General features: G+C 42.2%; 2 protein-coding genes and 1 pseudogene across 2 annotated transcripts; 1 reads left to right on the top strand and 2 right to left on the bottom strand.

The window, feature by feature from the left end:
* Positions 1–21,044: 21,044 nt before the first annotated feature.
* LOC147438831 (F-box/LRR-repeat protein 10-like) lies at positions 21,045–55,357 on the bottom strand. The gene is made up of 4 exons (XM_086484797.1): positions 55,090–55,357; positions 54,750–54,955; positions 22,914–23,013; positions 21,045–22,831 (listed from the first exon to the last, which is right to left on the bottom strand). Exons 1-4 carry the CDS (start codon positions 55,231–55,233, stop codon positions 21,455–21,457), a joined length of 1,827 nt encoding a protein of 608 aa, XP_086340923.1. The 5' UTR covers positions 55,234–55,357; the 3' UTR covers positions 21,045–21,454.
* Positions 55,358–55,475: 118 nt separating this feature from the next.
* Positions 55,476–55,792, bottom strand: LOC147438830 (uncharacterized). The gene is made up of 2 exons (XM_086484204.1): positions 55,776–55,792; positions 55,476–55,695 (listed from the first exon to the last, which is right to left on the bottom strand). Exons 1-2 carry the CDS (start codon positions 55,790–55,792, stop codon positions 55,476–55,478), a joined length of 237 nt encoding a protein of 78 aa, XP_086340330.1.
* A 974-nt stretch (positions 55,793–56,766) lies between these two features.
* Positions 56,767–60,777, top strand: LOC147438829 (uncharacterized; annotated as a pseudogene).
* Positions 60,778–72,089: the final 11,312 nt, after the last annotated feature.

Below are 72,089 nucleotides of genomic sequence, written 5' to 3'. Positions count from 1 at the left end.
TGTATATACGCCCATCACTCTAGGGCTATCTATCTTTCCATTGCACACTAAGTAACACACTCTCATTTGTGTGCCTTGAGCTTCCTTCTTCTTCTCCAAGCTGTGTGTGTTTCTCTGCAACCCTGATTCCAACATTGCAACGTTCTAGTGACATCCCCGTGTTAAATTTCTATGATACCACTTGAGGGGAGGAGATCCCCGTGCTTGGTGTGCAAGAAGAGGGAAGGAGAAGAGGAGAGGGGACAGTTTTTTGGTGGAGCTCTTAATGAGAGTAGTCCTCGTCACTCCTTATTCTTCCATATAATTAAAGAATAAGTTAGTGTTAGTGATGGGCATGATATATGTCCACGATGTCACTCCTTGACTAGTTGTGACAACCTTTGAAACCACTTGGCATCAAAGATAAAAACGTCAAATCTTCTAAAGCTGATCTTTAGTATGCCCTCAATGACACCATAGTAGTCAAGCAACCCAATGAGTGTGTTTGTACCATGAGAAATAGCGGCACTCTTTTGATTGAGGCTCACCATTATGCCCTTGTCATGCGACCCAATGAGTGTGTTTGTATCATGAGAACTTGTAACACTCTTTTGATTGAAGATCACCATTATGCCATTGTGGAACGTCAACCTTCAATCTTGGCAACTCATAAGTGCCACCTGTGCAACCAAAGTGCCACGTATTTGTGATATTGGAATCAAGAAGGAAAACAACTCATCATTGGCATGCTTCCAATGAACTAAGGCAAGCTAGGATATGATACTTACATTCTAGTCACTCCTCTTTGAGAACTCCAAGTTCCTCTTCTAGTACATCCTCTCCAACACTGCAATCAGACTTGATTTCTCCCTTGAGGGTCACTACAAATAAAAATTCATATCACGTGGGTTCAATAGCAAGGATTATTTTATTCTATTTTCTCACATTTTCCATTATAGAAAGGCGTTGAAATATGATCTTGAAAAAAAGATAGATTGAATAAGAAAATGGTCCTTGTTATTGGTAGAAAATTCACACCTAAGGGGTTTAATAGTTAGTCCTTGAACGCACACGATATAAAGGTTTTACATAGAGTGACCCCCCCACCCTCAAGACTCTTTCTTCTCTCTTCAAGTTGTATTTCTCGATCCAATTGCACACTGGCTTCAAATTCATAATACAAAACTCTATGAACTTGTTTTACATTGTCTTCCTCTTTGTTCATTGTTCCTGACAATAATGGAATCGCCGTCCTCTTTATGCCATAAGCGAGGCATGTTTGGATCAAACATCCCTAGAAACTCGATGATGAAGACCATTGACTCTTGTACAAGCAAGACCTCGGTCATGCTTCCCTCCTGTCAAGCTCGTTGTCGCACAAACCCTTTAGAGTCTTCATAAAATGTTCCAAGAAAAACATCCATCTACTATGAATGGTTCTTGCAATTTTGACTTTGTCCACAATGTGTATGAGAAGGTGTATTTGAATCCTTAGCACACTTTTGGGGAAGTAATTCTCTACCATGCACACCCCTTGATTGCATTGAGACATCTAGCTATAATAGAGTCTTTATGCATCTCTTTGGCCGAGATCCACCAGACCAAGTTGTTGATTTTGTAGATAGTGTCCCTTACACCTTTGGTGAAATAGTCCTTGATGGCTATGGGCATCGCAAATTGCAAAAGCTTGTGCAAGTCGTGTGACTTCAAACCACTACTCCAATTAGGCATCTCCTCTCCTTTCAATGTAGCAAGCTTAATGGCATCGCTAGATTATATACTTGATCACAAACGTTCCCATTCCTCGCTTCTTTAATTTCTTAGCATGATGCTCAAGCAGGTAGACAAGGATGTAATCACCTATCTTGAATTTTTTCGACTTGAGATACTATTCAAAGAAACTTTTTTGGCACCTTTTCTACGTGTAGATAGTTGCCTTTGTATTTAGGCTTATCTCATCAAGTTTTTCTAGGTCATCGAGGTCATCTAACAGCTCATGTATTATCCATTCTAAATTCTTAGCGACTCTCATGGTTGGGAGTAAAAACTCTATTGACAAAATGGAATTCAACCCTTGAGGAGGTCACTATGTATAAATTGTGTATATCGCATGCATACAAGGACTATTTTAAAAACTCCTTATTTGTGAGTTTTTGACAAATAAAATACACCCATTTTCTATTCAATTTGAAATTTTTTTTCCCAAATCTATTTTGGGGTACCCTTTTGTATGTGAAAATGTGATTCCTTCTACTGCACTCACGTGATAGTCACATAATTATTAAGTGACCCCCGCCCCCCCACCCCCAACCCGAGATTCAATCCATGCACCATGTTAAACAGTGTTGTATTCAATGACATCTTCTATGCCACTCTATATTCCCATAGAGTTGAGTGCAACATCTGATCCCAATCCACTGATCCCAATCCATCCTTGATCACTAACAAGAATAGTGAGAACCATGCACAATGTCTTTTTTGTGGCTTCAGCTTGCCCATTTGCTTGCAGATGATAAGGAGATGATAAGGAGTCGACTGCCTACGGATGGCCATAAATTCATCTAGAATATTTTCATTAACTTTATTGACAAAATGCATTGCCCTATCACTCACAATTTCAATTGGCAATCCATATCTAGCAAATACATACTCATATAAAAATTACAATGTGGTTCTCACATCGACTTTGTTGTGGCTTTTGCTTCCACCCATTTTGTGAGATAATAGGGGGCCACAATGATATAATGGGCATGGGATTTGTAAGCCAGCAGGGTTATGGGTCCTACAAAGTCTATACCCACTTAACAAACACCCTAGCACCCATCATTGACCGTAGAGGTATCTCATCCTTTTGATAGGCACTTTTGGTGCGATGACATTCATCACATCATTGTACATATATTTCATCATCTTGGCATAAAGTATTTTGCCAAATTCCAACCGTTAATACTATTTTTATTGTCTATTGAAAAGTGGTCGTTGGTCAGCACTCCTTGAGCTTGCTTAATAGAGGCATGTACTCTCCTTCCGTTGCACATAAATGTAGTTGCTTATAGTATCCAACCATCGTAGAGTTTATTAGTAAATAAAGTGTATTCTTTAGCTTCTAAATAATAGCCCTCTGGTGATTCTTTGACATGCCTTTTTGGATGGTCTTTTTGTCAAATATGTACTAAGTACTGACTCCATTGAGGTGCTATGGTCACTTGGTACAATGTGGAATTATCCACAGGTCACTTGACCTCACATTCACTATAATTGTTAGCATATACATTAATCCACCTTCATATTTGGCCAGAATAATCCAAGTGGGTGTAATTGCAAGTATGTTTTATGCTTTGAGCAAAGGAATCCACGGGTTCATACATGAGCTTCCATAAGATATATGCCATATTCTCTATAGCCTATGCAAGATGTTAGGATACCACCTGAGTCATAGTTTTACAAGCATCTTGAAACAATCTAGAGGTTTTTGGCCTCGATAACAATTGCTACCCCGTTGTGATCTAGAGTGCGTCCAAAAGTCAAGAGTGGAATTATCTCCTTGGACCACTTTGGCACCATTTCTACTTCAAAGAGATAAGCATCGGGAAGATCATCATCAACTCCCGTAGATTTCTCATCGTTCAAGATCCTAGAGAGGTGATCTTCTTGCTGATGGGTAGTCCCCTGCTTTATCACTATTGTAAGTCAAACTCAAGTAATACAACGAACCATCTGACTATGCTGTTACCATATACATGTGGTAGTGATGTGTGTGAACACACTAGGACCACCGGGGCATTTTTTCCCTCTTTAGGAGGTTTTTTCCCTCGTGCATGGTATATACGTCCATCAGCCTAGGGTTATCTATCTTTCCATTGCACACTAAGTAACACACTCTTTATTGTGTGCCTTGAGCTTCCTTTGTCTTCTCCAACATGAGTGTGTTTCTCTACAACCTTAATTCCAACAATCAAAGCAGGTTGCATTCTCTCGTGCTTAGTCGCCAGCAGCTCCAGCACACGCCTGCTCACTTTCTCCAATTTTTGTGAGCTTTGGAGAGCATTCGTAGGTCGACAAAAATTTTGGGAAAGATCTAGAGCTCAGTCTACTCAGATTTCTGATTCAGACTCATTTCGGCCTCTGTTTCCACTACAACCAGGTCTGTGCAGGCAATTTTGTCATTTTGTGCAGAATTTCTTTCAGTGTCAAATACTGCATAATAGGTCCCATACAATCTACTACGGGTTGTGCTATATAGCATGTGCTAGTCTCACTCAGTTTCTCCTCATTTCGAGCAATTTTCACATCAAGTACAGGAATTTTCCATGGCTGACAACAACACAGATGTGTTCAAGATGTTTGCTGCTAAGGATAGATTGGATGGGGACAATTACCCTATGTGGGCTTACATGATGCAACATGTTCTTGTGTCAAAGGGTGTCTGGAATATTGTGCAGGGCATTGATGTACGTCCTGGTTCTAAAGATGTAGGCGATGTTTAGGATGTTGCAGGTCTTGCTACAAGAATTGCTGTTATTAGAGTTGTTTTGCCTACAGCAAAACAAGCTTGTTGGGATGTAAAGGATGCGTAGGCCCATGCATTGATTGCATTGTCTGTGAAGCACACCATTACTCCTCACATTTTTTCAGCAAAATCTGCAAAACAGGCTTGGGATATTCTAGCAGGTCTTTATGCAAGCCGCAATGAGGCTAAAATTTCTTTGTTGTGTAAAGACATGGAATCGAAGATTATGCATGAGAAAGATGCTATGGACACTTTCCTTTCTGGTGTCAAGGATATCAATGAGCAACTTATTTCGCAATCATGACTGCACAATAGCTAAATTTATATCCCTTTGCTTAAAAGCATGTGCCCTTACGAAGCAGGTGAAGTCATTTCAGAAAGTTCCCTTGTGCAGACTATTCTTGATGCCTTACCAGATTCTTACCAGACTTTTGCTAGTACTTGGAGACTTGTGACCAAAGGAAATCCTGAAACTGTCAAGTTTGATGCATTATGCACATTACTATTGCAAGAGTCACTTTCCAAAAAAAATAGGACTAGGCAGCGTGCAATGGAATAGGCTTTTATTGTTTCTCAAAGAAAGGGTGGTAACAACAATGCAACCACTTCTTATGGTTTTGTTGCGAGTGGCAACAATTATGTTCCTAATGCTTCTGCTGGCAGCAATTCGTTTGGAAATTTTGGTGATAAGGGCAAAAAGAAGATGCGTTTCCATTATTGTAAAGCTAATGATCACTTGATCAAGCAGTGTCCTAAGTTGAAGGCCAAAGAGGCTAAGAAGAAAGAGAGTGGTTCCACTGCAAATGCTCGTTCCACTACAAATGCAGCCATTGTTGAGTTTTCTTGAAAGGAGACTGTGTGCTAATGTTGATGCAGAATGGGCTTTTAGTGTAGACTGCACTTACAATCCCGATTTCCATAATGCATGCATGTCAGTGCTGCAGATTCACATGTGTGGTACTTCAATAGTGGTGCTACAAAGCACATTACCTCACGTCGTGAATTGTTCACCTCTCTTGAGTCTGTCCCTCATGGGAATTCAATCACTTGTGCCAACAATGCCTCTTACCCGGTCCAGCGAGTTGGAAAGATTGTGCTTACTGCTCCAAATGGCAGTTCTTTCACACTTATTGATGCACTTTATGTACCTGGGATCAAGAAGAATCTTTGTCCATATCTGCACTTGCTAGACTTGGACTTGTAGTCAAATTTGTAGATGACAGATGTACAGTTCATGATCTCAGTTTTGGTGATAAAATTGTTGCATCTTGCCTTTTGTGCCGTGGGTTGTATAAGCTCACTTTGTATGACAAGTGTGGAAAAAATTTTGCAAATGCAGTTGCAGATTCAAGGGATGTTTCAGATGCAAAACTGTCGCATGCACGTTTTGGGCATCTGAATTTTGCAGTTTGCTGCGTTTGGAGAAATCTGATATGGTTGCTTCTTTGCCGCCTCTTGAAGAACTTGTCAAACATCTTTGTGAAGGCTATATTTTGGGTAAAATGTAGCGTACTAAGTTTCCAAAGGATGGTTCAGTTAGGGCCACATGCAGGTTGCAACTTGTGCATAGTGTTGTTTGTGGGCCCATGCAAACTCCGTCCTTGGGCGATTATCTTTACTTCATGACTTTCATTGATGATTACTCCAGGCACACATGGGTATTTCCGCTTGAAGCGAAGTCCAAAGTTTTCATGTGCTTCAAACAATTTTTGGCTATGGCTGAAAATGTCTTGAAATGTACTATGGGCACCGTCTGTTCCGATCGAGGGGGGGTGTATATGTCTCATGAATTCAATGCATTTCTGTCTAGTCATGGGATAAAACACCATTGTACAGTGCCTTCTACGCCTCAACAAAATGATTTTGCTGAGAGGAAAAATAGGTCACTTATGGAAATGGCACGATGTATGGTTAAAAGTCAACCTTTGCCGCATTCTTTTTGGCTTGAGGCCATCATGTGTGCCACTTATGTACTAAACAGGTGTCCTACGAAAGCTTTGTAGTCTATTACTCCATATGAATCATGGGATGATAGAGAGCCTTCTATTGAGCACATGCATGTTTTTGGCTATTTGGCATATGCTTTGGTGCCATAAACACACTGCAAAAAATTGGATGATAAGGCTATCAAATGTATTTTTGTTTGTTATTGTGCTGAAAGCAAAGGTTACACATTGTATCATCCGCAAACAAAGCGTATTTTGGTTTCATGGGATGTAGTGTTTGTGGAAGATTTTGTTCAGCCCTTGCTATCATGTACTAGAGACAATAATGTAAGCTCAAATGACATTTATGACACTTTGTTGCCTCTTTTTAGTGGTGGAAGTTAGAGTGTAAATTCCAATGAGGCAAATGTACAACCTATGGGGGTTGCATAAAATGTTACATATCAGCCTATTACTAATGTAGATGTACATCATGTACTTCATGAGGAAAGGGCTGAAAATGAGCATGCTAGAGGTATGCCAAAATGGCTGGTGCATACATTGCGTGATAGTAAATTGGATGCACCTTTGTCTAGTTGTACTCGTTCAGGCTCTGGCCATGCATCTTATGCATTAGATTTATGCTTTGGCTGTGTCTAGCTTACATGATGTTGAGGAACCTCTGTCTTTTGATGAAGCACAGAATTAAAAAAATTGGATGGCTGCCATGCAATCAGAATATGATGCACTTATAGAAAATGGCACATGGACTTTATGTGATTTGCCTCCTGGCAAAAAGGCCTTTGGTACAAAGTGGGTTTACAAGTTGAAACGCAAGCCGAATGGTGAGTTTGACTTGTTGCAAAGGGTTATGCACAGCAAAAAGGCATAGATTATGAAGAAACTTTTTCTCCCACTTGTCGTATGACTACTGTGCATTTTCTATGTGCATTGGCAACTCATTTTAACTGGGATGTACATCAATCAGACACTGTTACTGCTTTCTTGAAAGGTGACATATTTGAGGAAGTTTATGTAACGCAGCCTTGCGGTTTTATCAAGAAAGGACGAGGACAAAGTGTACATATGTAAGAAAGCTTTATATGGGTTGAAGCAATCTCCTCGTGCTTGGTATGAGAAGGTTGACACTCATTTGGTCAAACAAGGCTTTTGTAACAGTCCAACAGAAAGCACATTGTATGTAAAGCATGAAAGTGATGTGCTTCTCATTGTGGTTCTTTATGTAGATGATTTGTTGATCACTGGACCAAATGAGAGACACATTGCTGAATTTAAGGCTGATTTGAATGCTACTTTCAAGATGAAAGATTTGGGGTTGTTGCATCATTACTTGGGTATACAGTTTAAGTAGTGTGATGTGGTATTGCCTTGTCTCAGAAAAGTTACATAGAGACATTGCTATGTAAGTTTGGACTTGAGGATTGCAAACCTATTGCCACTCCCATGGAAACAGGTTTGAAATTGAGTCTTCATGATGCTGGTGATCCGGAAAATGCCTCTTTACCAAACTGCTGCTGGATGCCTCATTTATGTATGCAACACAAGGCCGGAAATTCAGTTTGCAATCTCACAAGTGAGCAGATTTATGCATAGCCGCAGAATCTAAGCATTGGCAGGCTGTCAAGAGGATTTTCCGCTACCTTAGTGGCACTTTACATCTTGGCTTGTTTTGTCCCAAGGGGGGATCATTGCCTCCAGACTTACATGTTTTTTCAAACTCAGATTGGGCTAATTGTTTTGACACGCAACTGTCCACAAGTTGTTTTTGTTTCATGCTTGGCAGTTCATGTATATCATGGTTGAGCAAGAAGCAACCTAATGTGGCCAATTCTAGTTGTGAGGCTGAGTACATGGCAGTATTCATAGCTACGGTTGAGTGTGTATGGCTCAGACGCCATATGGCTTATTTGGGTGTTGGACAGGACACTGCCAACACTATCCACACTAACAATCAGAGCACATTGGCAGTTGCAAGAGGCTCTTAGCAGGAGAGACAGCTTGGCTTATGTGCCAACACAGGACAACCTTGCAGATCTTTTCACAAAGCATTGTCTCATGAGAAGCTTGAAGCTTTCCGCAAAGCTTTGGGCTTACTCCCCTTTGTGGACTGATCATGTCCTCATGGCACTTCCCTTTACTCATGTGCCAGCTCTCGTTCACCGCATCACTCCAGGGGGATTTGTTACCATATACATGTGGTAGTGATGTGTGTGAACACGCTAGGACTGCCGCGGTATTTTTTCCCTCTTTAGGAGGTTTATTCCCCCGTGCATTGTATATATGCCCATCACTCTAGGGCTATCTATCTTTCCATTGCACACTAAGTAACACACTCTATTGTGTGCCTTGAGCTTCCTTCCTCTTCTCCAAGTTGTGTGTGTTTCCCTGCAACCCTAATTCCAACATATGCATCGAGTGTTGCAAGGTTTGTTTACCAAATATAATGGGGCTTGATGATCCACAAGCAATACAAATTTGTTAGCCAATAAGTAGCGGTGGAAATTCTTGATCACACATATAATCCCTAATCCTTATCTTTTCCTGGTCGTATAATTTTTATTGGCACTATTCAACTATCTACTGGCATAGCATATATGGAAATCCATGTTACCCTCACCAAGCTACAATGATATGCACCTACAGATAGTGAATGTCAATGCATCTATGTGTACATGGGATATTTTAGACAAATCCAGTGCTTTTAAGATAGGTGTTGACACTAAAGTCCTCTTCAAATTCTTGAACAACTCTTTGCATTGGTCCGCCCATATGAATATTTTAATTTGGCCATAAAGAAATTTGGCAATGATAACATACATGTAGATAAATCCGTGATAATAACCACAACTTCCCATAAATGTGTACCTCTTTAAGTATCATCAGTCTAGACAACTTGAAGATTTCTTTGAATTTCTCCTCACCAATTGAAATTCCACTCTCAGACACAATATGACCCAAGATTTTGCCTTGTCTTACCATGGAAAAACACATTTTTTTGACTTTAGGAAAATTCTATAATTCCTATGATTCTTGAATACTTGTTGATATCCAATATGATCCTCTCACAGAAGGGAATATACACCAGATCATCCATGTAAATATCAAGAAAAACTCTCAAGTATTCTTTAAGCCAAATGTGGTACACTTAGGAAAGGTATAAGAATATTAGTGCTTGAAAAGCTTCCTCGTAGGATGTTGTCTCTTGGAGCACCATGATTGTGGTATATGTTGAAAAAAAAGTACTTGACAAGACCTTGGTTGATATGTATGTCAAATGGTGGCCTTGCCTATGCACGCAAAATAAAAGGGCAAGGGTAGCCACCAAAGGCGAACCCTTGGGTGGCCAGTGCAATGGCCACTCATATGTGAAAAAAAAGTACTTGACAAGACCTTGGTTGATATGTATGTCAAATGGTGGCCTTGCCTATGCACGCAAAATAAAAGGGCAAGGGTAGCCACCAAAAGGCGAACCCTTGGGTGGCCAATGAAATGGCCACTCATATGTGTAAGTGGGTGGCCACAATGTGAATAGGGGAAAATTAAAGCAAAACATGCAAGAATGAGCAGAGTGCAGAGTTTCTTCGGCTTGGGCAGGACACTAAAGAGCAAGGTTGGAGGAGGTGAAGAGGCGGGAAAGAGAGAGCAGTTCATGGCATTCCTTTTCGGCTCTTCCTAGCCAATTTTGTGTAGATCGATAACTCAGGTTGCCACATCATCGAGGAGCATCCCACTTTTTTTTAGCAATGATGGCACCATTATTTCTAAGAAGGAGCTCTAAGGGAGTGGACTATTTTTACAGAGGGTTTTTGGAAGGCAATGAGAGTGGAAGAAGGAAGTAACAAAGGGCATCTTTTGCATGAGAGGGAGGAGGAGAACAAGTGAAGAAGAAGGCAAGGATAAGATTGAGGAATTTGGGGGGGAAATCTTGGACTTCCTTGCTCTCTCTTCAAAGAAGGGAAAGAAGGGATCATGAAGCTAATGTTAAGGAAGAGAAGGATACAAGCATTAGAGGAAAAGAAGGGAGAAAAAAGTCTTTGTAGGGGAATACTCCAAATAGAATGGGTTCTCTCTCTCTCTCTCTCTCTCTCTCTCTCTCTCTCTCTCTCTCTCTCTCTCTCTCTCTCTCTCTCTCTCTCTCTCTCTCTCTCTCTCTCTCTCTCTCTCTCTCTGTGTGTGTGTGTGTGTGTGTGTGTGCGGTGAAGCAAGAGCAAGAATCAATGGGAAGGTGAAGAAGGAAGGGAGGGGGTGTTTTCCACAAACCCTCTTGATCTCTCGTACTCGGATGAAGAAATAGAAAAAGGTTACACAAACATATCAAGGTCTGGAAGGATTGAAGACAAATGTTCATGCTCGGAGGTGCAAAATGGCTAAAGACAAAGAAGAAAAGAGAGTAATTGGGTGGTTATCTGCTATTATTTTCCTTAAGATTGCAAATGAAAGCAAAAAATGGGTTGTTATTTCTTGAAGGCTTTTGGAAAGGAAGGGTGAGTTCGACAGCAGATGGATGGTTGTCGATGTTTGACATGAAGACCAATCTACGAGGGGCTTGAGTGTATGCAAGTATGAGGGCTTGTACATGCATCAAGAAGACACCAAGATTATGATTGATTGTAAGCCAAGCAATTCTTTTGATTGACTATCAGTGATGGACCTTATGTTTAAGGCTTTACCAAAAAAATTGATGATCTTGGTGATTGCAAACTTTAGCAAGGATTACACTTGTCATCAATTAAGGCATGTCTTCTATGTGACTTGTCACGAATATGAACATCAAATTATGGATCCGGCATCGTCCTTCTTCCCTCTATCTCAATGTACACCGGTAAGGCACTTCAATGAAAAAAAAAACTAACACATCAAAGTAAATAAATTGACATAAATGCTACAAATAAACTTAGTATAGAACCACTCAAAATTGCACCAATAACTGGCTAAGTGCTCTCATACCATTGTGATAAACATAAGGTCTTGTAAAACTATAATGTTTGTCAAGAGAGAACATGATAAGCAACATGCCCATAGATGTCCATGACTATCGAGGTGGAATGCTCACAAATCATTGAATGGGTTTCCATCCAATGGTATGTCCCTCATCTACCACCTCTGCACATGTTGAGTCTTCCAGTCTCACTCGCCCAAAAGAGAGGCAACACAAGTGTGGAAAGAAAAGCCTCATCACTATCAATCCACAAGGCAAGTAGTAAATGAGGGGCTACGTTGCAGGCATCCACACCACCAAGCAAGACAAGAGTCCATGATTGCACAAGAGGACTTTGGCAGTAGTGCTGCATGATGGTATCCATAGGAGTCATGCCCATAGCACAGAAAACTGATGTGCTCTCATCAATGTAAAGTGGGGATGGTACATCGTGCCTATGAATGAAAGACAACATCAAACTGTCACATTACAAAAAATTAGGAAGAATCATAAGAATAACATTGTCTAATCAATCCACACATAAATTATCGACAACCACACCAACCTCTTGATGAACCCTGCCAACATCCACATATCTGTAAGGTAAATGATGAATAATTACCACTGAACAATAAATGGCCAAGTCAATAGCTCTACTTGTCCTCTCTATCTAGAAAAGACTATCACCTACAACATAAAACTCAAAATATTGGACAAAACTAATTACATAACGTCATTTCATTAAGTTTGTAGTGATGTATCTTTTACCTGCAATAGATCCCAAGTAGCTCAACACTCTGGTCTAGTACCGCCACTTCCACCTACCCTCACCCACCGATTTTTTTCATGTGGATATTTCTTTTAGATGTGTCTTGCATTTTAGTCCATCAAGGCCTGCTTGGGATGCATGCACTACACTAAGGAGCATATGAGAGCTGCTATCCACTTGACATATCGTACCTTATTACACAGCTTCATGAGGATCTCAACAGGATGATGATGGCATGAAGACAAGAGATAGGAGCACCAATGGAGGAAGTAAGTAGGGGACTACACGAGAGCGATGGAGAGATAGCTACCTTGTTGGAAAATCCCAGCATGAACGGGACTAGTTCACCAACACTTGTGATTTGGAAGATGGAATGGACTACACCCTTGGTCTAGAAATTTTGATGGGTGGAATGCTTGATTGGAAAAGGAGTGGTCTCTCCAACCCACATAATTGATGAATGCACAACCTGTATGAGTTCCATTGGGCGCTAGAGGACGCATGGTCATGAGAGTACAAGCCCGTGGTTTTGTAAATCTATATGCTAAGTAGCATGCATCTAAGTGTTCACTAGTGTTTGGTTAATTGACAAATTGCCTATCTTAGACAGTGATGACTCTAAAATCCTTTCTTTTGGTTAATTTTTAAAAGCTATCAAAATTCCACGCATATGGTAGATGGTTAGAAAAGAGCAATGTGCACATTACTAAAATACGTTTAGTGTAAAACAACTACTAAAACAGCAGATACAAAAACAACCTTTCATTATCTTTGTGCACTTAAAGTTGTAGCTTGAATGACATACTATTGCATACAGACTCACTGACATCAAGTGATATGAGATACATCTTAGATCTTTTGAGCTGTGAATTTAATATAAATTTTACTACACGAAAAAGGTGAGAATAAATGAGCACCTCTGGCTTCTCATCTAATTATACTCATATGTCTTCCCAGTAATCAGATGATAGTAGAGCCCCTTGACAACATGAGAACCTCATGCAATTACATCCATCAATAACCTCTAGAGGAAAATTCTCTATCTCCTCAATGCCTTGTAGGATGTAAAAAATCAAAACCCTCTTTGTTGTCGCTTTCAATGGGAACCTCAAAATTGTCACCAATTCTGAGTGCTTCACTAAGGGTTTCATAATGTCCTTTGTATGTTGCATCTACAATTCATTCATCCTTGTCTTCTTCTTCATCTATTGTGGGTTCCAACATAATGTAATCCCGAGAAGTAATGCGAGAGTTGTTCACACACATCCTCCAATTCTCCTATATACAGTTGTTCTCCTATATACAGTTGTTGCAAAACATGACACAGAACATGTTTTGAGCGTAGTTGTATCACTCTTTAAATGTGTAGCAATGGAGTGCATGGATCAAGATTGTTTCATAGTCTTCACATCCTAGACTTTGCCCCTATCAACATCTTCCATGGCAACCTCCCAAAAGGTTTTGTTGGCATTCCATGCTTGAGATGCACATGTGGTTGAAGCACCATCTATTAGGTTCTCTCACAAAAATTGCACCACATATGCCGCATATTGTAGCTTTGGATAGTTGGCTATAGTTGGCTCTCTTCACTATTGCTCCTGCACCATCATGCCCTCCCTTGCCATGGCCAAATCCTAAAAAGTTCCAGGCCATTCTCCATCCCGTGACAACAATGTATCTGTGAACATGACAACATGAAAACCTCCACATCATGTGGAGAGAGAGAGAGAGAGAGAGAGAGAGGAAACTATATTATATGCCTGGAAAAAATAGAATTGTTGCCTTACTTTAAACTGTGAGGCTCTTCCATCGGACCACACCCAATGCTACTTTATAAGGGGACGAAGTTATCAAATCTATTTTGGATGCTCCAAAAACAGTGTTGAACAAAAAATATGTCATGTTGCCAGTCGTCTAATATGAAGAAATGCAGTTCCTTGTGGATGTCACCTACAAAAATGTGAAAATAATTTAAGTAAGTCATTATGTGACACTACAGGGACTGAGATGTTCAACAATAGAAGTATCGACTGGAAAAGTTCACCCCCCACTTTGAAGTATGTTTTGTGCACAACAATAATCACTTGATCGGATTACCAATGCATGGATTGAATATCATTCTGCTCTTCAAAATTGTAGTTCTCTGAAAATTCAACAACTGAAAAAACAACATCATTTAGAAAAATTTGGATACATTTCTTATATTCACAAAGTTGTGCATTGTAATTTTTTTTAACATGTGAAACACAACAACATGTATATCGATCTTTCAATTTGCACACAAAATGAGGCTTCAAGTATTCATAAGCACATTGTTGAATAGTGCCATCAGGTGTTGTTCTATGAACAACAAAAAGAGATCCACCTACAAAAAATGACACCCTTATTTAAGAGTGTCAAGGATGCACAAGCAAAGACATACATAATAGTTAAGTAAAAGTACCACACCGCTAGAATGTAGGTATCATAGTAGTCTTGCAAATAGTGTCCTACCAATATCCCAATGATATGACATCTTAGAAATACGGTAGCATACCAATGTGATACCTCCAGGTCGACGTCATGATAATGGTATGACACCTATCTCATAATATATGACACGTTTATCAATGTAGGTGGCATATCGTATGATATAGGTAAGGTGATACCATCTCATACTATATTGTATCATAATGTATGAAACCAATATTATATGGTTTGATATACTTATGAAAATTGTATGATACCCATATGACACCTATAGGACACATATCATATGGCTTGATAAAGGTATGACGCCTATGTCATACCGGTATCATATAGGTGGCATACATGTATTGAACTATATGATAATGTTTATGATACTAGATAGACAATGGTATACACATGTATCATACTAGTATCATAATGTATGACACACATATAATATCGGTATGACACATGTGCCATACCATAAGGATACATTTATCATACTAGTATGATACATGTATGATATTCATATGATTACGGCACAATACTAGTACCACATGGATGTCATACCAATATGATCAAGAGTGATATTGTATGACATGTATATGATATCATTATGATACCGCTATGATATACCGGTGTCATACTAAGAATTCTTGACTATGATATTGGCATCAATGGTGTGTCCTCTAGCTATAAAAAAACCATATGGACAAACCAAGAGCATGAAGGAGTGATTAGACCTATGAAACAAATAGAGGAGCAATGAAAGTGAGTAAATGATGTTAGTTGAGATTGTTCGAGAAGGAGCATTGGATGTTTCTCATACTTCCTTCTATCAATATGCTTTCTACAAATGTCCTTTTTATTGGGTGAAACACAAGTGTTTGATGCCAAAGATGAAGTCCATAACCGGAGATGATATGAACCCATCGGCCATTGGCGATCTCATACACAAAGACATAGACAAATTTCCATGTCCTATTGCCTTGAGCTAGGTCCTAGCTACCAAGAATTTTCTCTTGTGCAATTTAAGCAATTTTGAAATTGCAAAACATTTACTTTAGAGGTTGAAGTGAAGTCCACATTCATGAGAATTGCCTTGATAAAGCGGTTCAAAAACAGCTCTTGTCAACTCTTTGATGATTTGATTGACCGCAATGTGTTACATATTACTTCAATCAGTGTTTTGTCTTCGTTGGAGGCACGAAAGGCTTAAAGAGATGAATGGTTGACGAACCTGCTCAAAATATATGAGTGTGTTGCATCATCAAGAGACTTTGTACGCTGATTAAAAAAGTTCACGCCTAGGTTGTACCTTATTTTGCACTTCAAATCCCCATTCTTATTATTGTACAAAAACGTTTGCCAAATTCTTCCTATGTGCCTCCAATGATGACTAAAGAATTTTCAGCCATAGATCTCTCCCTTGCTTTAAGCTACCCAATGCTAACTTAACTTAGAAACAGGGGTATAGCGCTATAAGAAACCCTTAGTTCATATGAACCCCCCCTCTCTTTGGCAAATCAACTAGACCTAGTTCCTTTTCTCATTATTTGCTTTGCCCCCTTGTCGTTGTAACTAAGAGTTAAGAGGAGGTGACAACCTTGCAAACTTTAGATGCTTAATGCGATCAATATTTATGGAAGCCTATTTCCTCAACCCTCAAGGAATGAGCTTGAAGGCTTATTGTCTTTTACCATCGAGAGCCTACATCTACGGTTTGATGATCCATGATTCCATCACAAGAAGTTTTGGAAAAATTCTCACAATAATTCCCACATTGTGACTTACCTGAACATCATGAGCTTCTGTGAGGGAGGCACCGCATACCTAGCTAGGTATGCGGTGCCTCTCGAGCAGAAGCTCATGATGTTATGCATTGTACGAAAAAGACTCTATTTTCCTACATGAGAAAATTTCTAAATCTTCTTGTGCATGATTATCTAGTTTGGTGGGCCCTTGCCCATGCATTAAGCTAAGCATTGTCAAGCAGGTCCATCGATGTCATGCAGTTTCAACAGGTCCAACTAGCACTCTTAGTATTCAACTCTTTATTGTATTTTCTTCAGTCCCAACTTCAATCTTCTTGGCCCCTCTCTTTTCTCTTTTCTCCGTCGTTTGCTAGGCAATCCTCATCCTTCAATGCCATAACCTTCTAGCCATGCTACCTTGCATTTCCATCTACTCCATTCATAGAGAAAACCTCTCATAGCCACCTTCAAGCACTCCACCGTGTCTTCACGGATTCATCTCTCTTCCTTCTAACGACAGGCATACAATACTTTTTCATCTTCAAGTCCCCTCAGCCATTGGCATCCACATTGAGAAACTTCTAACCTAGCCCTTGGCAATCCTTCTTTAAAACCCCTAGCCATTGACATACACAGGGAGGGATAACTAGCCCTTGTAACTTCTTATATTAGCCCCTAGCAATTGGCATCCACATTGATGGATCCTCATGAACCTTAGCAGTTTTACTGTAGTTTTTCCTCTTGTGGCTAAATGTCAGAATATAACCTACCCCACCCCCACCCAAAAAAACAACAACAACCTTTTTCCCTTTCCTTGTACCTAGAGATATGACAGTTTTGTGTGCATGTGTTTCTTATACACCCTCTCACACCTTACCCACACTTGCTAGGTCATGTTTCCCTTAGCCAACCTTGGGGCAACTTATTTTATCTTTGCAACCCTCGATCTAAATGTATCCACTAGTAGGCTATAAGCCTTCATAGCTATCAACCTACCTTTACCCTTCTTTACCATTTTTGCAAAACTACACAAATTTTATGGCCACTAGTACAGCCAGCGGGCCTCGCCCGCCTCTCTCTCTCTCTCTCTCTCTCTCCGTCCGTCCGTCACTGTGTTCCCGGAGATGCAGGCCACACCCATCGCTTGAAGGACGTTCTGATGCGTAGCAGGGATGGGGAACCGGAATTCCCTCCCCCATTATCCTTAGTATAGATGTATGTTACAACCCACAACCTTATACATACGTAGCCTACCCTAACCTTGAAGGTTAATACTAAATTGCAACCTTGTATATTCTCTACTCTTTGCAAGTGACCTTTGCTAAAGCTAGTTTGGTCTTCATAAAAAATTAAAATTAAACAAAGTAAATATTTCCCTCAACCTTATACTAAGCTAATCTTAGGCATCCACCACTCTCTCTCTCTCTCCCATAGGTCTGAGTTCAAGGCACATGCATCTGGCAGGGAACCAATGAGGCGTATCAAAGACACTATGGATGGGCGCGCCAATTCATTGTTGTTGGTCGGATCATGGACAGGATGTGTTCCAGACAGAGTTCATTATCTTGGAGTGTTATATTTTGGACGTGATGTTCACAGTTCACAAATATACGCTTCCGCATCACCGACTTTGACACCTTGTAGGCCCCTTGTTGCATAGGCGAGTTCTCTCAAAATACCCCTAAGAAGATGGCACTCCATCAATCTTCCCTAGCCTCTTATTAGTTCCTTATGCAAGTTTCTAGGGTCTTCAATACACCGAAAAAACAGAATTCTTGTATATGTGCTTCTAAAACATCTAGGATAGGTGGAGTAGAGAGTCTAGCTAAGAAGTCAAACCTATAGGAATATCTTGAAGGGCCAACACATCCACCAAAGGAGTTTTCTCATAGCCAAAAAATCTAGTAAAATTTCATTGGGTATGGAAACCCTTTAACAAACCAAGAAGGGTTCTTCATTTGGGATGTATGATATCCTTACCCACTGGAGCCAATCGTTCTCAACTAATTCACAAGAAGATTTAGAACTATTCTCATGTAGGAAAACGGAGTCTTTTTCAATGTTTTTCATACAATGCATAACATCATGAGCTTCTGCTCGAGAGGCACCACATACCTAGCTAGGTATGTGATGCCTCCCTCATAGAAACTCATGATGTTGAGGTAAGTCACAATGTGGTAATTATTGTGAGAATTTGTCCAAAACTTCTTGTGTAACCCAATGGCAGCCGATTGTATTGATTGTCTCATCAAATGTACTTTATTTAATTCCATGGATGTATCCAAGTACACTAGACTAAGCACACGCACTCCAATGGACTTAATTGTACTCAGTTAGACACAACTACACTTCATTTCACCACAATTGCAATCTTTTGCACCCCAATTAGGCTCCATTGTACCTAGTTGGAGCTAATCACACCTCAATGCCACCCAACAATATTTAATTGCATAGAGTTGTACATGAATTGCTTTCGACTACACTCCCTTGGGCTCATTGTACTCAATTATCCATCAATTTCAATTCCACCATTAACTTATGCTATCCTTGGACTCAATTAGACTTTTACATTGAACTCCACTAGAATCATCTTGTACATCGAACTATACTAGAATTGTACTTAAATTCTTTGTCAATTGCACTCGATTTTAATTCATTGGGGTCAATTACATATCAACTGCACCAAATTGGACCCAAAAAATTGTGATCTAGACAAAGCGTACTTTAATTGCACACAATTATGCTTATTTGAATGATAGAACGATTGCACTGAATTATATGTTGATTGTATCAAAGTGCCTAGCTGTATCCAATACCCTTCATTGCTTGTAAATTGTACTTGATGATATTGAATTGGACATTTATTTTGAGATATACCCAAGTGTAGTTATTTGAACATTATTGCATGAATTGTACACGATTTCACAAATGGGTCCAATTGCCCACAATTGAGACAAATTGTACTTCAAACTACTTTGGATTTCCTATGCTCAATACTTGTTCTACTCATGTACACTCAAATGCACCCTCATAGAACTCAATTGCACATTAATAGGCCCAAACCTAAAATCGAGGATTGTATCGAATCAGACTAATTTGTGCAAAGATATACTCAACTGCATTTAAGTGGACCCAAATGCATGTCATACTAGTCAATCGCGCCCTCATTTGTACTCAATTATATGTAGCTTGAACTCAAGAACTCTCAATTTTAACTAATTGCAATGGAAACCTGCGTCAATTGCACTTTGCTACTTTCAATCAAGCTTGTTTGTACTCCATTAAATGGTATCAAAGAATTGCAATGGAAACCTACATCAATTGCAGTTTGCTACTTTCAATCAAGGTCGTTTGTACTCCATTAAATGGTATCCGCACTAAACGTACCTCACCCACTAATTGCAATTGGGGGACAAATCACAAATAAATTGAGTCAAGAGCAATCAAGTGTTTAATCAAATCCATTTCCATAAAGAATCATCTGTGAGGTCTCATGGGATTGTTCCTAAGACATTAAAATTTCTTGTCTTCTTCTTCTCTTCTTATGTGCATGACATAGGCAGCAATACTTAAGTTCAAAAATGGTCAAAACATGTTAAGTCCTAAGAAATAGATTTGGATGCATTTCTAATGCTTTTCTCTTTATCTTGTATTAGGGATTTTTTTAATGCTTACATAGCCTATGTTTTCAATGGCCTTTTCAACAAAACCTATCATCATTATTTTTGAAGGTATGTCAGAAAGCCATCCATATTTCTGGTTAGCTTAAAAACTTAAGCTAGAAACTTGTGTTGTGGCCTTACAGCCTTCTCCTTTATCCGTGTATCGCAGCAATTTAATTGTCACCCAACAAGATGTAGTTCTTACTCATCTTCCTCCATGAATGAGACATTTTTCAACAAGAGCTGCAATGGCAGACTATGAAGTCACAAGCACTACAGGGAATTCATGTCGGAAAGCCATGCAAATCTTTGGTTTGTTTCAAAACTTGCATTAGAAACCTATTTTGTGGCCTTTTAGACTTCTCCTTTATCTGTGCCTCACAACAATTTGATTGTTGCCCTTTTCTACAACAAGATGTGGCACTTTATCATCTTCCTCCTCCATGAATTATACAATTTTTCAACAAAAGAGCAAACTCCTTTCATCATTTTAGATATTTCAGGTTCGACGCATATTGCCGTTTTGAGGATCTTTGCACTATGGTTATATATTTCAATAGGATGAGCTTCAACCCCAATTGGTTTCCAAAGTGTCTTGTGAATAATACTTGTCTTGAATGGTAAGGGTTGCTTCACTTCCACCAACATGATGCAGTAAATTATGTGTACAAAGACCCTATAGACTGCTTTTGCAATCTCCCTAGATTTGAATGCCTCCTAGGTCATCATCAAGAAATCCCATTTAACCCGGTCCACTATGTAAACATCCATTGAGAGAAAATCATATGGGATTCTAAAAGTAGCATGACCATTTTTTTCTACATTGGGAATCACACCATACAAATACATCACTGCAGCACAAATGTGTCCTAGGTTTTTTTAATGGTGCGACTATGCATGCACAACGATGCAACCCAAGCGCATATATAGGTGAATTTTTTGCATGATACCTGGTATAGTCACCTCAAATTTTGTCTGTATTATACCCCTTCCCCCCTCTTCCCTACCGAATCCAAGAAAAGCCCAGACAGACATGCAAGTTAAAGACAAAGACAGTACAACCATCGAATCCATTTTTTATATTTGCAGCTACAAGCCAAATTGCTTCGCCATTCTGCATTCACATCAAATTTCAACTTGTATCTCCTAATATCACAAGTCTGAAAAGTAAAGCATTATCTGTTAGATATGCTTAATTCAGTAAAAATTATTTCAGTTAATTGAGTTGCCAAGAACAATTTAAGCAGCAATTATTCAAGAGATGATCATGAACATAGAATGCCTTGATAATTTCATGGCAGTCCAAAAAGGCTCCGAGTAATGCATTTAGACTTCAAATAGCTATATTAGGCCATAATACTCCACTTTTGATCATCCTTATCTCTGTTTACCATGACAGGCAAAGCTTTGACCACTTTGATCAAGGGCCAAAGAGAGACCAAACAGCTCCATTCTGGCTTCCCAAGACTCAATAAGCTCCCAACCACCTTTCAAGCTCATCCACTATATCACTAGATCGATGGGTTTCCTCTGTATCACCACCATCCAGCTCAAGGCCATGGTCAAGTAGGCGCATGTAAGGACGCTCCTGGACTAGGAAATCCAGCATTAATTTGGTAACAGTATTCCAGCCAAGCCCCAACCACCGCAACCTTGGGAAATAAGGCTTCTTCAGCCAGCTCACCACAAGAGCTGTTACACCTTTACAGTTCCGCATATCTAGCAACCTTAAGGAGCCCCCAAAGCCGCATCCTCTGCATGTCATACTTGCCAAAGCCATGAGAGAGGTATCCCCAATCTTATAGCAATCGCGCAACCTGAGATCCACAATCCGCATTCCACTATGAACAAGGTTCAGCACTGCTTTGTCTGTCAATGCCGAGATGTTAGACAAATCTATACACTCAAGAGTCTGTGAGATTGACCCTTCAACAAGGGCAGCTATCCCATCATCGCTTACCTTCTGGCAGCCACGAAGGGAGAGAAACAGGAGTGGTGTCGTACCTTTGCCTAATGTCAATAACCCCATATCACTAACATCAACGCCATTCAAAATTAATTCCTTCAGCCTCCTGAGTGATGCGATTGCTTCAAGGCCTTTATCTCCAATACTCTTGCAGCCCTTCAGGTTAAGACACTCTAGATCTCTACAATGTGATAACTGCCTAATGGAGCTGTTGCTTATCAGATTGCATGATGCTAATGTCACCGACACCAACTTGATTGTAACTGCCGAGAAGTCGTGGAATGTCAAATCTGTTATCCGAGGCGACCTCAGCAGTTCAAAAGTGTGCAAATTCAAAAACCTGTGCAGTATTTGTCTGCAGCTAGCATCTGATATCCTAGAAAATCCAGCTAAAGTAATGCTTTCCAGCTTTGTGCATTTCTCTGCCAGAAAGAGAAACCCTAAATCTTCCACTCGCTTAAACGAGGCGGGATATGCATCCTGGCTACGAGCAAGTAATAGCCTCTTTAAATTCGATATCCCTCCAAGATGCTGAATACCAGTTGTGGTTAAGTCGAATGCGATTAAGGGCTCTTCCACAGGCTCATCCTGGAGCTCAAGATCTGTAAGTGAAGGAAGATTTTCACATACCAGCATAACAAATGGGTCGGTAATTCTATCCAAAACCAGTGATAACTTCTGTAAATTTTGTAGCTGAGAAATTCTTTTCTGAAATTTTTGTGGTTGGATCTGTTCCATCGTAAAATTGAAAATCTCTTTAGCATCTCTCTCAGGGAAATAACCCAAACTCAGCACAGTTAGTTTCCGTGAAACCAGTCGCGTAATAGCTGCATATGCATAGTAGTCCAGGCAAGGATCTTGGCCATTCAAAGAGAGAGACTGCATGCAGCACATGTCACATTGAATTAGACGTGAAGGCTTATTTTAATCGTTCTTGAAGATTGAAACAAGAGCCACAAACCTCTAAAAAACAGCAGCGCTCTAATAGAGCTTCCAAACCAACACTCCAAATGCTACTCGCACGGCTTCCATCCCATGAACAAAACTCCAGATACAGGGACCTGCCAAAATGAGCATCAGTTAGAGTCACTCTGAAAGAAGAGAGAGAGAGAGAGAAAGAAAGGGGAAGGGAGGCTTTCTTGAAGAGGGAAAAAAAAAAAGGGGGGGGGGGGGGGGGGGGGGGGGGGGGGAGGGAAGGGGGCCAGGGGGTGTTGATGCAAGGGAGAAGAAGCTATAGGCTTGAAAGTTAAGCGAGCTCTTTTTAGCCTCTGACCTCCTCGACATAGTTACCCGGAACGGGAAACCGGAACGGGGAACGGGGAACGGCAACATGCATGAAATGCCATTCCTTGTTTCGGATACTCATGTTTGAAACACGGAACGGGAAAATGGGATGGGAACGGGGAACGGGGACTTGAAAATGGCCATTCAAGATTACCGACGGATAGATCTTATCAAGATCTCCCGTCAGAAGCAGGCCATCATCCATGGTCTTCTCCCGATTCCTCGGAAGGAGGTCAGTCCCATTGAAATCTCCGTTGTTTTGCTGTCTGTCGTATTCACTGCTAGAACCCATGTGTGTTGCGGAAAAAAGGATCGGATCTTCCATAGGAGAAGAATCATATGGGCTCTGATACCACTGTAACAGCCTTGGACACTCCAAGCAAGAAATCTACAGCAACATAGAGAGAGAGAGAGAGAGAGAGAGAGAGAGAGAGAGAGAGAGAGAGCGGCGGGGTTCTATTCTCAGATACACTAGCCCCAAAATCTGGCGCCCCTTTCGATACTTCTTTCTTTACTACTTCGCAAATGTACAAGTTTGGGGCCTCTGCTTTGCTTCCACTGCACTTGGAATCCAAAGAGAGAGAGCCCACAAAACATAAGTAAAGGCCCTTGGCCATGAAAAGCTACTTGCACCCAAAAGCATATGTGCCCAAAAGCTTGCATCCTTGGGCTGGCCGTATAAGACAGGTGTCAGTACAGGCCACATCAGCAACCTCCACGATTGCTAGGACTGCCCATACAAATGGCCATGCCAATAGTGGATTCATGTTGCTTTGATTTTTAAGGGTTTAGGCCCCTCAACCATGGTCTTCGAGTTGGAGGGTTAGGTTTTAAAAACCCTAACCCTTCGGATATTCCACCTCACAAACTTGTGATAGATGGTCTTCTGCCATTGGTTGTGGACCTCATCAGGCGGATGATTCTTCAGATACTTAACATAGTTCGGGTCCTTGGAATACTTGATTATGCGCTTGGCACAGGTTCAGTCGTCCCTCGAGTCGAACTTATGTAAACCAACCCCAAATAATTTTTCTTTTGCATAATATTTAGATTCTTTTTGGAACACTGTTTGCAAATCGTTTCGAATTAGATTACATTTGTTTTGAACTTGTCTTGGTGCCTCGTAATTTTGTCCAAAAAGGCCAAGAAAACAAGGTGTGCAGACTTAAGAACCCATTGTTTGGTTTGAAGCAAGCTCCACGTGCTTGGCATGAAGATTCCCCTAGTTGGCTGCAATTGGTTTGTTCAGAATAGTCCAACTGAGTGCACTTTGTATAACAAGTGTGTGGATAATGTATTTTTTGTGCTCTATGTTGATGACATGTTACTCATTGGTCCAAATGAGGGACATATTGCTCATTTTAAGGCTGTTTCAATGCCTCTTTTAATATGTATTTGGGCTTTTCATCGTTATTTGGGTGTACAATTTAAGCAAGTTGATGAAGGTATTGTGCCAGACAAAGTATATTGAGACACTGTTGCATAGATTCAGCCTTGAAGATTGCAAGCTTGTTGCTACTCCTATAAGGTTTGAAGTTTAGTCTTCATGATGCTAGAGGCTACTTTGATGTCACTCTCTATCTTCACATTGTTGGTTGCTTAATATCAGTATGCAATCTCGCAGGTGCATACTCGCAAGTGTGAGTTGAGTTATGCATAGCCCAAGGTATATGCATTGGAGGCTGTTAAGCGGATCTCTTGTTACTTGAGTGGCACTATACATCTTGGGTTGTTTTATCCCAAAGGGAGATCAATGCCCCCAGATTTACATGCTCTTTTAGACTCTGATTGTGTTGGTTGTTATGACACTAGAGTGTCCACTATCAGTCTTTGTTTCATGCTTGGCAGCCTTTTTGACCCTTTGCATTACATAAAATCGACCAAAGGTCCATATACAAGAAATATGGGAAAACCCTAAAAAGATATACAATGAGATCATGGGGGAAAATCCCAAATCAAACCACAAGATACATCTAGAGATAGGATAATTTAATCAGTTGGTGAAATGTGGCTATTTGGATTGTGATTTGCCCAACGCTTTGTCCACCTCACTCGATGTAGTGAAAGCCACAAAGTCCAATGCTATGTATCTAACTAATATAAGGCATCTACTATGAAAACCTCCTGTAGCAACTCACAAAAGCCAAGGGACTATGAAACCCCTAGGTTGTGCCTCCAAAATCATCCGCGTCCACTCTTAACATTTTTTAATGATGTACCCCAAAAAAGGATGTCGATCTACGGTACAACCCTACTGTAGGAGGGACCCACTCGTCATCATCTCAAAAGACAAGGGGAGGTACCAAGATGCACATCTATCTAACCAAACCAACTTTCCCAAGGCCTCACTAAACTACCTCTCAAATAGATTTGCAAATTGTTTGATATCCATAAAGTAGTTGGCCTCAACTATTGTCTGCTTCTGTATGGTATCGTAAACAGCCTCCATCGCCCAAAAGGAGTCCTCATGTAAAACCTATACTCTAAATCTACTCACGGGAGCTCTCTCTGAATCGAGGAAAACATGACGTGTTCCTAACAGCCGCACGAAACACATGTCGACACACAATGGCCCAATCCTTAGAGAGACATCTGAAGATCTCGATGGACCAAGCGCAAAGAACTGTGTAGGCAAGATCTCATATAATGAGACATCTCTCGGTGATGCAAAACCTGTCGAGTAATCAAACTCTGCAAACTAAGAAGACTCGCTCTCTTTCTCCCCTCAATAGCTCCTATTGTAAGAGACACCTACGACTCAATCTCCAAGAGATCCAAAGTCTATTGAACTAAGAAGACTCGCTCTCTTGCTCCCCCTCAATAGCTCCTATCGTAAGAGACACCTACGACTCAATCTCCAAGAGATCCAAAGTCTACTGAACTAAGAAGACTCGCTCTCTTGCTCCCCCTCAATAGCTCCTACTGTAAGAGACACCTACGACTCAATCTCCAAGAGATCCGAAGTCTACTGAACTCGCCTATCTTGGGGCAACTCATGCTAGTCATGAATTGCCACCACCTGTTGATCCTCCTACTTTATCCCTCTATTCAGTTGCTTTGGGTCCTGCTCTGGGTCTTCCTCTCGATCCTGATCTTGTAATCGCTCCTCTGCAGGTCTATCTGGAGGTTGCTCCGCCACACCCAGCCTCTTGTCTCACTACCAATCTATAAACAAGGATAGGTTGTCCCTATACTTGTCCACTTGTTTGTCTCTATCTCAATCTCTGATCAAAATAGTGTTGCTGCTGAGCACTCTGCTACTGCTCACTCTGACTCCCTTGATCTCTATCATGTTGTCACATAGAGTCCTGTTGTTGAGTCTGTTGTGGCTGTAAGTGATGTCTCCTCATGTGACCAGCCTGTCTTTGCTATCACTCTATAGGGAAATCCCTCACCACATGCCCCATCTCATGACATTTAAGACACTGATTCAGTCTGCTCGTAACCACAATCCTTTGTGAGTGTAACACTCTTTTCCACTGACGGTATCTAAAAATATTGTGGAAGGGGTGGTAGCCACCTATATAGATGGCATACATGTCTCTATCTATATTGAACACATGAATGGTGAGCCAAAGATAGAACCCATCTGTCTCAACATGTCTGGCAACCAAAATTGTGCACGCAACTTTAGAAAAGCTATTTTAACAAGATAATTCAAAACCTGACATCTGTACTCAAAAGCACCTAATGTAAAATTCTCATTCCACGGATGCAGAAAAACCAATCTGACCCCTCAAGCCGAGAAGATTGTGGTTGATGACCCTTGAGGCAAGCTCCTGTGATGAGAAGATAGCAATGAAAGTATCTCGCAACTTCAATCGAAAATATACATCGTTTTATCTTTTCCTGAATCTAAAAGTGCCCATTGTATCACACAAGCTTTGAGAAAGCCTCTCCTTGCCCTTCCCCTCTTTTGTAGGGGTGCTTTCTCAAACCGAAACAGCACCCAATCATTCTCCTTCATTTGCAAGTCGCATCGATGCTTGTCTGCTGCCTTTTTATGCCATGTTTGAGACGTCTGCAAAGCCTCCTCTACCTTGGCAAAAGCAGTCTCCAGATCTTGTGTGTATTGATCTGGTTCAAATATCTTGTCATTGGTGCTCAGAATCGATGGAACCTTTCTAACACGCTCGACAATCTCAAATGGCACCTTCCTCGTAGATGTGTGAACAGTGTTGTTGTAAGCAAACTTCAACAGAGGCAAATACTTTTCCCATTAATCTTTATTGTCAAAAATATACGACTTCAACAAGTCCAAAACCACTGAATTGCCTATTTCCAATTACCCATCTGTCTTTGGATGAAACGACGACAAGAATTTAAGCTAAGTGCATATATTCTCCCACATTGTTCTCCATAACAAGCTCATGAATCTAGGGTCTCTATTTGACATTATTTGATCCTGGCAGTGTGCATGATGTCATTGGTGATTCTCTTGTGAAGAGGGCATGCTTAGAAGCTACTCCAATAACTCCAATTGAGGTGTCTTGATTCGCTTATGGCATGAGTTGTTTAGTCACGCAGGACTGTGCTCGTCCCTGCTTAGTAAGTATCCTTTCGCCGGACGTTTGTTGTTTCTCCTCTCACTAGATGTGATATGATTTTCGGCATCAAGTGGTTTCGTGAGCATGATCCACAAGTTAATTGGAAAGAAAGCACGCTCACTCTCTCCCTAGAGCGTGCCTCTCCCGTAGTCATTCGCGGTGAGCAAGGCATCCATTCTTTGCCTCTAATCTCTCATGTGCAAGCTAAGCACAAGCTACAACGAGGAGCTCAAGCGGTGTTCATTTATGCCACTCCAATGGCTCAAGACCTCAAGACTTCAGAACAGTATTTAAGTTTGTTTAAAGAACAAGTTAATAATTGGGAATTGCCCAAAACAACATATGATGTGCATTCATTTTTAGATATGTGTCACGCATATTGTTCGCATATTTGATGTTTAAATGGGGTTAAGACTCGCCGTCGGCGCGTTGTCTTGCCCGAGGCATCCATTGAGGCTTTTGAAGCTCTCAAGGTTGCGGTCATCCTTGCCTCTTGGGATGATCCATTTGACGTATGGACGGATGCGAGCAACGTCTCCATAGGAGCTGATGGCCGTCCAGTTGCATTTCTCAGTAGGAAGTTAAACATTGCAGAAAAGAATTACTCTATGTTCGATAAGGAGCTTCTCTCTGTCATTCATTCTCTAAAGCATTGGAGGCATTTTTGTATTGTAGAGATTTTATTGTCCGTATACTAATCATCAAGCCCTCAAGTGGCTCCAGTCTATGCCTAGTTCACATTGGAGTGACAGCCAGGCAAGGTGGTCTCAGTTTTTTGAGCAATTTGGTGGTTTGATTGATTATGTTCCTAGTAAAGCTAACCCCGTTGCAGATGCGCTAAGTCACAAAGGACAGATCTTGGCGCTTGAGTTGAGTTCCACAGTCTCCACAAAATCAAAAATCAATATGCAGATTTCGAGTTTGGTAAGCAATGGTTACAAGCTCTTGCTTCCCAAGGGCCCAACAACTATCTCATTCATGAGGGTCTCTTGTATTTTTGTCACCGTCTTTGTATGTTATCTTCTCTTAGGCAAGCCATATTGCACGATGCACATGATGACAGAGATGGGCACATAGGCATGAATACCACTTTAGAAAAAATAGATAATCATTTATCCTTGATGTGCTAGGTCTAGCTAAATACTTTTGCACAAAAGAAGAAGCAACTGGCTTCTTTGAAGAAATCATGTTTTTACGAGAGTCTAAGTTATCTATGTTAAGAACTCTATTGATTTTGGAGTAGGTTATATATCCACTACCCAATTTTTTGGCAGCTTAACCTCTAACCAAGCAATTTAATCACAATTTAACATCGGTGAATGAACATCTAAATGCATAATTATATTTTTCTCTTTATAATCTTTCTTTTCAATGGATGTTAGTTTACCTTCATAGATTGCTAGTAAACCAAAATTTATTGTTCTTCCTAATTTTAAAAAAGTAATTTCTACATTAGGAGTTAGATGCTATAGGTCACAGTGAGCTATTTTAATATCAAGTGTTAAGGTTCACCAAAATATGGGTCTTCAAGAGACACATTATAATTAGGCCTTACTTGCAGGTAGACTAGACCGAGACTTGACCGTTTGCAAGGTTACTTTCAATTCCACCAAGAAATTGCAAATTTCTATGTCTACTATCTAAAATCACCCCTTTGTGGTTTGCCAAAGTCGATTGTAACAGATAGAGATGTCAAGTTTACATCAAACTTTTGGCAACCACTCTTTAAAAATTTTGGCACTAAGTTAAATTTTTCATCTGCATTTCATCCACAGTACGATGGTCAAACTGAGATCTACAATCAGTTAGGCTTCAATGTCTTGAAGTCATATGTGCATGATCAACATTCTTATTGGAAGTATTATCTCCCGCTAGTTCAAGAAATTTTGAATGACTCCTATTCCAGTACCATTGGTAGAACTTCGTAAGAGGCACCCTTTGGCCCTCCGTTCCAATCTTTGTTGACTAGACAGGTCAGTCAGTTGTTGCCAGATACCAATGCTAAGAGCCAGTCCTTGGATGAGATTACTGAGAGTGTGAAGCTTCGGCTAAGCAAGGCTCAAGAATCTTATTCATGGTAGGCTAATAAGCATCGACGCGATGTTACTATGTCACGTGACACATCCAACCCTATGTGTCCATGGACAAGCTATAGCATGACAAGGGTTCAGTCAGTCCAATCAGTCTAGCTTAGAAAGTGTTCTGGCACTTTTGTGAGTCTGTTCGCAGACCGTGCATGAACAATCATTTAGATTAGATGCATATCCTCCGGTTGCACACAGCATGATCATAAGCATTCCCATCAGAATCCATCAGGGGAATTTTCTAGTGCATAAAATCTATTTTCCCTATTTTTGACATTTTTCACTTATTTATTAAGTGACTTTTGTTGGAAAGTAGGTAGGGCAATTTTGCTAAGTTTGTATATAAGCAAACCAAAGCTAGCACTTTCTGGCAGAAGAGGCAACAGGAGCACCTTGCTCAACAGGCAACTTCTCAACAAGACCCCCCACATCAACAGAGCTAGCGTTTTTGCATCTACAAGGACCTAGCGTTTCCATCCACAGGCAGCCTGGCGTTTTGTGCACAGCAGATCAGCCAGGCAGCAGCAAGACAAATCAAGAAGCCTAGCGTTTTGCATTTGCAGGACAACCGGCAACAATAGGACAATTTTCAGCCCTAGCATTTTTGCATCTACAAGACAACTCAGCGTTTTTACACAATCTTCGTGACGGAGCCTCATTAAGCATCAGCGTTTTCACTTTTCAACAGTCAGTACCCACAGTAGAACCCCCAAACCACGCAGATCTCACCTTCCCGTAGCAGATCCTCGCCTACAGTTTCAGCCCGGAAAACGCAGATTTCAGCTTCTGCGTTTTCAGCACATCGTCGTCGCCATCGACATCGTCACCGACATAGAGTCAGAATTCAGCAAATAAAGATTTGCAAATTTCAGCCATTAGCGTTTTCAGATTTCAGCCCGTCTCATCGTCGTCGACATCGTCGGCAAGTCCAAGCATTGTAAAGATTTGTGAAATCATAAGTAGACCGCTCTCGCCATAGAGAGTGGGGCATTCGGAGGAGGGTTTGACAACATTCTGGTGTCGTATTCCCTTCTCTCTATCTCTCAGTCTCAGCACCTTCATTCACAGTGTCTATTCCCTTTGCTTGTGTCCATTGCACTCTCTCACTAAAGGAACGGAAGGCTCTCCCTTCCGTAAGTAAAAGGAACCTTAAGCACAGTTCGGAGCACTCATCTTGAGCAAAGTTCAACATTCACTTCCGCTGCACCTTACATTGGTATCACAGCTTTGGCAGTGTTCTGTACCACTCAAGGAAAGAACCACAGAAAATTTTTTTGCTTATTGAGGTCGCACAAACCCAAGTTCACTTGGGCATGTCAATTCCTAATCGTGTTTTTGAAGAGTGACAGGAAACCCAAGAAAGAAGGGCTTGTCCAGCCTCCCCTTGTGCCTCTTTTCATTCATTGAGAGCGGACTGTGCACTTAGCCGCCGGCCAATCGACGTGAGGTGGGAAAAAGCAACCTTGGTGTGAGCGCAAGGCCGCCAAGGGGTGCGCCCGCAGAAAAGAGCAGATCTCGAGTGAAGAGAAGATCCTTCTCTAACACAAATTGCAAGCAAAAAAAGAACCTCAAGGACTCAAGAACCTCAAGAACTCAAGAAACCGCAAGAACCTCAAGAACTCAAGAACCCCAAGAACCAAGAGCCCCAAGAACCCAAGTTCCTCGTGAACTTAAGAACCCAAGACCGCAAGAACCCTCGACTTCAGTGGATGGTCATCACTCGAAGCGGAATGGATACTTCGCTTGGAGGTGATGAGCATGAGAGAGGCGAAGAAGAATTTCCTCACCCAGGAGGTTTTTCCGACCCTCCCCCTTCCCCATCTACGCCGAGGATTGCACCAGATCCTATGGAAGCTTGGTGCAAGACGATGATGGACATGATGATAACATGGCACGAAGCAAGAATGGCAGCCATGGAGCGTAAGCGTGAGCAATTACGCTTGGAGGCCAAAGAATTTGATCGCAAGTACGCAGAAAGAACAACAGAATTGGATCGCAAGAACGTTGTTCATTCTTCCTCTCTCATTTCTAATGTACAGGCGAAGATTGAAGAGATTCGGGAAAGGAGACTCTCTCAATCTCTTCTTCTCCCAAGCATGACACACAAGATTTGCATGATGATTTGAATGACAAGCATGATGATTTGCATGATGATCACGATGTGATTTCTCACAAGCATGATGATTTGCATGATGATCAAGATGTGATTTCTCACCAGCATAATGATTTGCATGAAGATGATGTGATTGTTCACAAGAATGATGATGTGTTAGTGGATACTTTCTCTAGTAAAGCAGATTCAATCAATCACGAAGAACTGATCTTGGCTCTCGAGCCTAGGTCCAAAGAACCCCCTCAAGAAGAACCGATCTTGGCTCTCGAGTCAAGGTCCAAAGAACCCTCACAGGAAGTACTATCTGTTCGAATGATTAGTCAGCACGCATTGTTCGAGTGTTTCATTTGTGATCGTTACCTGTATTTTAGTCAGCGTCTTTATGTGATCCCTTTTCATAGGCATGACATATTGTACGTTGACCACAATTTTCTCATGAATGAGCACGGATGTATGCGGATGATTCATGAAAAGATGAAATGTTTGTATTCAAGGAATTCACATTCCATGTCTCTTGGCACAACACAGTCATAGAAAGAGCACAAGAAGGATTGAGCATCAAGCATCGGCATTTCCATTGTGTTTTGCCACAGTTGATTGATTTAGATCAGAAAGTCAAGATTCGACCCCATTGTTTGTGTGTGTTTGATGAACGGTTTGGCACTCTGTCACTTTGTTCATCTGCATTGCATGTACAATTTGTTCGAAAGAATAGTGTTTTTCCAGTCAGTTTACATGGAATGGGTATGTTCATGTTTTTGAGTTGGAAGTCGTTTCAGGAATTTTCAGCCTCGGAGATTCTTGAAGAAGGTAGACGCATGACTATAGACGAAGTGGAAGTATTGAAGAAGACTTTGTGTCGCTTTCGGCGTGGCCCAAAGAAGCAAGCGTTGCAGACCTTTATGAAGTTCAAGTATCGCACGACCCACACCACAGAGTGGGTCGGCGAAGAGTCCTTTGGAGGATTCTGGATATTGTTGGCGATCTCCCTCGACGCCATACAATTCGGTACCAGTACCTCACTTTGAAAAGGAGGGGATGTCACATGACACATCCAACCCCATGTGTCCGTGGACAAGCTACAGCATGACAAGGGTTCAGTCAATCCAGTCAGTCTAGCTTAGGAAGTGTTCTGGCACTTTTGTGAGTCTGTTCGCGCAGACCGTGCATGACCAATCACTTAGATTAGATGCATATCCTCCGGATGCACACAGCATGATCATAAGCATTCCCATCAGAATCTATTAAGGGCATTTTCCAGTGCATAAAACCTATTTTCCCTATTTTTAACATTTTTCACTTATTTATTAAGTGACTTTTGTTGGAAAGTAGATAGGGCAATTTTGCTAAGTTTGTATATAAGCAAACCAAAGCTAGCACTTTCTGGCAGAAGAGGCAACAGGAGCACCTTGCTCAACAGGCAACTTCTCAGCAAGACCCCCCACATCAGTAGAGCTAGCGTTTCCATCCACAGGCAGCCTTGCGTTTTGTGCACAGCAGATCAACCCCGGCAGCAGCAAGACAAATCAAGAAGCCTAGCATTTTGCATTTGCAGGACAACCGGCAGCAGTAGGACAATTTTAAGCCCTAGCGTTTTTGCATCTACAAGACAACTCAACGTTTTTGCAGATCTTCGCGACGGAACCTCATTAAGTATCAGCGTTTTCAGTTTTCAGCAGTCAGTACCCACAGTAGAACCCCCAAACCTCGCAGATCTCACCTTCTCGCAGCAGATCCTCGCCACACGGTCAAATTCCGCAAGGTTTACAGTTTCAGCCCGGAAAACGCAGATTTCAGCATCTGCGTTTTCAGCGCGTCGTCGTCGCAACGTCGCCATCGACATCGTCACCAACATAGAGTCAGAATTCAGCAGATCAAGATTTGCAGATTTCAGCCATTAGCGTATTCAGATTTCAGCCTGTCTCGTCGTCGTCCTCATCGTCATCGACATCGTCGGCAAGTCCAAGCATTGTAGAGATTTGTGCAATCATAAGTAGACCGCTCTCGCCATAGAGAGTGGGGCCTTCGGAGGAGGGTTTGACAACATTCTGGTGTCGTATTCTCTTCTCTCTATCTCTCAGTCTCAGCACCTTCATTCAAGTGTCTATTCATTTTGTTTGTGTCCATTGCACTCTCTCACTAAAGGAACGGAAGGCTCTCCCTTCCGTAATAAAAGGAACCTGCACAGTTCGGAGCACTCATCTTGAGCAAAGTTCAACATTCGCTTCCGCTGCACCTTACATACTATCAAGGAAGGGGATTGAGTTTATCTTAGAATCATGAAGCAACGTCTTAAGCAAGTAAAAAAGAAGTATCCAAAGTTGTATTTTCGGATGTATGGTCCATCTCGAGTCATTCAAAAGATAAATGATATGTACATGAAATTGCGGTTACCTAAATCATGGTCAATGCACAACGTTTTCCATGTTTCTTGGTTGAAGTTGTTTGGGGGAGGGGGCCCTTGGAGGGGGGTTTGAGACCGCATCTGGTGTCATTCTTCTCTCTCTCTCTCTCTCTCTCTCTCTCTCTCTCTCTCTCTCTCTCTCTCTCTCTCTCTCTCTCTCTCTCACAAAACCTTCACTCACAGTATCACTCTCTTTTCTCTCTGGTCTTTGCACATCTCTCATGAAGTAGAAGGAACTCTCTCATTCGGTAAAAATAAACTTGAGTACGCACTGAATACTCATCATGAGCATTCACATCAATCACTTCTGCTGTACATTACAAGTGTGAAGCCCTAAACCTGCATATACATGCAACAAGCTATAATGCTATGTTTCGGATCCTGTTGAGCGGAGCAAACACGTATCTGCGTGTCTCAGGAGCTCCCGCATGCAATGGGACACTTCCCCTTTGATTTGGACAAGTTCTCACACAAGAAAACTTTCCTGTTTCGCAATCTTTCGAAATGGAATTGTGCGTACCTGTGGGAGATCAGCAATAAGCTAATCCGGATCCTGTTCAGAAGGCCCTTGCCTTGGTAAACGCACATAAAGCCCACAAGACAGTACAATCATCTGAGTAGCCCAACTAGTGGGGTATTACCACGTGTGGGAGGGGGGGGGGGGGGGGGGGGGGGGGGAGGGGGGGGATGCACAAGAGCGGAACATGAGACACAATGGAAGAAAACAAGCTTTCCATTAAAGCTTGAAACCTGAAAATCCACTCACATTGAAAATGCAGCCTTCACTCTCATATTGGGGCCCCCCAGCTCGGAGAGACCTTCTAGAGTGTGTTGACTAGCAAGTGGCTATCCTTCAGCCATGTGTCCACCATGCCCCTCATGGGGCAGTTTCCTAACCCCTCCCAACTTATAAAGTCGTCAATGACTTGCCGAGTGGCCCAAATTCTATTTAGGCACACACAAGCTTCCATACTCATCCAAATTCAATGCTAACTGGCCGGAACAGTCACCGATTGACCGACCTAGATTCCCAATATGAGAAACCCGTTTGGGCTGCAATCGTTTCACACTGGCCATGCAATGTCCACTTGCACCTTTTCAAGGATTTTGGGCAAAGCGTCCTTTCCAGGATTCCACACGCTGTTGGCGATCTCCTCGACGCCATACAGTTCGGTATCAGTACCTCACTTTAAAAAGGAGGGGATGTCACATGCACATCTAACCCTATGTGTACGTGCACAAGCTACTTCATGACATGGGTTCAGTTCAGTTCGCCTAGCTTAGAAAGTGTTATGGCACTTTTGTGAGTCTGATCGCAGACCGTGCATGTCCAGGCACTTAGAGTAGATGCATATCCTCTGGTTACACATAGCATGATCATCAGCAGTACCATCAGAACCCATAGGAGCATTTTTACAGTGCACAGACCTATTTTCCCTATTTTAGCCATTTTTCACTTATTATTAATAAGTGACTTTGTTGGGAAAACTCAGTAGGGCAAACTGACTAAGATAATATATAAGAAAACCTAGCGCTAGCACTTTCTGGCAAAACAGGCGGCAAGGGCCCGGCGTCCAACATAGCACCTTCTCAGCGAGACCCCCCAACACACACCAGATCTGCCCTAGCGTTTTTGGATCAGCCTCAAGCTCTAGCATTTTGCGGATTTCAGCCTTACGACATCGCAACATGGCCCTTGCGGTAGCAGATCTTCATCGCATCGTTTCTCTCGCGACAGATCAGCCCTAGCGTTAGCAGAAACAACATATCAAGCCTAGCGTTTTTGCATTTGCAAACTTACACCAGCGTTTTGCAGATTCTCCGCGACAGAAGTACCATTAGCATCAGCGTTGTCAGTTTTCAGCGTATAGATTCCTCGCAGATCTCAATTTCCCGCAGCAGATCCTCGCCGCAAGATCAGATCAGCCAGCGTTTGCAGATTCAGCCCGCTAAACGCAGATTTCAGCATCTGTGTTTTCAGCGCGTTGTTGTCGCATCGTCATCATCGACTCATCATTGCCGTAGAGTCAGAATTCAGCAGATTCAAGCTTTGTAGATTTCAGCCCTTAGCGTTTTCAGATTTCAGCCCGCTCGTCGCCATCCTCATCATCATCGACATCGTCGGCAAGTCCATTGCATTGTAGAGATTTGTGCAATCAATAGTAGACCGCTCTCACCATAGAGAGTGGGGCCTTCGGAGGAGGGTTTGACAATATTCTGGTGTCGTATTCTTCTCTCTCTATCTCTCAGTCTCAGTACCTTCATGCACAGTGTTTACCACTTTGTTTGTGATCACTTGCACTCTCTCACTCAAGGAATGGAAGGGAGAGGGGAAGGCTCTCCCTTCCGTAAGTAAAAGGAACCCTTGAGCACAGTTCGGAGCACTCATCTTGAGCAAAGTTCAACATTCACATCCGCTGCACCTTACATTGGTATCAGAGCTTTGGCAGTGTTCTCTATCACTCAACGAAAGAACCACCGAATTTTTTTACTTGTTGCGGTCGCAAGTAACCCAAGTCCACTTGGGCGTGTCGATTCCTAATCGTGTTTTGGAAGAGTGAGAGGAAACCCAAAAAAGAAGGGCTTGTCCAACCTCCCCTTATTTCTCTTTTCACTCATTGAGAGCGGATCGTGCACTTAGCAGCCGGCCAATCGACGTGAGGTGGGAAAAAGCAACCTTGGTGTGAGCGCAAGGCCGCCAAGGGGTGCGCCCGCGGGAAAGAGGAGCTCGGGTAAGAGAAGATCCTTCTCTAACACAAATTGCAAGCTCAAGAAGAACCTCAAGAACCTCAAGAACTCAAGACCCTCAAGAACCCAAGAACCACAAGAACCCAAGTTCCACGTGAACTTAAGAACCACGACTTTAGAGTATGGTCATCACCCGAAGCGGAATGGATACTTCGCATGGAGGTGGTGAGCATGGAAGTGGCGAAGAAGAATTTTCCCCACCAGGAGGTTTTTCCGACCCTCCCCACTTCCGCATCTACGCCAAGGATTGCACCAAATCCTATGGAGGCTTTGGTCAAGATGATGATGGACAGGAAGATACAACGAGAAGCGCAATGCGCCTCCTTGGAGCGCGAGCGCGAAGAAAGAAAGGCAATCTTGGATCGTGAACACGAAGAAAGAATGGCAGCCTTAGAGCGTGAGCGCGAGCAAGCACGTTAGGCGGCCGATGAAAGAAAAGCAGAATTGAATCACGAATTGCAAAGAAAGAAAAGCAGAATTGGAACGCGAGCGCAAAGAGAGACGGTTAGCCTTGGAGCACGAGCGTGAGCAAGCGCGCTTGGCGGACGAAGACAGAAGGGTAGCCTTGGAGTTAGAGCGTGAAGCACAGAGAGACCAACACATGGAAGAGGAGTTGGTCCTACTATTTTCTAATGTGCAGGCACAGATTGAAAAGAATCAGGAAAAGGAGACTCTCTCAGTCTTGTCTTCTCCAAAGCACGACACACATGATTTGCATGATCAAGATGTGATTATTCACGAGCATGATGGTTTGCATGATAAAGATATGATTATTCACAAGCATGATGATTTGCAAGATAAAGATGTGATTGTTCACAAGGATGATGGTTTAGTTGATACTTTTTCTAGTGAAGCTAACCTCATTGCAGATTCGATCAATCACGAAGAACCGATCTTGGCTCTTGAGTCCAGGTCCCAAGAACCCCCACAGGAAGTATTGTGTATGCGCATGATTAGTCAGCACGCATTGTTCGAGTGTTTCATTCATGATGCTTTCCTATATTTTAGTCACCGTCCTTATGTGATCCCTTTTCACAGGCATGCCATATTGCACGATGAACACGATTCGCTCATAAATGAGCACGGATTTATATGGATTACTCATGAAAAGATGAAATGTTTGCATTCAAGGAATTCACATTCCATGTATCTTCCTTGGCATGACACAGTCTCAGAAAGAGCACAAGAAGGATTGAGCATCAAACATCGGCATTTCCATTGTGATTTGCCACAATTGATTGATTTAGATCAGAAAGACAAGTTTCGATTCCATTGTTTACCTGTGTTTGATGAACGGTTTAGCACTCCGTCTATAAGTTCATCTACATTGCATGCATAGTCTTTAAAGAAGACTAGAATTTTTCCAGTCACTCTACATGGAATGGGTATGTTCATATTTTTGTGTTGGAAGTGGTTTCATGAATTTTCATCCTCGGAGATTCTTGAAGAAGGTAGACACATGACTATCGACGAAGTTGAAGTATTAAAGGAGCCATGATTTTGTGTCGCTTTCGGCGCCGCCCAAAGAAGCAAGCGTTGCAAACCTTTATGAAGTTCAAGTATCGCATGACCCACGCATCAAAGTGGGCCGGCGAAGCGTCCTTTCTAGGATTCCATATGTTGTTGGCGATCTCCCTCGACGCCATACAATTTGGTACCAGTAGCTCACTTTAAAAAGGAGGGGATGTCACGTGCACATCTAACCCTATGTGTACGTGGACAAGCTACTTCATGACATGGGTTCAGTTCAGTCAGCCTAGCTTAGGATGTGTTCTAGCACTTTTGTGAGTCTATTCGCAGACCGTGCATGTCCAGGCACTTAGAATAGATGCATATCCTCTAGTTGCACACAACATGATCATCAGCAGTACCATCAGAACCCATCAAGAGCATTTTTAAAGTTCACAGACTTATTTTCCCTATTTTAGCCATTTTTCACTTATTATTAATAAGTGACTTCGTTGGGAAACTGGGTAGGGCAAACTGACTAGGATAATATATAAGAAAACCTAGCACTAGCACTTTCTGACAGAAGAGGCAGCAAGGACCCGATGTCCAACAGAGCACCTTCTCAGCAGGACCCCCCAACAGACACCAAATCTGCCCTATCGTTTTTGGATCAGCCTCAAGCTCTGGCATTTTACATATTTTAGCCTTACAACATCGCGACATGGCCCTTGCGGTAGCAGATCTTCACCGCATCGTTTCTCCCGCGACAGATCAACCCTAGCGTTAGCAAAAACAACAGATCAGGCCTAGTGTTTTTGCAATTGCAGACCTACACCAGCGTTCTGCAGATTCTCCGCGACAGAAGTACCATTAGCATCAGCGTTGTCAGTTTTCAGCGTATAGATTCCGTACTGCAACCCCCAAACCTCGCAGATCTTACCTTTCCGATGTAGATCCTTGCCGCACGGTCAGATCAGCCAACGTTGTAGATTCAGCCCACTAAACGCAGATTTCAACATCTGCGTTTTCAACGCGTCATCGTCGCATCGTCGTCAGCAGATTCAAGATTTGTAGATTTCAACCCTTAGCGTTTTCAGATTTCAGCCCGTCTCATCGCCGTCCTCATCATCGTCGACATCGTCGGCAAGTCCATTGTTGAAGAGATTTGTGCAATCAATAGTAGACCGCTCTCGCCATAGAGAGTGGGGCCTTTGGAGGAGGGTTTGACAACATTCTGATGTCGTATTCTTCTTTCTCTATCTCTCAGTCTAAGTACCTCCATGCACAGTACCACTTTGTTTGTGATCATTTGCACTCTCTCACTAAAGGAACGGAAGGCTCTCCCTTCCATAAGTAAAAGGAACCCTTGAGCACAGTTCGGAGCACTCATCTTGAGCAAAGTTCGACATTCACATCCGCTGCACCTTACATTGTGAGTGTGCAACATTACAGAGTATTACAAAGAGCTCTCTGTTGCAGAGTTGGGTGATGCAAAGAGTCTCATAGTTTTTCTATACGTCGGACTCATACGGGTACGAAAGTACGGAATAAGTACGGATCGCACTCCCAAGAGGATTCCATACGTCAAATTTCATACGGCAATCTAAAAACAACCTACATATGACACTTAAAAGAATACAAAGGTGTACAAAACCATAGATTGCAATGAAGCAGCATAGAAATTTTAAAATCTAGGCAAAGAACAGAGTAAGGAGGCCAAAAATAGAGCCTCAAAGGAAAAAAAGGAGCTTTGGCACTATTCTATATCACTCAAGGAAAGAACCACATAAATTTTTTTGCTTGTTACGGTCGCACGTAACCCAAGTCCACTTGGGTGTGTCGATTCCTGATCGTGTTTTTGAAGAGTGACAGGTAACCCAAGAAAGAAGGGCTTGTCCAGCCTCCCCTTGTTCCTCTTTTCACTCATTGAGAATGGACCGTGCACTTAGCGGCCGGCCAATCGACGTGAGGTGGGAAAAAGCAACTTTGGTATGAGCGCAAGGCCGCGCCCACAGGGAAGAGTCGAGCTCGGGTAAGAGAAAAGCCTTCCTCAAACACCGATTGCAAGCTAAAGAACTCTAGAACCTCAAGAACTCCAGAACCTCAAGAATTCAAGAGCCTCAAGAACCCAAGAACCTTAAGAACCCAAGTTCCTTGCGAGTTACGTACCCAAGGTCTCAGTGTATGGTCATCACCCGAAGCGGAATGGATACTTTGGTGAAGGTGATGAGCATGGAGGTGGAACGAAGAATTTTCCCCACCAGGAGGATTTTCCGACCCTCCCCCTTCCCCATCTACGCCACAGGTTGTACCAAATCCTAAGGAGAATTTGGTCAAGTCGATGATGGACATGATGCTACAACAAGAGGCGCAACGCACCGCCTTGGGTTGCGACCGCAAAGAAAGAAAGGCAACCTTGGAGCGTAAGCGTGAGCAAGCGCGCTTGGCGGCCGAAGCAAGAACGACAGCCTTGGAGCGTGAGCGTGAGAAAGCGCGCTTGGCGGTCGAAGCAAGAACGGCAGCCTTAGAGCGTGAGGGTGAGCAAGCGCGCTTGGCGGCCGAAGAAAGAAGGGTAGCTTTGGAGCGTGAGCGTGAGCAAGCGCACTTGGCAGCCGAAGACGGACGAGTGTCCTTGGAATTAGAACGTGAGACGCAGAGAGATCAATGCATGAAAGAGTTGGTCCTACAGGTACTCACCTCGAAATCCGAGCCACTCAAGGACGTGGACGAATCATCAGGTAGCACAAGTCGAGAAGTGGATTCCAACAACCCCGTCACTGAGAAGTCTAAGAAGTTGACGTTCAGTATGTATGACGGTAAGATGGATGCTAATGTTATTCATTCTTGGTTGCATCAATTTAATGCTTATTTTCTGACAACTAAGAAGACGGGAAATAGCAAAGTTTTGACGGCACCCATGTATCTTGTCGGTGATGCAATTGATTGGTATCAAGCGTGGCAAGAGGCACAGTTGGCCACGCGCCTAGAGGAAATCGAGGAAGGCGCGCCCCTTTCTTTCAATTGGCCAACTTCCAAGACAAGCTCAAGGCACGGTTCATGCCACCTCAGTACTTAGCACGGTTAAAGAAAGATTGGCGCAATCTCAAGCAAAATGGTACTCCAATCATGTCCTTTTCTAACCATGTTTTGCAGCTTGGCACCCAATTACGCAAATCGGATGCAAAGCGTAAAGAGGCTTTTATTTTTGGGTTGGACGAGTACATCAGGTTCGATGTCGAAGTCCTCGACCCCGTAGATCTCAACAAGGCGGTAGCGATTGCTCTTGCACAAGAGATGAAGCCCAACAAAGGAAAGCCTAAGGAGAACAAGCCTTCTCACAGTACCTCTCAGACTCCTCAGAACCCACAGAACGATAAGAACGGTAGAATGGTAAAAATGGTAACTCTTCTAGCCAATCTTCCTCTAATCCTTCGGAAAAGAACTCTCAAAATGAATTTAAGGGTAAAGCTAATACACCTGCTAAACCTAAGCTCACCCCAGATGAAAAAGTTGCACATGGAATTCTAGGAGGATACATAACGCCAGAAGAACAAGTCATTTATTCTAAGAAAGGTCGATGTTATCAATGTCACGTCAAGGGTCATATATAGAAGACATGTCCTAAGAACGCATCTAATGAACTTCAAGAACCCACAGAACCCACATCCTCTGTTAATGCCATAAATGAAAACACTAGTGTGTCCCAAGTTTCTCATGATCATCTAACTAATGAGTCTCTCATAGAGTGTTATGGTCATGTATGATGTGAATGCTCAATGCATGGTGATCTTGTTTGATTCAGGCAGTATGCATGATGTGATTGGTGTCTCTCTTGTGGAGAGAGCCCGCTTGGAGGTTAGCAAGACCACTCCTCTCGAGGTGTCAGGTTTTGCTCCTGGTATGGACTCTCATTACACGAGAGTGCCTTGATGTGTTATTCATTGTTCAGCAAGCTGCCTTCCGTAGAAAATTTGTCGTGTCTCCTCTTTCAGGATGTGATATGATTTTGGGCATTCGATGGCTTCGTGAACATAACCCTCACATTGATTGGGAGACAATACACTCACTCTAAATGCCAAAAGTGACTCTCCCATTATCATTCGTGGAGATGAGGGGCATCATTCTTTCCCTCTCATTTCTAATGTGCAGGAGAAGCTTGAAAAGAAACAAGAAAAGGAGACTCTCAGTCCTTTCTTCTCCAAAGCACGACACACATTTTTTGCATGATAAAGATCGGTACCTCACTTTGAAAAGGAGGGGATGTCACGTACACATCTAACCCTATGTGCATGTGGACAAGCTACTTCAGGTCTAGGGTTCAATTCAGCTTAAGAAGTGTTATGGCACCTTTGTGAGCCTGTGAGTAGGCCGTGCATGTCCAAGCACTTTAGAGTAGTTGCATATCCTCTAGTTGCACACAACATGATCATCAGCATGACATTCAGTACCCATCATGAGCATTTTACAGTGCATAGAACCCATTCAATACCCATCATGAGCATTTTACAGTGCATAGAACCCATTTTCCAAATTTACTCAATTTTCACTTAATATTTAATAGGTGCTTTGTTGAAAAAGTGAGTAGGGCAAATTTGCTAAGTCTCTATAAAAGAAACCTAGCGCTAGCACTTTCTGGTAGAAGAAGCCCAGCACATCAACGTTTTCAGTTTTCAGCACTTAAGACACAGTAGATCCAGCCCTAGCCTCACAGATCTCACCTACCCGCAGAAGATCCTCGCCGTACCGTCAAGTCAGCCAGTGTTTTCAGATTCAGCCTGCTGTCCATAGATTTCAGCATCTGCGTTTTCAACGCATCATTGCTGCGTCGTCGCAATTGCCATCCTCGCCGACACAGTGTTAGTATTCAGCAGAAAGTCAGCGTTTTGCAGATTTTAGTCATAGTGTTTTCAGATTTCAGCCCGTCCTCGTCCTCATCGTCATTGTCATCGACATCGTCGGCAAGTCCATTGCATCTAGACCATTGTACCAGATTTGTGCAATCAATAGCATAGACCTCTCTCACCATAGAGAGGGGAGCCCCTTGGAGGAGGGTTTGAGAACCGTCTGGTGTCATATTCTTCTCTCTCTCTCTCTCAGTCTCAGCACCTTCATTCACAATAGCATTCACTTTGTTTGTGATCATTGCAGTCTCTCACTAAAGGAACGGAAGGCTCTCCCTTCCGCAAGTAAAAGGAACCCTTGAGCACAGTTTGGAGCACTCATCTTGAGTAAGATCAACATTCACTTCCGTTGCACCTTACACTATTCCACTACAGAGGACCTCTTTTAAGCGCCCGAAAGTGGCCAGAATCAGGTGGACAAATTTCAAACCTCAAGAGTCAAAATACGATGATGTGGCACCTGTATAGACATCCTAGAAATCGTGCCGTAAATCACAGTGTACGAAAATTTCGGATTTCGAAGGAACAGCGCCAGCTTTTCATGTTTGATGCTTATATGAGCCTTGGGAGACCCCTCTGGCATCACAACTCGCATCTTTGGCAACACATCGGGTCCACACCATCTGCATCTTCTTAGCAATCGGTGGCCATCAATCTGGAGCCAAAAGGTTCCAATCCGAGGCACCCACAGTGTCACAAAACGGGAGCGCATAACAACATAAAATGTATTCGGATAAATAGAATTTATCACTTAATACTGAAGCCAAAGGATATAGAGAGAAATAGATAGATAGAGAGAGAGAGAGAGAGTGAGAAGATTGACACAATACTGGGGACCAAAAGATGGGCTGGTCCCCCCCCCCGTAATAGTATCTTCATTACTGAGGAGAAGTCTATACAAGCACTTGAACCGAACGTATTACCATGTTCGTTCTAGAATAAGACTTGATGGTTCTCAGAAGCCTCAGCTTCCTATTCCTAGGGCAAAAACCTATTCCAAGGAACTTCTATTCCTTATTCCAAATCCTTGAGAACCAAGATTCTCGCCTCTGGATCTCACCTTCCAGACTCAGGGCATGGCATCCCTGCAACTCTCTTTTCCAACTCTGTTTCCAGAGTCCTCTTCTCGCAGAAGAACTCTGCTTTCCTGAACACAAAGTCCTTACTTGGGAATCCCAACTTCCGGATCACAACTTGAGAGACTACATCTCTCCGATCCGTGGATCTACTTCCCAAACTCGGGTACAAAACTGTTGAGCTGATTTGGCTTTTCTCCTGCAGAGGCTCAAGCCTACCTCTGCTCCTACTCCCTCACTAAGAGAAGTACACCTGCAAATAAATACTTAGACATCATAACATGAAAATCGTTACCTCCAAAGTCTCGACGCTCGAAACGCAACTCGGTTCTCGAAAAGCAATTCCTTGGAAGAGATTTCTACATAGAAAATCCTCTCTTCCAATCCTACACACAAAAGAGATGTGTTCTCGGGTTCCTTCTTGTGAGTCAGCCCCGTCTACGACGTTTATGGGCTGAAAACAGAGGAAAAAACAGCAGCTTGTCGCGATGGAAACACGCTCCATAGGCACTTCTTCGCGAGGGAACTCGTGCACTTTGTCTTGGCAACATTTGGTACACTTGGGACAGCCATGGGCATCACCCGCAACATCTTCTTCACGGCTGAAATCTGTAGCAGCATCTTCTCCTTGCAAAAATTGGTCTTCCCTCTGGGAGAGGGCGTGTGATGCTTTTATAGCTTCCTGGCCACGGCAAAGATAGCAAAGCACTGCTGCCGCGTAGAAATCGGGGCCTTTTTTTTTTTTTGGCGTTGTTCTGCCAAAAAGAGAGAGAGAGAGAGAGAGAGAGAGAGAGAGAAAAAAACGCTGGCTGGTTTGTTGCTTTATTTATCAGATGGCTGCCCACTTATTAAGTGGGCAGCCTGCGTTTTTAAAAAAATAGTCTGAATCTGCCCAAAAACACAATAAAACCTCATAAGTTAAAAATAATGTTTTTACAACACTTTCCAGGCGTCCCTGGATGCAATCACATGCACAATTGCAATGCAAACATAAACTTCCTCGCGGGAAAGCATCTGCTTTTCCAAAAAGCAATCCCGCTTTCTCAGAAAGCATCTGTTTTTCCTCAAAGTTTCCTCTGAACCCATCTTCATTCAAGTGCTTGCTTTTCCTTGTGCACAATTCTAACACATTTCGGAATTTCCTCTCGACTATGGATCAGGAATACCCATCACCTAGTCCTTTCCTGCCGAACTTACGGTACAATCTCCTTCACGATGCTCTATGTCACCCATCTTATGACGCATCAAAGATGTCCGTTCCCGCATGGTCGGATACTTCTTCTCGATGCTCTCTGTCACCCATCCAATGTGACCCATCAGAAGTACCCGTTCTTGGTGGCCTTACAGATGTTCCCTTTTACAGTGCTCCCGTCATTACTCTGAATGACGCACTAGAAATACTCTGTACTCGGATGTCTCCAGTGAGAAGAGCCCTCTCACTTAAAATTCCAATAATTTTATTTTTCCTGGTGTTCCAAGCGAGAAAACCCTCTCACTTATAAATCCAATAATTCATTTAGAATTATTTTCCTGTCACATAAAGCCAATTTAGCAACACACAGCCGACGTTCACAGGCATCGCGAGCCTACGCAACCACATCCGCTGCAGAGACGAGCATTCATCTAGAGCTTCCATCATACAGCAATCTAGTCGAAGCCCCAAGAGGAGCCTCTATCTTTGAAGAGTTCTTTAGCGGTTTCATGAGACATCATACAGAGGACTTGCCATGATACTTGGGCATTCCAAAGGACATATCCATCTTCATCTCCCATTCGGCGTTGCTCTCACCAATCTTCTCGCGTAGGGACCGCTAACCTTTGTGGGCATCAGCGTTTGCATATCCAGCCATTCGCTCTACGCCCATCCATCCGGTTTGCAGGTTGGTTCACACCATTCGAGTTGGGGCAGCAAAGGCTGGCCGGTAACCAACAAGAGAATCGTTGATCCAGGAGACAGTCCATTGATTGCGAGTAGATGTATCCTCACCATCCCTGTCTTTTTGGCATTTCCACATCACCCAGAGGAGCCTCTCTCAAGAGTAGCCATGGAGGACATCATCTGGAAGGCCACGTGGACATGCTTCATCGACTTCAAGAGCCAATTTTGTACCTATCCCTAGGTAGAAGTGTCTAGAATCCTAGGAGCATTAGTTCCGGCAATATTGTGAGCTTATTCAGGACTTGCATATTCGGACGAGTCCACTAGGCTAGGTTTTCCAGTTTTGAAACCCTCTTGCATAAATGGTTTGTGCAAGCATTTTGACAGATGATGTCACGATTATGACTATGTTACAACTTACAGTATTATATCTACTCCTAGTTGCAGATACGCAAAGTGCCATGCCAAGGAGGACCCCTACACTTGGATGGTCACGACCTTTCACTCAAGAGATGCCTCTTCGCCAAAAGCCACACTCCTTCAACGATTGGTCACACCCCTTCGCTCTACGGTTGCGGCTTTTCATCCAATGGTTGCAGCTCTTCGCCAAAAGGATGTGTATTTACATCTAAAGTCATGTCTCTTCACCATGAGACGTGTCTTTTTATTTGTGTCTCTTCGTCTCCTATATAAGGAGCCTCTTGTTCTCAGTTTTCAAGCATTTATTCAATCAATTAGACACACATTCAGTCTCCTGAGTCTCAGTTTGATCTTAAGTATGAAGTTTTAGTCTTAAATATAGGATTAGCACCACTAACCCTCACACTAGTATCAAAGAAAAAAAAATCCCTTGACCCGAAGGTTGTGCATCCCTCACCCTCGCCGCTACCCTACCCTCTCTCCAGAGTTGTATGGCAGCTGAAGAACGATGGAGTCCTTCTCTCGCGTCCTATGAGGTAACTCTTACCATGCACTATCTGTAATATATACATAGAGCAGATAAAAGATTATGGAGTCAACAAAGTAAATGAAGGCCTACCAAAGCTAGATGTGTGTGTGCGTGCCTTTTGGCTAGCTGCTTTGTTTCCATGCTTGCACCCTTCCCGACGGCGTGCCCCTTCACTTTTCGCGCCTCTTCATTGAATGTCCTTTAGAGGCGTGTCTCTTCACTTTGCACGCCTCATGGATGCAAATACGCTGGCTGCACTTTCGCTGGTGATTATTCGGCCCAAATCAGCAGCGCACGCTATTTTTTTTTAATCCCATGTTAGTGTCCCAAGTGGCAGGCCAAGTTCCAACCCATTAACTAAAGGGTAATGTGAAAGCACCCTTTTATACCCACAAAACCTTCAGCCATCTTACGTAAAAAAACATGACGAGCAGTCACCGTTGCCATTATTCAAACGCTGCCCTCTCTCATCTCTCCTCTAGCGCTGGCAGCATTTCGTCCTCTCTGCGATGGCCGACAGGGATTACGTGCATATTCCCTCCATCTCGTATATAGATGCTGTTCCGAAGGACGTTTTACCCAAAAATCCTCCGCGAGAGGTGATAGTGATTCCGGACACTCCCAATTCCCCGACTAAAGTCCCAGAACCTGCTCCTACACCTGTTCAAGAGGCGTAGCCATGCCGACTTCTCAGGACAAACAAGGTCAATCAGATGATGCCCTTACTCTTATCAAGGTGCAGATGGCCACACTTTCCGCAAGCCTCGCGTCACTTCACACTCGCTTGGATCATATGCAAACGCAAAACGCTTCTCGAAGTCGTCCTACAACTTCTCGGACGACTAATCTTGCTTCTCCACCACCTTCTTCTAAAGCCTCAGTTCCGAGTCTGAAGACGACTATGCTTTCTTTGATTCTTTGTTGGACGATGGTATGCCAATTGCAAGTCATGAAGTGACAGTTTTTTAAGATGATTCTGAAGAATTTTGAAATTCATTATTGAAAGATGATTACAATCTCAAGCCAAAATCCTCTCCAATGATTACTAAACTTGAAATTCCTCCATCTGAAAATGCCTTGAGAAGATTTCCTCTTCGCCAAATATTTCGCAGTTATTGGTAGATCTTAAGCCAAAAGTTTTTACATCACATGAAGGATTTTGAAGATCAATCCTTTGTTGCAATCAACCTGATTATGCCAGATTCCTCTAAAAAGTCTTTGAATAATGCAAGGAGATGGGATTTAGCAGTCAAAGCAAAAAGGTTTCGCAGAAGAAAAGGTTTCAGATAACTCTAAAGACTGAAAATTTTTGAAGATACAATGCTTTTCCAAAGTTTTATCAACATTAGAATACGCAAAGTGCCGTGCCAAGGAGGACCCCTATGCTTGGATGGTCATGACCTTTCGCTCAAGAGACATGCCTCTTCGCCAAAAGCCACACTCCTTCAACAACTGGTCACACCCCCTTTGCTCTACGGTTGCAATTCTTCCTCCAATGGTTGTAGCTCTTCGCTGAAAGGATGTGTGGACTCCGGATTTTCATCTGCCAATGCATCTGAAAGCCCGACAACCCTAGGACTGGCTATATGTGTAATGCCTATGCAGATAGTGAAGACGTAGCTTCGAGGTGCATCTCAATGGAAGCTTCAAAAAATTGAGCTCAACGAAGACAATTCTTTGAATACTAAAGATGACAGCCGAGCATGAAGAGTTTTGGCCACCATCAAGCATCGAAGGTCAGAGTCATGAGTGACGAAAGAGAAGGAGATAGACGGGTTTCAAGGGCTATGGTCCAATCCTAGTATCTTGTGAATATTTGTGATCAAACGAATTGGCTTCATATAAGTTTCTTACTGTGTGCGCAGCCTGCAAGGATAGCCAATTACAATGATGTCTCTTGTGGTACACTGGGTATCTTTGGTTTGGCGTGTCGCATCAGCCTCCACCAATGATGGTACGCCTACAAATTGAAACTATTGTGATGCCATGAGGTTGCAGTTGCCATGGCTAAAGCCGGATTCTCTGTAATGGTCAAGAGGGAAGGATTTTGAAGTTCACGACCTTGAAAAGGGAAGGTTGGTGGGAACCCACCCTCGACTGAAGTTTTTTTAAGGCGATTAAGAATCTTAAAAATGTCAGGCCGACTGCAATTATAATTCCAAGCATGGGCCTGCGCATGGGCCACCGCCGGCAAGAAAAGAAGCTTGGGGTGTGTGTGAAGCAAGGAGCACCAAGCGGAGCATGACGGCCATGCCAAGAACACTCTCCAGGCTCCTACTTGCAGGAGGCTATAAAGAGGATGCGGGGGCTCAGAACGAGCACACGGCAATCGAAAGAAGCTGCCATGCTCAAGGAAGGAGCTCAACTCACCTGGAACCAGAGGAGAGGAGTGATATTTAAAGGCAGACGAAGATAGTTGAGGGGGGCCCTCAAGAGAGCACGGCAATCATGATTGCCATATCACATGAGACCTGCACCGAGCAAGGCCAGTTTAAGAGGAGGAGCTTAGTTGGGAGACGCTGCAAGGGCGGGCTGCAGAGGGGGCCATGAGCAGGAAAACGGTGGGCTCTGAGAACGCTTCTGGGCCAGAAGCCGCACGTGCTTGGCCAGCTTGAAGTATAGGAGGGGCTCTTTGAAGCGGCCGGCTCGCGACGAGCAACAGTAAGGAACTACTGACAGGCAGCTAGCAAGCAAAGGGAGCACGGCACGAGAGAGGGCCAGAGGAAGGCAAGGCTTGCAGACTTCTCTGGAGGGAAGCTAGGGCGGCCTACTCCAGTGGAAGAAGCCCTGATATGGGCGTATAATTAGGAGGGTTGAAGCGTGCAGAGAAGCTCCGAGGAGGACGTCGTTCAGAGCTGGGGCGGCCAGTTTCAGAGGAAGAGGGAGCCCATGCTTGGGGGTCCGTGTGCCGGATAGAAGCAACAGCTAGTGTCGAGGCCTGAGCCTACACGTGAAGAGATCGAAAGTAGGTGATGAAGGCCGAGACCTAAGGGCGCTAGCCATTTGTGGAGTACAGGTCGAGCTCAGCAGGGGATGGCCAAGCCAGAGAGAGCATGCTACACGAGGGTGTCTCCGAGCCAGGGTGGTCGCCATGCTCAGCTAGGCCGACCGGATAAAGAGAGGGGATCTCCCAAGTAAGATGCTAGCCGGCTTGTAGCGCAGCCAGCCAGAGCTGAGGGGCCAATTGGAAGTGAAGTGCAACTCCGACAACAGGTAGAGGGCTGATCAAAAAGAAGAACTCTGAGGCGAGGGGGGTTGCAGGCATGGAGGGCCATGGGGTAGTCAACGCAGACAGATCAAGTGGAGGGGAAGGTCTCATGATCAAGGTGTAAGTAAAGAGAGAGAGGAAGGGCCAGTCGAGTTCAGGGCTCAAGAAGGACACAAGGGTGCTCCAAAAGCTCACATATGATAGATGCCATCATTGTATCTAGTTTCTTTTGTGATTTATGGTTTTCTTTGGCTCAACCTTAATCTTGTCTTGTTTGATTCTTGTCTCGAGCAGTTCGTCCGTGGTAGCGTTGGCTCCGGACTTTGTGTGGGTGTGGAGAGAGAGAGAGAGAGAGAGAGAGAGAGAGAGAGACTTCCATCTGTGCGCTGTTAAGAGTGAGTGTTTTTGCTAGAGGAGTTTGCTTTCAAAGAGCTAGCCAATGTGTGCATTTGAGCTACGGGAAATAGTGTGAGGGTTGTGGCTAGGTGTGTTTGCCCGAGCCCCATCAACGTCTAAAGTCATGTCTTCACAATGAGACGTGCCTTTTCATTTGTGTCTCTTCGTCTCCTATATAAGGAGCCTATTGTACTCAGTTTTCAAGCATTCATTCAATCAATCAAACACACATTCAGTCTCTTGAGTCTCAGTTTGATGTTAAGTATGATGTTTTAGTCTTAAATATAGGATTAGCACCACTAATCCTCACAGATGATATTACACTACGGTGGGCATCTGACATGACAAGCATGTAGGTTAGGTTAGAGGAACGTGTCAGTTCAGACAATTCGTCAAATGGGTCATAGAATTGTGAGTTATCGTCAAAAAACTCCCATGTGCGCACATTTGCACATTTGTCCGACCTAGCACAAATTTCCCGACTTGACCTAAAAATCCACTATAAAGGGAACCCATTGCCAAGCATTTCTAAATTCTCATAAGTTTTGCAAGCGCTAGTATTCAGCCCAGCGTTTTTGCATTGCATCTGCAAGCTTGGCATTTTGCTCCCGATCCCAAATTTCAGCAGATCAGCCCAATCTTTTCAGCTTTCAACAGATCAGCCCAGCGTTTTCAGATTCCAGCCCTTCCCCTCGCAAGAACCAGCCCAAATCTGCTAACGCTAGCCTCTCCAATACAACCCCGTACTTCGGCAGCCCATTGAGCCTCTTCTCGGGCATTACCTCAGCGGATCGAGTGCTCCCATTGCTGTCCATGACATCATTACCATCTGCGTTTTCAGCCCTGCTTTAAGCAACGGATTTGCTGCGTTTTTGCAACCATATCTACGTTTTTGCAGCCAGCTTTCAGCCCTTGATTCCTCTCACATCGGGAGCGCAAATCAGCCCCAAATCGACCTTCGGTGGCCATCAGCAACCCCTCATCGAGATGGATCCAAAGGTGCATCAAATCAGCCCCAGAGGTGCTTCATTTTGAAGAGTTACCTCAGTGCAAGGTGGTTCCAAACGTACTGTACATGGCAGCGTATAGGTACGTATTGTACGTTGTTCCGTACAGGGGAAAAAATTATGTACGTAAAAATACGTACTCTTGTAAAAAAAACTCAATTTAACAAACTTTCTAGGACATTTCTGATAAAAAAACAAGAGAGGGCAACAACTTTTAGAGGCATTTAAAGACATGTTTTACAAGAAAACCACATACTGTGTAACTACTGCAAGAGACTTCAAAGTTTAGACGACATTGATGAAAGTTTAGACGACATTGATGATTGAATAGGCATATTAAGCTCAAATGAGAACTGGTTTGGTCGCCCATAAATCAGCAAAAATGCATCAAAAACCCTCAACCATGCTTATCTTCCAAAAATTAAAAAATAAATAAAAAGTGCCTTGTACGGATCGATCTGTATTGTATGGATCGTACAATATGTCCATACGGTACGGAACGGATCCGTACATACATTTTGATCCTACCTTGCCTCGGTGACATTCCGCGTTCGAGTAAGTAGAGTTTGCACTTGAGGGATTGCATGTGTATATAGCCATTTACGCGATCGAAAGCAATACCACATCGGCAACGGTGTGGGGTGGGCCTTGAGAGGGTTGGTTGGGACCCTATCGGGTCTCTCTCTCTCTCTCTCTCTCTCTCTCTCTCTCTCTCTCTCTCTCTCTCTCTCTAATAAAAGGAACCATCTCTAAGTAGCACACATTGACACAAGGAAAGAAGTAAAGATTTGTGGAAGTGTCAAGTCTAGATTTCACCATTTCAATTCCACTGCAACTGACACAAGAAGTCCAAGGGCTTCTTCTCACCAGCCCACCCAATCTTCTATTCCTCTTGGGGAAGTCTTCAAACACATGATAGCACCATCTGACATTAGTGCCGCCTCCTTATCCACCACCGCCACCTGCAGCAAATCAACCCAAAGACTTCAAAGACCGTGGATCTACGGTAAATTTTTTTTACTTTTTCGGGAGTGAAGGATCAGAAGAAAGACTTGCAATTCCTTCAACAGTTCGACAATATCTATTGATTGGGAAACTACACAGAAGGATCCTAAATCTCTCAAGCAACCGGTTTTTCAAAGATAATGCTATGCAGTGGTGGAGTTCTATAGCCACAAAGCCTAACGCTCCATGGACTTGGCAAGCTTTCAAGAATATTTTTCCCCAAAGACACATGAACTTATATGAGGTACAGCTTCTAGCAGAATGGAGTGAAAATGTTCGGCCACTGAAAATACTGACAACTACAGCCAGAAGCTTTTGGACATCCACCTCCTGGTCTCTTACTTCGAACTGATAACCTTGAACGACCGGTTTGAGCGCCACACCATTGAACTGCCATCACCACTTCAAGAATATTGTTTGTCCAAGAAAATCTCTACTATACAAGAGCTCGTGGACCATGATGCGGTTGGTTACAAACTCTTGAAGCAAGACAAAAATTTACACAACGGAGGACCAACTCACAACCACTAGTCAAAATCCTTGACCACAATGCAAAAATTCTCAGGATTATCGCTACACTTGGCCTCCACCTTCACGACCTCGATTGTCTCCCTTCAACAAGAAGGAAGGTGGCTTCGAATGTTATCAGACGGAACACACTTCCTATTTTTGTCCCCATATAGGTGATAAACCTCCCGCCAATAATGCCAAAACCACAGTGGCACTTGTTCCAAATATTCATGCAATTTTTGAACCGAATGCTTCCAAGGAATTGTGTAGAGCCTATGGAAAGATTTGTGGCCACAAAGCACTTATCTTCTTTGATCTAGGAGCCACCGGATATTTCATCCACCCAAATTCCTCAAGCTTATGGACTTTTGATTATGACCAATTTGTTGGAGGCATTGAGGCAGACCTGGCTCCATGAGATACAACCACAGTTGTCCCGCTTATTAGTGCCCTTTATGTCACCATTCAAAAGTACCATGGAAAGGTGGACTTTCACATCATGAAGTTGGGGCACTCTTGACACTCATTTGGGAGTGCCTTCGCACAATAAAAACGATTCTACCATTCAGGTCCGCGACAAGAACATCACCCTAAATCAGAATGGCAAGTCAAACTTACAAAAACCAACCCCGAATGATATTTGTTTTGATTTGTATTTAGATACTTTTGGGAACACTATTTAAGAACATTGTTTGCAAATTGTTTGGTATAGATTATATCTGTTTTGAATTTGTCTAGGTGCCAATGGAATTTTATCGATTATGATTGCAATGCTAGTTTCAACATTGTTTGATAAACTTTGAACAGCACAAACTACAGTCTGGGGAGCATGTAGTTATACTTGGAACCTCTAAATGATGCATGTTGCGGTTTGGGGAGCGTTTAGCTATAGATGAAAACATTCCACTGCCAGTAATCAAGCTCTATTATGTTTAAGAGCTATGTGCACAACTACTGACTGAATGTAAACATGAGAAGAACTTTCTAGAACTCAATTTCAAAAGTACAACATTCATTTCCTTAATGTCGTATGCTACTTTACAGCAATTGTATGAGGCAATCCAGCTAGATTAGCCACTCTTGTTGGCTTCAAGGTTTACAATGTCAAATTATGCATCACGTTTGTTGAATTTATGCCAAAATTATCCGTTAAGATGCCTGTTTTGGTGAATGCAAAAATCATTTTCTGGGTAAATGCTGAACATATAAGCTGATGACTCTGCGTAATAGATGGCACCTTAATCCAGGACAATGCTCTCCAATATCTGAAAGAATCTCCGAAGAGAACCCATCGCAATTTAGCAATTGTATTTCTTCAAGGCTAGGTTTCAAAACGACACATAAAGCTTCATCCGTCAGCTGCGAACAATCCAGTTTCAAACTCCGCAGTTTTGAATTGTGATGAAGCAAGCGCTTCAAATCGTGTACTCTTGGAGCAAGTTCCTGGAAAACCACCCCAAAATGCCTGAGCAACTAAAATAAAAGAGGCGCTGAGAAAGATGCGAAGCAATGTGCTCGTCTTAAAAAGAATGCAGAATTACACAGAAGAAGGATGAGCAGAACGGGCAGTCACTTACCAGCAGGTGAAGCTTGTCCAAGTGAGGGATGAGTAGGGATGCGGAAACGAGGAGGTAGCGGCAAGACGAAGCAGCAGAGCAGAGGGAGGGCACGTCTAAGCGTGAAAGGATATTCTGCACCACTGCGTCCGGCAACTCGTCCATGTCCTTTGGCGCGGGGCAGAAGGGGCGTCCAAGCTTGCAGCGGGGGGCCGCGGGGAGGGGGTGCGGGTTTCACACTATCTGCTGTGCTCGCAGATAGAGAGAAAGAGAGAGTGGCTTTCAGGCCCCCAATTGTATTTCATGAAGTGTGTAGTACTAGTTATTACCCAAAATCCCTGTTTTTACATGTTTGTCATGTTGACGTTCTAAGGCTGCTTACACACTGCAGGTGGACAACCCGTTTTTTAAACGCTGGACCAATAGCATTGCACGCCGTCGAAGAAGCCCTTACACACCGAGAGCTGAACATCGCGCGCATGAGCTGAGTCATCTGCCAGCGCATGCCCATACTTCGAACGAAATCGGGCAGCCAGCCACAGCTGTCCAAGGATGGGCACGCATGATGAGCACCAATCATTTGCAAGCATCCCTTTCCCGCTTATCGCGTTCGCGGTTTTCTGCAGCCTGCACATCATTTGAAAAGGAGGTGAGAGCGCATTGTTTTGCAGCCTGCAAGAAATACTGAGGGAGCCTTCGCCTCTCACCATTGCTGGCTCTTCATCTCTGCAGCCCTGACACTCCAGGTATTTCAAGTTTATTTTGTGCATTTGACTCCTGCTTCAGTTAAAATAAGCTGGCTTGGTTTAATAAGGTTGCTTAAGTAGAAGTAGTTTTTCTATGCTGATGTGAGGTGCCACAATTTTTCAGAAATATGAATAACTTTTCACTAGTCTAAACATGGGAAATCGAATGTGTTTGTGAAGGTTATAGAATGTGAATGTGAAGATTATGAAAGGCTGAGAGTTTGTGGTACTCGGAAAGTCAAGGGGCAAATGCCATATAAAAGGGAATGATGTCGCCGCATCATCATTGTGCTCCATTTTTCTTGTTCTAGTTCCTTTTCTGTGAATTCTTTGCGTTTTAATGTTCTCAAAGTGCAGGGAATAATCCCCAATGACATCTTAGGAGAAATTGGTAGATATTTTTATTTCAAGAGCCATTAGGAGATAGATAGGTAGATAGATCTTATCTTTCAAGAGCCAGTAGGATATAATAGATAGATAGATCTTATCTTTGAAGAGCCAATAGGATACAAATAGATAGAAGGTTTTATTTTCTTAGAGCCTTTCAGAGACAGATAGATAGATTTTTTCGAGTACGTCTCCACATTTTTGGAAAAAGAAGGAAAAACGCATGAATTGGAAGAATTGATGACTTTTAACCTTAGGCGAAAGTTGAATGGTATGGTCAATGAAAAGATTAGAGACATTGGAAAGCCAAGAGTCTTTTCACAACCTTTTTAAGAGAGTGCTATGGAGTTACTGCTTATGTTTTTCTCACATATGTTGTCTTTAGCATTTGCCTTTCCTTAGTGCTTTCCTTCCTCTAGGTATTGCATACATTTTAAATTTATTGCAAGTAGTAGTGCTTTTACTTTTGCCAGAATAATGATGATGGTGTTGCTATGTCCCTTTCTTTCTTGATGGTCTTGATTTGAGTTTAGTCCCTATTGATCTTATATTGTTTTCTTAGGAAATGGATTCACAAAGTCCTTCTAGTTACTCCCAAGCGAGTCAGGATTGTGAGTTCACTCCTCTACTGTCCCAGTATTCTCAAAGCCCATACTCTCCTTCACTTGGTCAAGGTAGCTTTCCCATCTCCACTTTTGGAGGATCTCCATTTGGCTTCAGGCCATTTCATCCACCCATACGACCAGCGACTCAACACATCGCAAAACGGAGTCCTTTTCCTTCACCTCCGCAGGCTGATACAACAACAATAACAATGGACGGAGATACCAGCAAGGGCATAAATGGGGACGAAGGTAGGCTACCCAAATTGCCGGACAAGCGAAGGATTCAAGCAATAACAAGCGAAGTGGTACCAGTGATGAACACTACAAGCCGTGGAGGCAAAGGAAGAAAGAAGAATCAAGCCAGCATGGCTAGTCCAGATGAGGGCAGCAAAGACAAGAAGGGGAGAGAGAACTGGAAGGATGCTTGGGTTGTGCAACTCATTCACATTCGTGGCACTATGCACGATGACTTTGGGAAACCTCCCAAACAGGGTGTAGATCGTTGGTCAAAGGTTGCGACACAGCTTGCTTTGCTTTTTCCAGAATGTGACAAAGATGGCCAAGCTTGCAGGAAAAAATGGGGACGCGTTTATGATGCGTATAAGAAAGACAAAGCTCACAAATCTATATCGGGTAATGATCGTAGGATAACCTGTGATTGGTACGATATAGTGGATGAATACATGCATAACAGAGCGAATGTAGTCAGCGAGTCTCATGCTTCCGCACTTGGCGACTCCAACAACATTGACCAGCAAGATTCAGTGAGTCCCTCGCAGGCACAGGCAACAAAGGACGTAGGAGAAGGTGCATCATCAGCTGCAAAAGAAAGAGTATTAGGCCCTTCTCGAGACCAGCGACAACGAAAGGACAAAAAAATAGAGGACTCCCTTGTTGATATGGCAAATACCGCCAAGATCATGGCAGCTCAACAAAAGGAATCAGAAGCAGCTCGCAAGGCCAAGCAGGCTGAGAAGCTTAAACTTTTAGCATCTCTCAATAATGCATTTGTTGGATTCTTGGATGTATTGAAAAATTTCAAAAAAGATTGATGAAATGATCCCTTTGTAGAGATGCTTTGCGCAATTATGTATTTTGATATTTAATGCTGTGACATGTGACATTTTATTTTGGTTTTTCTTCTATCTCTCGAGCTTTGTTGTCTCTCATAAAGCTTATGGAAAAGAGTTCCCCAATTCACATGTTAAGCAACTCTCTGCTGCCATTAAAACTCGAATTGTGTGGCTACCTGTTAATTACTTGTGTGGCTACCTGTTAATTGTGGTATATTACAGATGCACACTCAGCAAAAGGGATGAGTGAGGTAGGCTGAAAAACTCCAGAAGTTCAAGCTGTAATGTTGTTGTATCCACTTCTGTGTCTGTCCTCGCAGATGGTGTTGGATACAAAGTCCAGGAATGCTTCAGTGGCAAGATAACACAACCCTTAAGGGCCTGATGCATTTCTCTCATAACTGGTCTCACGTCGGGATCAGCTTGGCAGCAAAGAAGGCCCAAATGCAGTACACTTCTCCATTTTTGCAAATCCTCATTCTCACTAACAGCCCCTATTTTTGCTAAAAAAGACGCAATTATGTATTTTGATATTTAATGTTGTGACATGTGACATATTTTTTTGGTTTTTCTTCTATGTCTCGTGCTTTGTTGTCTCTATTTGTTGTTCATTAATCCAAATAACCATATGTATCAATGTCTTCTTTTGGTTGAGTTCAAAAAGTGATATATACTTCTGTCACAGGCTATGGAGGATGAGCGGGTGGTTCTTGCTTGCTTCTTTGCATTAATTATTGGTGCAATCGCAGCTCTAGAGCTTGTAGAATATGACGATGCTGGCATGGTTGACTACATGTACCAAGTTCATGTTCTTACTTGTTTCATTGGTCGAGTAATCCCAGCCAGAGCAGCGCGCACAGGGAGGAGAAGGCATGAGAATAGAGCATGTTGGGCATATCCCCGGCCACACACATTCATGGAGCAGTGCTTGAATGGTAGCTACTCCGACAAGATGTTCAAGAGCAGGCTTCGAGTGAGCAGAGACACCTTCAATTTCTTGATAGCATGGTTAGCTCCAAAGATGCGCCACTCTGACACAAATTGTCGCAAGGCAATCATTGTTGAGAAAAGAGTATGTGTAGCTTTACATCGTTTGGCTTCAGGGGCGAGTCTCCAAAGTATTGCAGACATGTACTCAATCTCCATAGCCGCAGCACAAGAGATTGTCATCCAATTTTGCGATGCAGTGTCTTCTTCCGGTCTGCATGATCTTTTTGTCAAGTGGCCTTCGACTGACAGGATGCAAAGCCTTGCCAAGGATTTTGAGTCAATCCACGGTATTCCTTTTGTGATAGGTCCAGTAGATGGTAGCCATGTGCCAACCATTGCACCTCGAGCCAATCATGAGGACTATTTCAACAGAAAGGGATTCCACTCAATTATATTGCAGATGACAGTGGCCGCAAATTGCGTTGTTTGGGATTACGACATAGGGTGGGCAGGGTCCATGCATGATTGGAATGTATTTCAACGGAGTCATCTAGGTCAAAAATGTGAAGCAGGTTGCCTAGGCAATTATTGTCTCTTGGGGGATTGTGCGTATCCAGCAAGATTCTGGATGCTTCCACCTTTCAAAGGTAGTAAAGACGGCTTATCTTTAGAGAGGTACTTTTGGAACTACATCCAATCCAGTTCGAGAATGCTTGTGGAGCGCGCTTTTGGAATGCTCAAAGCTCGGTTCAGAATCCTTCTAAAGCGTTGTGACATGCTTTTGCAGAATGTGCCAAAGATGATCCAAACATGCTTGGTCCTCCATAACATGTGTATTATTCACGCAGATTCATTTGATGAAGGGTGGATTCGAGAAGCCCAGGGTGAGCTACAACGGGCCCAAGCTCAATTGGATGCCACAAGCTTGGATACAACAGTTCGTAGCAGATTAAATGACGCTCTTGCAGAAGTCTCTTGCTTGATGGACTCTGACTCTTCACAAGCAGTAGAGAGGGCACAAAATGGAGGCAATGTTTCTTCCGATGTTGTTGTTAGTGGGGCACATAGGCGAGATAACATTGCTAGAGTGATGTTTAAGGAGAGAGAGAGTGAAGAAATGCTGTTGCGGTTTTTGGAGACAATGATTCTGCTGACGAGAGTTTTGAGAGCGTGTAGCTCAACTATCTTTTATGTATTGGAGAGTACTTGCTCATGTTTTGTTGTTAATGCTTTCGAGATTTGTCTTCACTCATGTTTTGTTGTTAATGCATTCGAGAATTGTTCTGATGAGTTGAATGTACAATTTTTATGTACTTGCTGGATAATGTTGTTGTTAGCGCAGTTCTGTTGCAGGTCATCAAGTACAAATCCGTGCAGTGCTGTTTTGCAAGGTTATGTCTCCACTCATGATTTGTTGTTTACGCATTCGAGAATCATTTCGATGAGTCGACTGTACAATTTTTATTTGGCAGGTCGTTAAGTACAAATCAATGTCTTGTAGGTCTTGCAGTGGTTGTCTTGGTGGTCGTGAATGAACAATCAATTTGTCTTGTAGGTCGAATGTACGATTTTGTGTTGTGCATGGTTTAGTCTCTATGGTTTGCTGGTGTTTTGATTCGTTCTAGTCTTCAAAGCGTAATCTTGTTTTGCAACAACAGTCTTGTCATACTGGCGGAGCACTTTTTAACGCAATCGTATGTCTTGCTGTTAGAGCTGATAGCGAATTTGTGGCTGCACGTAGTGATAACTTTCTGTTGATAGCTGATGTGGCTGATGCGTGAAAAAAATGCTTGGTTTTGCTATTGCGCATAACAGATTGATATTTTTTATTATATAAGTTTCAACGCCCAAACTTGTGTCTGTAAACACCAGTGCCCAATATTGGGTGGACAAGTTTTTTAAAAGGTGCTCAATGTTTGGGCAGGCGTTGGGCACTCAAGGGCAGTCTGTAACCACCCTAATCTTTAGCCTTGTCCTAAAGACTAGGAGCCTGGTTGTGCGGCATGAATTCCTGCTTGTCAGTCGGTTGCTAGCAGGTAAAAGTAGAGAGAGAAGCATATCAATTCAGTTCTCTCGAAAGCTGCTCGGATTCTCTCGTGAACACCGGTATTGCCTCGTAAGCACCAAGATTCTCCATTTTATAGAGTAGCCGCCCTGTTGGTTGAGCACTTACATTTTTTCAACCCTTGCTTTAGCAGTTGACCAACCCTTTGCAACCAATGATGGTGCGTCTCATCAACCGGATGATCGGGCCGGAATGATGTTGAGAAGTCCACGTGACCAGGCTCTACGTTATCCCATAATCACACTAAGGCCGCTAGAATTTGACGTACATCTTCACTTCTTAAGCCATTTTTTATGTTGGGAAGGAGCTATGGTAGGTGATAGCGCACAACAGGCATAGGTAGACAGGAGAACGAGAAGATAAAATAAGGTTTACATGGCACACAAAAAGACAGGTTCTCATTTACATTTTAGGCCTTTGATAAGCATTACAACTTGTTGACACAATGGTGTGCCCACCCAAGTTGGGCTGACCCCAACAATCACCCCCTTCAGCCCAACTTTGCATAATCACACACTCCCTTGAAGTAAGTCCTACACTCTCATGAAACCATGAGTTTTGTGTATACTCGCCAACCATAAGTTTTACATTTTCTCACAACTTGGTGCTACTTATGAGCTACCATCATGCGAGGTTTTTGGTTTACGTCCAAACCTCGGGTTTAGGTTTACCCGTCAACCTCATGAGAGTGGGTTATAAAACAAGTTAGGGCTTTGCATCAAGAAGGTCTTACCGTTGACCACATTCATGAGTCAGGATAGTGTCTAATCCCATTACAGAGAAATTATCAAAGTAGATAATTGTGGGGCTTGACCAAGCCTCATTTAGTATACACATCTTGAAGGCACCCGTCATCGAATGAAATCCGATTAACATCAGTCTGAACAACCCCTTGGCTAAATGATTATAATAAATAACTTGAATGAAAAAAAAACTATGATGCAATAACGTCATTGCTATCGTATTGACGAGTTCGTGTGTTGCTTTGTCTCCGCCCGTGCCGCCCTATGATGGTGTTGCTACTACACCTATTGCCGGTTCCGTAGGAAAGGGTACTATTTTCAATGCAGTCTTTTGAAAGAATAGGCCCCTTCAAATCCTAAGAGTGATTTAATTTCCCATTCAACACCTATCTTCATGCTTAATACAAAGGAATCACTCACTATTAAAAACATTTTGAGTTTAAGGAATAGTGAATGTGCACCTCATGTACATTCTAATCTTGGGAAGAATGTAAACCACATTGATACCCTTAATCACGTGTGAGAACCGGCTCTAAATATGCGACAATATATCAAGAAATGAAACTTTTTACATCATCATCACGAGAATGAAAAATTAAATTTGATGCTTACATTATGTGCGATAAGGACAAGGCTCATTCAAGCCTTTAAGAATCAACTTTGGGCTCGAAGGGGTCCCTTTAGGGGCAAATCCATGCTTTGTTTTAATGCTTCATAAGTTTTTGGTCTGCAAAAGACCATACTGAGGTGGGTGGATTTTGGGTCCAAATTGTGGACCATGGATGTAAGTCAATCGGATGGAGGACACGTATACATTTGCTTGTTTTTTAATATTTTTTTAGGCTTTTGTGAAAGGTGTTGACATTTGTGTACCTCTTTCTTTAAAGAGGATTATTGAAAATTGGGTCACACAAAGTCTTTTTCATCCTCTTCCACTTTTTGTTGTTATTTTAGTTTGTAAAAAAATCATTTAATTTAAGAGCATGGGCTCCATTTCATTAAAAAATTTATTTTATCTTATTTATTTGGACTACTTTAGAAAACCTTAAAGAACAAAGCATTAGTAGTGTATTCATAGAATTTTGATCCTATGATGTGAAATAATGTAATGTTTTGATTTGTAAAAAAATATTTTCATTTAAAACCTCCTAAAAGGACATGATGTGAAATAATGTAATATCTTGATTTGTAAAAGAATCTTTTCATTTAAGACCTCTTAAAAGGACATTTCATGAAAATAGTTTTTTATTTTTTATTTTTATTGAACCTACTTTTTCTTAAAATTTGTTTAATTATTATCTATATTTATTAGATCTACTTTTTAGTTTGTAATGGGGTCTCTTTATTTTTTTGTTTTTTGAATTTTTTAATTCTATTATTTTTATTTTACTTTATTTTATCAATGTGATCTTTTCACCTTGTTTAAGTAGATCCATCGTAACAGACAAGGCATCTCTACTACTTCTTTATAGAGTTTGGAAAAAATAAGTTTTGAAAGCCACTAAAAAACTTCCCTTTTCTTTCAACATTTCCACAAACTTTAACCTCACTATTTGTTGACCATTTCACCTCTATGTAGATGTGTGTGCATTTGTGTGGGGGGGCTGGGGACAAAGGGAAAGTGCATTTCCCATATCCATAATCCGTTGTCAAAGGTAGTGATGGGGGCCATACCAATCGATAGGCCAGTTTGGAACCTCTAGTTTCTAACACCCGTGTCCCATTGGGACATGCAGACAACATTTATTCTCTTCCCAACCAATCAACGGATGTGCCGACAAAGTCACCTGTCACACTGGGACGATGTCCATGTTTCCTCAACTTAGTTAGCCGTCTAGCTTAGCGACACACTTTTTCCAAAACTATGCCGACCTCCCATGCCCGCCCAACTTCAACCCCAACACTAATCCTGCCGTTTGATTGGACGTATAGCAACTTTTCTAATTTCTCGCACGCGCTTAGTGTGACAGTATTTGTGCTATTCTAATCCGAACTCTTATCATGCAAGGGCATGCTGATCATGGTCATCCAACTCATGATGGACATGCGGCCCAATCTGATAGGGGCCTAATTATGTGTGTATATAGACAATACAATTCTATATCAAAACAATACAATTGCATTGAGACCTGCTTTCGGTAAATCTCCCCCCCCCCCACCTTCAGCAGGCCATCGTGACTTCTCACCTTGTTCTTTGGGGATTGTGGTGTGCTCAAAAGGGGAAGTGGATGAGCGATTGTTGCACGGCAAAAAGGAATCCCATAAGCAATGTTTTTGTTCAAGATATAAAGCTATATTTATAGCTTAGAGCACTCACTTCTAGCATCCAAAGGGAGGAGCTCCCCTCGCTCTGCCATGGTGTTAGTGCCTTTCCTCTCATGCTCGCACCCGTGGGTGCTGCTATGACAATCACTGGGATGGTGGCTATGATTATGGCTTTGGTGGCAGTTGATGAATCATTGCTCCTCATTAAGGTGGTGTTCCAATGAAAGGCAACCCGTGCACAAAATGGACCGTAAAAACAATTTTGAAAAAGAGGGTGGGAGGCAACGATGGTACCTCATTGCCCACACATCCTATGCATTTATTGGTAAGGCATGTCTAGCATTAGAAAAGCATGCATAATATAGTAAAATGAGATACGTTTTTTTTTGGCTTTATGCTTTGTTTTTGAAAGGTTATAGAAGAGCTTGTGAGAGCTTGAAAAGAAGATTTTTGTGAAGTTTGAGGGTGAGAGCTTGGAGAAGGAGAAGAGGAAGAGATGAAGAAGAGGTCGGGGTTCTCTCTCTCTCTCTCTCTCTCTCTCTCTCTCTCTCTCTCTCTCTGCTCAACTTTTGATCATCAAGAAGGTAAAGTGGAAGAAGGGTGGGGGTTTTCTCAAGTGCGAGAACTCTCTCTCTCATATAAATTACTTTTAATCCTTTCTCTTTTTATAGCAAGGTGTACTAAATACCCTGCACACCTTGCTATAAAAAGAAAAGGGTGGGGGTTTTCTCAATTGTGAGAACTCTCTCTCTCTCTCTCTCTCTCATAAATTATCTTTTTCTCCAAAGGGCGAAGGGTGTGTGCGGTTGAAGGTGAAAAAGTTTTGGGTAAAAAATGATGATGACAAGGACAAGTTTGCCAAGGGGAGATCTCTCTCTTGGTTCTTGATATGTGCAAGAGGTGTCGTGGAGTTTAGGAATGCAATCTTTAGGCCTTTCTTGTGTAGATGTCCTAAATTTTCCCTTCCCTCTCTCTTATATTATGTTGTGTTATTATGTGTACTTCATGATTATGTTGACATCTCTTACAATCCCTCTTACACTCTTTTCTTGTCAATCTATTCTCTTGTGTGCGTGTAGTTGTTCTATCATAAATTATAAAACATAATTGAACTTTTTACATTCAAAAGACAACTGCCTTTAGAAAAAAGGAATTGATAAGTACAAAAACAACTCAGCCTTAGAATTATCTTTGTACAATGTTTGTAAGAATGAAGCCTCATTCCAATATATAAATAATAGAAGAACTTCCCTTGCAGTAAGTGTATGTGTAGTCTGTGGACAGACAAATTGCTAAAGCCAAAAAAACTTTTCCAAGATAAGATAGAGTCCTTACCTACATCCATCCAAAACAAAACAACAATTCAGTTAGCTTTGGATGTGTTTTATAGGTATCAATGGACTATACCAATTGTTATCCATGTCCATCTTACAAACTTTTTTTAAACCTTACAAGCTTAATCCAAAGTATTTTTAAAAAAATATTTTCTCTCATTTTCTTAAAGAATCCCAAAGTTTCTAGTAAAAGAGTACCATTTTGATTAGAAGGCCATCACCCTTCTAATCCAAGTGTCAGAATCCCCCCTTTTCATATATTTTCAACAGTTTTATCAGTTATGAAAGCTCCACCAAATCAAGTTTATAAAAAGTTTTATTTATAGTTTTTTTTAATATATAAAATATCAAGCTCGTTTAAACTTGCTATTAGGTTAGATACCCATCATAGTGAATGGACTCCAAATCATCCCTCAATTTGTACATCATTTACCATATACTTCTCTTAAGCCATCCAAGTAACAAGGAGCGCTGCTAAAAGCCAGGCCTTACTCCGAACCATGAAGTTTTTTAAGGGAAAAGATATACCATGTTTGAAGTGCTAGCACCATAACAATAACCGAAGCAACATCTGGCCGAGTGAATGCAGAAACTGTAATGTATATCCTAACCTTACCAAAGTAAAGGCCAAGAACTGCCATAGTGTGCAACCGGGTACAACACCCTAATGATCCGTGTGTGTTGTCTTATATATACATAAAAAATAGTGCGCAGTAGGATACAAAAACATCATCACCCATGTATTTCATTGCCCAATCACAATTAGTGCGCAGTAAACAACTCCAACCCATGTAAGTATCCATATCTATCCAATATACAAGGCCATTCAAGTTTTCTCATTGAAGGTGCTATAAAACTTATGTAAAAAAGCGATAGTATCAAGTAAATCATGCAACATTCTGATGCTCATTAAGCCACCAAGGTAGGCTCGGTTATTGCCAACAGAGTATTGCAAAGCTCAATAAAGCGGCATCAAAATCGCTTTCAAAATCCAATGTAAACGTAGAGCAGTCATCAAAAAACAAAGATTATGAATGGAAGCTTTTGGTACTACACACCCCAAAACCCTTTTCTTTATCAGTAACCGCAAAGTATAACAGTACCCGAATACCCAGTGGAAGGGTAAAAAGCCATGCTACACTACCATTATCATATATACTCATCGTCCATTAAGGACCATAACCAGGTTCAGAGCGAAAACCACATGCAGACCCACAATATCAAAAACTAGCTACAACATCATTAACATAGTGAAATTGCCCCCTTATCTTTAAAAAAATCTGCAAAGAAATATGCATGGGCAGAGTGGCCAACCTGAGTGACTGTTGTAGTGAGCTCCATACTTCAGTGTAAAAAAGACATGCAATTCTATTTAAGCAGAACAACAAACAAAGCTAAGTGAGGGGCAGAGATGCGCCCTCACCTCTTTATATAGAGGAGGGAGGTGGGTCGCCAATCCCTTGTAATGAGCAGAACCGGCATGAGTGGAGCGACCCCCCTTCTAAGACAGCGAGGCCGCCTATGTTGTAGAGGAAATTACCCTAGCGCCTTCACGGCCAGTTTTTCCATAGGGTAGTAAACCACCCCAAAGAAAAAAAACGTATTACCTGTGTTACAAAGGAGCCAAGTCCCATGGTGTGGACCCTAATATAGTGAAGCTTTAGGTGTTAAATGTCAAAATAAGCTAGGGGCTCTTAAGTAATATTGTGTGTGTGTGTGTGTGTGTGTACTCGCCCTGTCCCAGGCACCAAACACAATGGGTCGATAGTAGGCCCATTGTGAATGGGCCTACTACCTTATACGAGAAATGAGTTTTTTATGGTCAAAGTGTAACCCAGGCCAATTATGTTGGGGAAGAGATTTTAGAATTTGACAGACTATTTCTTTTCGACTAAAGACATTAAGGCAGTACTTTTTTATGAGTATGTTTATCTCTTCCCAGGCAAGGAATTAGCTAGAGGAAGAGTAGATGATTAAATAAAATAGGCTGATACAAGTGTCCAGGGCAGCTTTGTGAGATCTATTGCTATTCCTCTTAATAAACTCCAAAGGTGGTAATTTCAGAAGATCTCTTTTCCAAACAAATTTTTGGTCGTATCCTCCTACACAGGGAATATGAAGGGAGATAGAAAAGTTAAGGAATTGTACTGAAGTACCAAAAGCCCCATATGGTGTTGCGAACTCGTGTAGAGAAGTTGGTTCTTTTTTTAGGCAGTCCTTATTGTTTATGCTCATCACATCATCCATATATCTGTAAGTGTGTCCAAATAGTGAAAGATTTATATCCCCACTTTTCATGGCTTTGAGAAACCATTTGTACTCGAAGAAGGCTAAGTAAATATTACATTAGTGGAGAGCAGGAGAATCCCATAGGGATGCCCAGGCATTGTTTAAAACAATGTCCTCTAGAGAGGATAGTGCACTTATCAAGTAACCATGAAATGTAGAGACCAAGCTTCTCTTTGTTGAAGTGTAAGGGATGTATGGAGTGGGTTTTTTTAATCCATCTAGGTTTATTGGAAAGTGATATGTAGAAAAGACTCTTTTTTCTCGCATTGAAAAAATCCATTTTAATAACCCTTGTTAGAACATTCTTAAGGCCAAGATCACCTTCTACAGGAATGTTTTCATAGCACTGAGTGATATCTGCTGAAAACATATGAAAGATTAGTTTAAGGAGCCGTAGAGTTTTTTGCTATCCAGAAGGGGTTGTATTGTATTTGTAAAAAGTCATGGCAGACTTTTTGCTTAGAGGCACAAATTAGCTCAAACTCAGCTAATATCAGGTCGAGACATAGAGTGATATCTTTGGTGATATCAATAAAGATGCCATTCGAAGCATCAAATATCCATCTGAATTTGTGTTTATGTATTTTATAGGTGGGAAAAAGTACTGGTAGTTTAGTGTCTTGTAGACTATAGCCTAAATTTTCTAAATGTCTTGAGATATTATTGGTGACTGTTTGTAAGGAAGTGTTAATTTGAACGAATTCCTTCCAAGATTGAGCAGCTCTCCAAGCTAGGTTTCTGCATATGATAGTGGGACAATTAGAGCTTCTATTCAGCTCAACGATGAACCAATAATTAGCTATTTTGTGAAACTCAAGAGCAAGTTGTGGTGTTAACCAGGAGTTATCAGAGGATAACCATTTTCTAGGAATTTGTAGGATTTTCTGAAAAAACCATTCCTTCACAAATTTTGTTAAGTCCGGTAGGACTATCTTCTCTAGTTGGAGAGAACTGACAAGGTCAGTTAAACAACTAAGTAAAGCTGATATAGCAAGATAAGGGTTTTTGGGAAAGTTAGGTATGTGATTGAGCCCTTTGGCCAAGATTCTTTGTACTTTAACATTACCAATGATGCTAAGATCACATGTACAAACATGCATACCATATGTATCATAGTTTTTGCAAAATGTGGAAAACTGACTACATGTACATTCGGGAACTGACTTCTGCCGAAGAAAATCATTATTGTAGACCAAGTTCTTTATGGGTTGTTGGTATACCCAACCAATGAGTACATTATCGAGTAGCTTGTGATTGCCAAAAAGTAGGTCAAAGCACTCACAAAAAAGAGCTTTAGGGTGTATCCAATCGAGAAGTTCAGTGTACGTAGATAAAGGCTTGGTTTGGAGCTATTTTGTGGAGGACCCTTCGCCCGCAAGGGCTCGCAGCAACCTTCAATTTAACCAAGGATTACATTTCAAGAAAATCCTGATGGGGGAGTTTAGTGTAGCTACGAGATTTACCCTGGTTAGAGCAAGAGTTAGGAGTTAAGAAAGAAGTGAAAGAGGTTGGGAGTAGTAAGAGAATTGGGTCTCTTAAGAGCAGGGGAATTTTCTTCATCAATACAAGGCTTGAGTAAGCTAGAGATGATCTTTACACCTTTGTAGTTGGCATAAGTAGTTAGGTAGATTCCAGGTTCATCGGATTTCAGTTCTTTCAAGATATCCATGAAAGATGTTAAAGGCAATCTGAGCAATTACGATCCGTTTAGCTTGGCCGCCCAACCAGGATCAAATAAGAGAGAGGTGGAAATCCACGGGCTTTTCAAGGAAGAGTAGGTCAAGATGGTTGAGAATAAACCAAATGGCATGATTAAACCACATGATGCTAGATTCACAAGAGGCTTTAAGGTCAAGAAATCTGCAGGCACATTTAACATAAGGTCAAAAAACATTCCAAATGGATTCTGTGTAGAAGTCTGGGTTGCTTTTAGAAAACTCCATGTTCCTTTTTGTACGAATGTAGAGGCCAGTATTGGAAGGGCATTTAGAGTGGTCAATGAAATTGAGGTTGAAGGGGGCTTTGATGAGTTCTCCTTTGTCAAGGAACTGCCCACCTTTTAAGATTTTGAGTCTGCAGTCCTCGACAGGGGAGGCTGGGAGGTTGGCAAGTAAACCCAGTTTTCACTTAAAATAGGTGCTAAGAAAACTTTGTTGGGTAGGACCCAAAGCTAATGGTCCACCCCAAAAGACTCAATTTCAATCTGTTTAACGGGTAAGAAAGGAAAAACTTTAGAGATATTTGGCACCGTTTCCAAAAGGTTGGAGTCATTAGGGAACAAAGAATACTCTGAAATTCTTTGACGGCATCAACCGTTGCACTATCCCTACAAAAGATACCACCAGTTTGTGGGATAACAGGGGTAGCCGGGATACTAATAAAAGAAGGATTGAGGCCACATAATTTCTTCAAAAAGTAAGATAGATCTGCCCCCAGAAGAAGAAAATAGATCAAGCTCCTGTTGGTATTGTATAGAGAGTATGGGAAGTTGGGCTATGTACTGAGAAATCAAATTCAACCCTTCCTTGGAGTCTTTGTCTAAGGTAGCCAGAACTTTGACCCAATCATTAAACGATGACATGTGTAAGATAAACATTTTCTTGTCTGATGTAAGAGCTGAGTCATATATTAGTTGAGAGGCATCCAAGCTGTTAATACATCTGAGGACAAGAGATGTGGCCACAGAGAGGGGCTCAAAGGTCAATTCCAATCCTTGTGAAAGAGCAAGGGTCTGCAATATATCCAAAAAAGTTTAGTAAGGTTATGACTACTTTTTGTAGTAAGTAATGCAATCTTTGGCCTTCCTACCAAGGAAATGTCAGGTTCTAACTGCCATGGCATTTTTTGGTCTATGGTCTTTAAGGTACAACGTAATCTGTTCAAGAATCTTTGTATGATGTTCGGGGTCATGTTTAACACTCATGTGGGCCGTCATTCTAAAAGGTTTCTGGTCCTGAAAGGAAATGTATAAACAATATGATCAGTTACTGTAGATTGGGCCTGCAAACCTTAAATCGGTAAAGCCAAAGACTATAATAGCCGTGAGCAGGAGACCAAAAACATAGTCTAGTGAAAGACCACCTAACACCAGTCAACCAGTCAAGGGATTATAGACTGTGGGTCCATCATAGAACTAAGTTGCAGTATTTGTTTCCAAAGCCAGCATCCCGATTTCCTCATAGAATGAAAAAACCTTATGTTTAGGATGTGTGTGTACATGTTCTATCATAAATAAGACATAATTGAACTTTTTACATTCAAAAGACAGTTGGCTTTAGAAAAAAAGAACTGATAAGTACAAAAACAACTCAGCCTTAGAATTATCTTTGTACAATGTTTCTAAGAATGAAGCCTCATTCCAGTATATAAATAACAGAAGAACTTTCCTTGCAGTAAGTGTATGTATAACATGTGGTGATAGACAACTTGCTAAAGCCAAAAAAACTTTTCCAAGATACGATAGAGTACTTACTTGCATCCATCCAAACAAGACAACAATTTAGTTAGCCTTGGATGTGTTTTATAGGTGAAGGAGTACGAGCGGAAGTGCGACGCGAGAGAGAGTGCGAGAAGAAGAGCACGACGATATGGTGAACTCGCTCTACTGTAATGTGTAGAGCATAGTGAGTTCTTATTAGGTTTTTACAAAAAAATATGTGTACATACCTGGCGGCCCGCCCACTTACCTGGGCGACCACATTGGGCTTTATATCCCAAAAACCTCCCACTTAAAGTCCAATGTGGTACTTTAAGTGTGAGAGAAGCTACTATACAAGCTAATATACAAGAGATGTAGAGAAGTGATGTACTACCCTACACCTAACTGCTTGCGAAAATGGCAAAGCTCTCTGAGGGAAGTCCTTTTGTAAGTAGATCAGCAGGATTTTCTGTGGTGTGAACTTTGACAAGCTGAAGTTGCTTATCCTCGAGCATTTCCCTGATGAAATGATACTTCACATCCACATGCTTTGTCTTTGAGTGATAAACTGGATTGCGAGCCAATTGTATAGCACTTTGACTATCACAATATAGCACAGGCATCTCTTCTTTGATTCCCAAATCTGTTACTAGTCGATTAAGCCAAATTGATTCTTTGCATGCCTCTGATGCTGCAACATATTCAGCCTCTGTAGTAGACTGAGTAACACAATCTTGTAATCTAGAACGCCATGATAGTGCTCCACCAGCCAATGTAAAGACATACCCTGACGTAGACCTTCGGTTGTCTAAGTCACCTGCATAATCTGAGTCTGTAAAACCCTTTACACTTAGCTCCTGACTCCCATAGCATATACGCATACTCTTTGTAGCTTTCAGGTATCTCAATATTCCTTTCACTGCCTCCCAATGTTTCTTGCCTGGGTTTTTGACATGTATCGACTTACTACTCCCACTGCAAATGCAATGTCTGGGCGAGTAGCAATCATTGCATACATCAAACTACCCACTGCAGACGCATATGGAATCTTATCCATTTCAGCCTGTTCTTCCTCAGACACAGGACAATCTTGTTTGCTAAGTTTCACATTGTTAAGTATGGAGCCTAATTTACCCTTGTAATTTTCTGTGGTAAAAGCGCACATT

This window comes from Adiantum capillus-veneris, chromosome 16 (genome assembly GCF_014529385.1).
Source record: "Adiantum capillus-veneris isolate H3 chromosome 16, ASM1452938v2, whole genome shotgun sequence".
Lineage (NCBI taxonomy): Eukaryota > Viridiplantae > Streptophyta > Polypodiopsida > Polypodiales > Pteridaceae > Adiantum > Adiantum capillus-veneris.
This window is presented reverse-complemented; position numbering and strand designations above follow the sequence as displayed.

Excerpts from the sequence above, each read along its gene's own strand:
- LOC147438831 (XM_086484797.1), bottom strand. The coding sequence starts at position 55,233 with ATGGACGAGTTGCCGGACGCAGTGGTGCAGAATATCCTTTCACGCTTA. Across the intron at positions 54,956-55,089 it reads TGGACAAGCTTCACCTGCTG|GAACTTGCTCCAAGAGTACA; the intron begins GTAAGTGACTGC and ends GTGGTTTTCCAG. Across the intron at positions 23,014-54,749 it reads GAGCATTGTCCTGGATTAAG|GTCCCTGTATCTGGAGTTTT; the intron begins GTGCCATCTATT and ends TCATTTTGGCAG.